General features: G+C 38.5%; 1 protein-coding gene across 1 annotated transcript; it reads left to right on the top strand.

Annotated features, from left to right (window-relative positions):
- Window positions 1–47,403: 47,403 nt before the first annotated feature.
- Window positions 47,404–55,010, top strand: CCN3 (cellular communication network factor 3). Its single transcript, XM_045561814.1, has 5 exons — window positions 47,404–47,658; window positions 47,791–48,016; window positions 49,093–49,344; window positions 50,533–50,747; window positions 53,497–55,010. Exons 1-5 carry the CDS (start codon window positions 47,575–47,577, stop codon window positions 53,791–53,793), a joined length of 1,074 nt encoding a protein of 357 aa, XP_045417770.1. The 5' UTR covers window positions 47,404–47,574; the 3' UTR covers window positions 53,794–55,010.
- Window positions 55,011–72,089: the final 17,079 nt, after the last annotated feature.

Below are 72,089 nucleotides of genomic sequence, written 5' to 3'. Positions count from 1 at the left end.
ATGCGTAGAAACGAGAAAACGGGATAACTCCTTGAGAGTACTTTTGCTGAGCAGTATGCTAAATCACATCAAGCATAAATACATTCTTTTATTCACTGAACACCTACTCTGTGCCACATACCATTTTAGACACAAATATGCTTACAGACTTTTCTGATCAACAAATTCATTCATTTTTATTAGTGTGATTTTTAATGTTAAATTACTTTTTAAAGTTAAGAATAAATTTTGTGTTCAAGAATCTCAAAAAAATCTACTCTCATCAAATTTCTAGTTAACAATACAGAATTATTAACTATAGTCCCAATGTTCTAAGAGGAATGTGACACCGAACTTATGTGCCCTTTAGCATTTGTTACATACGTGTAAATAGTACGCTGTTCTCAGGCATGCTCAAATAATTTTGTCATCTTCATAAAATCCTTAGCTAGAAACTTTTTGAGGTATTGCTATTATATGATATTTAACTTCACTGATATTTAGAATCAGTATTCTGGTAGCCAGAGAGAGGCAAACAACACCCATTAGGTCCAGGATTCCATTTTGAAAAGACAAATATCTCTCTCTGGATGTGTTATGCACTGTGCTAGGAACGCCAAATTCCATGGGCCCAGAGAGCAGATACCAAGTAGCATCCTGCACTTGGGATTCTTGCCTTTCTTCTCCGAGTTCCCCCGGAACCTGCTCCTCTGAATCAGCAAACCATAGTCAATCTGCAGATCTATGAGTATGAAAAGAACCGATTTTAAGATCTTTACACAGAAAAAACAATTCATACCTCAAAGAGTTTGTAATCTCTACATACATAAACATCCCAAAACACAGCAACTCTTTGAGAGCTGGATGCTGAGGGTTCTGCATGGTTGCCACAGCTCAGCATATGCCAAAATAGCTATCTTTGGTGACAGAGAAATAAATCCTCTTATCCTCCAAAATCTCCTTCCAAAATCACACTAGGCCCCTCTTGCCCATACCCCTGTGAGAGTGAAGAGAAAAAGAGAGGAGAATACAGCTGCTTAAGTAAGAGTTACATGAGCGTGATAGTCCCTAAGATCGTGTCCTATCCTATGACAATCATTTCATGATACTATTGCATAGTCATGAGAATTAGAGCCCTATAGGCATTAATTTTATGCACGTCTTCACTGGTGGAGATAAAGCACCATATCCCTTTCATAAGTGAGGCCCCTCACAAAAATCTTGTCCAGACAAAATTAAATAAAATCCCCCATGATTTCATCATCCATCTTCCCAACGGAAACATGATCATTGGGGCTAACGTAAGAAGGAAGTGGAAATGGCGCCCTCTAGTGTTACATATGACAACAGCCCAGCAGTCAGAGTGATGCTTGGTGTCTCTGGGAGAGAATGTGGATCACTCTCCATTAAAATCTAGACTCCAGTACCAAAACCATGTGTGTTTGTTTACTACCACATACAACAAGTCAACCAGGAAATAAGATCTAGAAAACCCTGAAATCAACTATATTGCTTTTGAATACACATACATTGAATGAGTCCTTTCCCATCTCTAAGTTGCAATATTTTCAGCTATAGTTTAGGGATAGTACCTTATCCATACTGGATTGATAATTGAAAGAAGTGACATTGGAGAAAAGTTATTTCAAAAATTTCAAGAGAATCTAAAACTTAAATGAAGCAGGTTGGTAATGATTAGGAAATCTTATACTGTATCTATCCCAACACAGCTATACTTAAACTTACAGTTCTATATTTAAATGCTAATTTACATTAGTATTTTGAAGGAAACAAAATTATTGGAAAAATAAAAATAAATAAATAAGTAAATAAATAAAATGGAAATACACATATTAAAAAGCGGAAGCAGGCTATGTTATCAACAGTGGCAATGTATATGCTGGGACAGGACTTGAGTCTGGTTTTCTGCACTTTATTTGGGTCATTCTGTAAATAGTGCAGGACAGCGCCTGTAAGCCAGTGCCATAAAATTCAACTTTGTTTCATTTCCATTTCAAATGTAATTCAAGTGCCTTTCAACAAAGATTTATTCTGAAGTCAGCTCTTTCACTTCCCATTAAGTTAGTGTGTTTTATTTGCATGAAATTCCAAATTGATCTGTTGCTGATGTCCAGCCACACTATAAGTAGGAGACAGAAAAGATCTGTTAAAAATAAAAATTGCCAAAGGGGAGACACGCATAATTTTTTAGCTCAAGCTGTAAACAGCACTCTTTTTCCATTATCAAATTGTCATTATAATTTCCAAAAGCTGCAGAAGACCAGGCCTGTGTCCTGCTTAGTCTCCAACCTTTCACCCTGCTTGACATCATTTTCTGAGCATATGCTCTGCTCAAAATAAGAGAAACAAACAAACAAAAAACCCTGCATCAGCTTCCACAAATGAGAGAAACACACTAATAACAGTGTATGAAATATTTCCACACAATCCCAGCCTTTAAAAGCTTCCAGGGTCCTCCCAAGTCCATTTTCTGTCCATGATTATTCTGCTTTCAGTATTTTTAGAATCTGATTTCTCAATTCCATTGTGTGGGTGTATAATATTGCAGGAGTTTGGTTATGGAATATATATATATATATGGGACTAAAATTTGCCTATAAGCAATACTTTTTTTTTTTTCATCTGTGTCTGCATGTTCAATAGCACAAGTATCTCCCATGTTCAATAGCACAAATATCTCCCATTATTCTGAGCTATAGATCAGGACATGGTTATAAGATATTGGGACAAAGCTGGGAAGCACAAGAATGAATACCAAGATAATAAAACTAAACATTTATTGAGGGTTAGTATATGACAACTACTTAATTGGATGATTTTTCCACACATTCTCAGATAATCCTATATTTATCCTCTAAGGCGGACGTGATGCTCATTTTATGATGGCAAAAAGAGGCTCAAAGAGACTATGTCAACTTTCCAAGGTCATAGAGCCTTTAAATGGCAAAGCAGATGTTAAAAACCTATGCCTTTTTAGTCCAAATCTCACATTCCTTCCACCTAACTCTGCTGCCCACAATGATCAATAGTCTAGAGTCAATGATGTCATTATTAGGGGTCCCCTTTCAGATGATCACAAATAGGATTGGTTAGAAAAACGTATTTTAACAGTAGGCACCTTGAATCCACTTAGGGAAAGGACTTTCTTTGTTTAGAAAGGTGCTGTGAATGGTCGCTTTAGCCAGGGAATGTGAGAACATGATGGTTTGAGTGAGAGAAGGAGATGCCTAACTGCTCTGCTTAAGAAGAAAACACATTGGATTTGGAATAATGAAAATAGAAGGAGAATAAAGAAGAGGGAGTGGCTGGACATCATTGTAGAGATCTGCAGCCTGTAGAGAAACGCTGTCCATGAGGGATCCCCAATGGCAAATCGGCCAGAAGATTTTTCACAACCAGAGATTGCCTAATTTCAATGTTTCAGCAATTTACTATCTATCTCTATGAAAGAAAACATTCTTTATCTTTCCAGACTTTCGTTAAAATCTACTCCATTCACAGCTCTTCTATGAGAAGCATCTGAAAAGAAAGAAACTATATTCTACATCTGCATCAGAAAAGGGGTGAGAGAAGATGATTCAGGGCTCATAGGACACAGGAGATTAGAAGCAGAAATGCCCTTGTGACGATAAGGGAAACCAGTATGTATCCCACAGATGGGAAGAGGGAATGGGTTAATTTATAGAAATGTCAAGGAAATCATACAATTGAGTTATACTTGATCAACTAGATCCTATTGTGTTGTATTAGCCCCCTAAGCTCACCAGGGGTGGGTTAGTAGAGGAAATATCTAGAAAGTTATGGACATCTTTCTCTTGCAATAGCTTCTGATACATGGTTGTGATTGGAAAATGGTAGCAAAATTCCTTTCCCACACACCACTATTCTTGTTGATGTTACCATCTGCCTTTCTGTATACTTTCACTCCCAGGGAACCATAAGAAAATTAAGTGAATCTCTTTAGATAAAAAGCTGGGAATCCATGGTCTATGAAAGTTGGAGTTCAGTCAAATGTTGTGGTCTGTATGGACAGTGGTACTGCCATTGTGGAAGTTATAAACGGCCATTCATATCATGCCCTCATCCCCCAGATGGCCCTAGGCTAAGGATATAAACACTTAGGATTTGTGGCCACCATGCTTACTTATAGAATCTTCATTGTAACAGTAATAATAGAATGGAAGGAAATTCAGAAATCACCTAGTTTGATCTTCCAAATATTGCAAGAATCTTTTCTCCAGTAGCCCCAGTGCAATTGTTATTCATCCTCTCAAGTACATCCAATGACATCTCAGAAGGAAATTCTTTCTATCTTTGGATACTATGAACCATTAGAAAAACTTCCTTATATAAAGCCTAAATTATTCCTAGTCCTACATCAGTTTAAGCATCTGGAACAGCACAAGTTTTATTCTTCTTCCATCAGTCTTTTCTTCAATTATTTGATGACAACTCCCATGTCACTACTTAAGGCATGCTAAATATACTGAGTTCTTTCAGTCATTTCGAGATGCTTTGCCACACCAGGAAACACTTCTGGGTACTCTTCATTTGCCAATGCCCCTGTAAATGTGTGGTGTGCAGAAGGAAACCTATGTTCCAGATGTGGTCTTAACAGTGTAAAATTCAATGGTACCACATCCTTCTTCTGCAAATGGGTCCTTCAATAAAGCAATGTAAGATGATTTTATCTTTTCATGACATTATATCAAATTCAAATATTATTGAGGTTGCCATTGCCTTGTTACTCAAACTTTTGAGAAAGTATATCACTTAGTTTTTAAATTCAAGTTTGATCATTTAAAACCAAATTTCACGTCTTCTTTTTATTTAGATATCAAATTAATACATACCTACTCCTTGCCACATCAGGATAGCAGAATATTTGATAATCATACACTCTGTGCTTTTTATGTTTTCTTAATTATTGTATTGAAAACAGCATGGATTAAGTCATACTGATTAGGATTTTGATTTCTCTTCTGCTAGTTATTCGTATCACATAACTAATAATCTTACTATTATTGAGCACTTACCATCTTCTAGCCACTCTAGTATTGACTTTCCAGATACTATCTCATTTAATTCTTTCAACTTATCAATAAATCGGTTATTATATTTTTCCATTTTTATTATAGAAATAGCACACATAAGACAAGTTACATAATTGGTCCAAGCATACACAGCTACATGACTTACACAAAATTCACTGTCCCAATTTCAGTTCTACAAATATTTCCTCTTTCAACTTTTCATCTTTGAGTTCAAGGTTTATGGATTTATATTTTTATTAACCCCTCACAGGGAATTTTTGTCTTTTCATTTATTTATGCTTTCTTCCAGACTGTTTTTTTTTTCATCTATCTTTTGTATCCTTCCTTTCTGTCTTACCTTTTCTATTATTTATTTCTTTTTTTTTTCTTCCCTTCCACTTTTTTCCTCCCTCCCTCTTTCCCTTGTTCATTCCTCCATTATTTCCTTCCTTTCTTCCTCCCTTTATTTCTTACTGGTAGTATGTTTGCCTCATTACTATGCATTTTTTTTTTTAAAAAAAGTCTTTCTCCTTTTTAAAATATGCAGAAGGTACTCTGTCCAGAATTTCTTTTTACTCTAATAGAATGTAAATGAATTTTTAAGACATCCCTCTCTTCTTATTTAAGACTGTTTGTCTTCATCTCTGAGCTGCACACAGAGAGTAGGATGCTTACTCTTCTGTCTAGTTTTCTGTAGCCTCAGTGTCTGGCTGGAGATGAATCCTTCACTGGGCTTGTGTTCAGTCCTTGTAGAAGAGTCCAGGTGCTTCTTTTTCTTCATAGATTTCTGTCAAATGTCCAAGAACCCAAGATCACCCCATCTGGGTTGTGGAGTATGGGCATTCTCTCTGGGCTCACTTCTGTACCTCATCTCAGAGTTTAGAACATGGTGAGCCTTGGCTGATCTTTTTGCCTCTTCTAAGTTCCTGAGTTCACATGGTGGTTTACAGAGGATTCTATTCTTTTTTTATTTTTTCCTCATTGACTTTCCCCTTCAGTTTATTTCTCTCCAAATTACAGTGAGTCTGTAAGGGATTGGGGGGGAGGGGAAAATTATTAGTACAAAATAGATTTCATCCATTAATCTCCTTCTCCATACTGTTTCTGGGAATTGGGCATAAAGTTCATAATTGAGCCACACGAGAATCTTCTGTTTCTTTCCTTATGGTCACATTTGAGAAATGAGAGCATGGTTGTATCTAAGTGAACACTTTCTGCTGTTTTCCATTTCTTTAAATACAGGGACAGGAAAATGCTGTGATTCTGACTTTTTTCTGATGATCTGATGTTTTTAACCCCAGTTTTTCCTATACATTGTTTTTGCCCATTGGAAAAATTGGGCATAACTCATTCAACAATATGTCTCATTTGATACTATCATGGGTACCAGGACTCATGTCATAATACTTCATAATCCTGGGATAACTTAGAAGAGAGCCAAATATTATGTAACTGGTAGAATTTTACAAATTTTATATAATATTTTTAGACTTATGCTTCAACCATGTTTAGAGGTCACAGGACTTAAGGTCAACTCAGAGAAAGAAATTTTTACAAAGATTTTGTGTCTTCTTAGTATAATATATTGCTGACTCTGTGCTCAATTTTCCCTCTTCTTCTCCATGATTCTTAACAACAGGGCAGAGAAATACATGCTGACACTATCTTATCTAGGAACCTGTCTCTTCCTTGGAGATTCTTAACCTAAGTATGGTAGTATATTAGGAATATCCTAAGTTTGCAGAATGTTCTACATGAGAAGAGTTCTTCCTTATCAGAGAGGTGTTGGGAAGAAAAAAAACATAATCTTGTTAAGAAAATAACTGGAAAAAATAGAAAACATAATTGTCCAAAACACAGCAAAACAGGAACTAGAAGACAGTATTAGACAGTTGGAGAAAGGAGAAATATGAGCTTCTCTGAGTTCAGTTCTAATACTGCTTTAATACTAAACTTCTTTGTAAATACTAATACCAGGCCTCTGAGTCACTAGGTCTCTTTTCGCAACACTATGCTTCTTTTAATGTCATCCCAAAGCAACCCCAACCTCCCTGTTATAAATGTTGTAATAACTTCCAATTAATCATCTGCATTCTTCTTAAAAGACCCCATGACTGGTTCTTAAGTCAGCCTAGCCCATCACTGAAATGCCCATACCTCATACTCTTAGAAAGTTATGGGTTAAATTTAAAAGTAGAGTACAGAATTGTGTCTGGTCCTTAAAACCACAACAGAGATTATTAAGTCTATATGAGCAAAGGTGAGAGGGCACACAGAACCCATGACAGGAGCAGTGGAACCACATGTGAAAGTATTTTTTAAGAATTCTATTTAGGATCAATAATGTTGATTAAGGAAGAGGAAGAATGGTATGCTTTATATGAAACCAAAACTCAATCTCTCTGTATTTTCAGTGCTTAATACTCTGCCTGGTGTAAAACACTCAAATGATGTTATGTGGAGTGAATGGATGTGAGATCTGCCATTAATACTACATCCAACCACTGAGACTTCACACAACAGGTATATTTCCTCTTCCACACAACAGCTACTATGTCCCCTGAGGACTTCCCTTGTCTAGGATAGGTATTTCTGATTTCTTCAACAATTCCTAAAATAACATATTTTCTGGGATCTTTTATTGATCTCTTCTCTCCGAAGTATGTGGGGCTCAGAGGACAATATTTTAGGTGAGATCTGTGAAAGTAGGTGTTGGGGTAAGGGAGGTGAGAGAAGAAAGCTTAGCTGGCTGAAAAAACAAGCAAACAAAAAACCCCAAATCTTTTCATTTGCCTGACTTGCTTTCTCAGAGTCTTCTGATGGTCTCCCAAAGATCCTTCTTCCAGGTGCACTTGCAGTATTCTTTTTCCACCCCCAAAGCAGTCACATGAGTTCCTTTTGTCTCTTCCCTCTTCCCTGCCCACAACGTTAGATGTCCTTTCCAGATTCTCATGGGGTTGTGGGTTCCCTCAATCTTTCACTTCTTTATGCTGGTCTCTACCTTGAGTATTTTGTAATGTAAAAATACATGAGTAAATGGAAACTGTCATTTCAAATACAGGTTCTAATTGTTTGATCATACACTTTTCACATCTTGTTGACATCTGGAGAAAAGTACAATGTGAAGCTTCTTTTGTTTCTCCAAGAGGAAATTCAGCAACTTTCAATCAACCCTTTGTGAGGCCCATCCGTTTTTTCCCCCTTTATAATGAAATATAGCTTAAAGCTTGAGTTATGTATCTCAGAATATGGTTTAACAAAAACTAAAAAAAAAAAAAAAAGGAAATAAAACTTTCAGCTAAATTTCAAACTATAAAAGCATGGCATCCTCAGTATTTGTGGACTGAGCATCTTCTATAGTGACTACTTTAATTAATTTATGTAATTGGAATTTCACCAAGACATAAATTTACTCATACCTATTTTTAAAGACAAGAATATTGATTTTGGACCAGCAATAAATTCCTGTAATATTTGTCCTCAGTAAAAAAGCCAAGACAATTCTAGCCCATTTCTTTTTGTCTTGAAAATGTTATGCCAAAACCATCATTTTGTTGGCTGCGTACATCTTGATTTATATTCGATGAGAGTTGTAAAAGGCTTTTATAGTGGAGACGGCCGAGTGACATTTTCCTATAAATCATGACCATTTTTACTGCCACAAAGTTCTACGGCTGAACTTCAAATACAACTTTGCTGTAAACTCTGTGGATGGAACCGCATTCTTGCTGAATGAGAAACATGTTTCCCCTTTCACCATGAGTGACTGCGTATTCCAGTCAGTCCCTGGCAGATGAGAGCATCACTGAAACCCAGGGAACCATGCTCAGTTCTGATGGAGCACCCCGTGCAGCGCAGGTCACCCAGAACACCTTTGAATCCAGCTACGCCTTCAACCTCATGAATCATTCAGATGGCTGCAGATGCTGGGTGTTGAACTGAAATAAACATTAAAGGCAACAAGAGTGAGGGAAAGGTGATTTTGGCAAACATCAGCATTGTGGATCAGAAATATAACTTTATAGAATGGGATCATATTTCATTCCATATAAATCCTCATGAAAATATCTTCTGACCACAGAGATGTCATCTTTGTGCATATAACTTTCCTACAGTCTTCAGTGAGCACACCTGTTAGGGTCAAAGGTAACTTGCATGTGTAATAAAGCAGTGTAAAGCGGAGAAAAGAGATGAGTACCAGGGATGAGAAGTTCTGAATTTTCTTTCAGCCTGTCTTAGTGAAACAAACCTGGGCTTAGAAGGCAGAAAGATGGGTCATGTGATTTTAGAAAAGGGTTATTATTAAACCTCTTTATCTCTAGTTTACTCATCTATTTTAACAAATGTTTTCCTAATAATATTTAATACAAGTGAAAGAAATGTCACTGTATCCCCCCCACCAAGTTAAATTTAATCTGTTCGAATATCCACTCACTAAGATGAGCAAAAGCTTCAGTATCATTCCTGGATGTTCTCTACCCGCCTCTTTGTGGGTATCAGAACCTGGATTTATATAGTCAAGGAAGACTGTGATGGAGCCTTCTCATCTTCAAAGTGGTAATATTTGTGACTGCTTCTTTCCTAAGGCTGTCATTCGTTCAAACCCACACAGCTTTTGCTAGCAGCATCGTGTTTTTCATGCCACCTTCAGATACAGAGCTCTACACCAAGGCTCCCAAAAGCCTGGAGCTTGGTGCCCAATCTCTGTGGCAACACCAACTGCCCAACCCAAAAGATCTTTCTACCTTCATCACACTATTATAAGCAGGAATTCTTCAATCCATTGACCTTGGTCCACATTTGCAGTCTGGTAAAACTGTCTACCTAGTTAGACCAGTCTCTGTTTCAACCCATAAGAACCGCAGCCTGCAGCCTCATTTTGTCTCTGACTGTGCAGTCTCATTGTACTGAAAGCCTGTGCATGTACAAGCCCACACACACACACACACAGACACACACACACACACAGACACACACACACACACACACACACAGGTTCACTAGCCCTTGGCAATAAGGAGAATTCAGATCTATTGAATTTTCCTAGAAGAAGTGGGGATAAAGGAGAAGATGCCTTTACTTTATGGCAAGTCGAGGGCAAGGGCGTGGTGGGGGGATATGCAAGAGAGAAATTACAATTTCTCATTTATTATCTAAAATGTGAGGATAATCTCAGCCACTTCCTTGGTATTAATTACCAACCAAATACTAAAGCTAGACCTCTCTCCTGAGCTCCAGATCTGTTTGTTCAACCCTTCCCCAAGCTACTCTTGGCAGCACACTAAAAACCAAACTCATCATCTCCACTTCACCCCACCCACCAGCCCTTTCCCCTATAATACCTATATCTGTGATGAAAGGACTATCAACTGGCCAGGAACATAGATCTCACCTTGAGCTCTCCCCCTGTCTCGGTCCACATATAATCAACCACAAGTCCTACTTTAAGTTTACAATCTTAAAATAACTTAAATCTGTTCATTCATCTTCTACCATTCTAGGTCAGTCCTCCATCATTTTTATCCTGAGTTGCTACTATGGCTTCTTAATTACTCTTCCTACCCCCAACGTTGTTCTGGGCTTGCTCCCGTTCAAACCACGTTATAACTAGAGTGCTCTCTGTAAAATGTAAATAGTTGCAGTGTGCTTAGAGTAATCTCTCAATAATGCTTTTTTTCTGATTTTAATATTGCTACTTTCTTTGGGTTACCTTTGCCCTGCTGTGTCCTTTTCCTTTGTATTCTTTAGAATAAACTAAGATGCTGTAGCAAATATCAAATAGGCCAAAATATAATGATAGTTCAATACAAGAGAAGATCTTTTTTTCCCACATAACCATCCTGAGCAGACATCAGTTCTCTGGAGATGATTCTCCTCCGAGCTTTTATTCAGGGACCCCAGATGTTTCCCTCTTGTTCCTCTGCCCTCCGTTAGGGTCTACTCAGCACCTGCATGCGGCCAGATCAAGTGGAAAGAGCACAGCACAAGGCCTGTGGGGACTAATGGACCAGGCCTGGAAATAGCATATCTCATTTTCACTCCTGTTATACATGGCCATGCCCAAGAAAGGGGTGCAGATTTTGTAGATGGCTGGTGCCTATGCCCTTTAAGTTAACAGAGAGAAAAGAATTCTTCACCACTCCTGCCGTTTGTTAGGAAAGGTCTTCGAATAGTGGGAGGCTCTCATGCGTCTGAGTGTCAGAGGAGGGTTAGTATAAATAAGAACGTGAGCTTTTGAGACAGACAGACTTGGGTTTAAATCTTGGTTCTGGTGCTTACCAGTTGGCTCAGTTATGTTAAGTAATTCGTTTCAAATCACCCAACTAGTAATGTGAAAAAGCCACAGCAAAAAGCATGAACTTTTTGTAAGGACTAAGAGATATTAAATATTTAAAATAATTAGCTCAGTCCCTGTCAAAAAGAGGTTTTACTAAGTGGAAGTCATTACCATTAGTTATTGGTTGGGTGAGATGGAAACTGGAATGAGAAATTAGAAACACTTTGGAATACAGTGAATTCTGCCTTGTGACATTTGGCAAGTTATTTAACATATTCTGGACCTTTGTTTTTTTCATCTGTAAAATGATCATAATTCTTTATGCCTGATAAAATAATATGGGAATCAAATGAATTATGCATATAAAATGTCTGCATCATGTTCAGCCTTTATACATGATACATGATGAAGGAAGTAAACTTAATGCATCAGGAAAAAGAAATTATTTATGTGGTTAAAAACATTTTTCCCCTTTCAGAGAGAATAACTGACCGTTTCAAATTCTCCCGTCTCTCTTTAAACTCCTGTTAAGATTTTGAATTTTCAAACCACAAAACTCAAGTATGCAAAAAATGTAAGTGTTTTTCCCAGTTTCTGTCCAAAACTCCTATAGCACCTAGAGCAGAAATTGAATTTTGCAATTTCAAGGGAAATTCAGGCACTTAAGGTTTTTCTCAGTCAATTCCAAGTAGACTCAGTTAACATGTGGTTCAACACCTCCTCCATTTCATGGTAGTCTCTAGGAACCAGGAAGCTCTCAAAGTAACTTAGCATACAGAATAAGACACCTGATTCTAAGTCCTCAGCTACCCTGCTGAATTCCACTAAGATTTGCAAAGTCCCATTTGACTTGAGGTTGTCCTTTGACCTCCTTGTTTGTCCTTCGTCCCAATGCTCTCACTTCTGCCTGGTCCGATTTACCTCGTCCACACTTCTGTCCTGAGTACAACTAAGCCCCTGAGCACACCTGGATTTTCTACCACAGTATTCTGTGGGTATGGAGAGCCCCACAGGACTGCCTCAGTCTCTCTCTCTGCCCACTAAGCAGCCATGTCCCTCTACTCTTTCTGTGTCATAAATACTTGGAAAAATAACTATAAGTCTGCTAGCTGGCAGGGTTCCAAGAGGAAAAGTCATGGTAATCTCTCTCTCCCTTTTATTTTTATTTATTTTTTATTCTGCCAGTCCTCTTTTTATTATTTTACATGCACATAAATGTATCCATAAAATATATGGCATTTTCTATAATTTGTTTTTACATACATGATCTCCTTCTGAATGTATTCTTCAGCAACTCATTTTTTTATTTTCAAAATATTAAGGGAGACAAATGTTTTTATTACATGGATACCTTGTATAACACTTAAGTCAGAGTGGTAATCTTCCCTTTGTTTGAAGATGCCCCAAATTCCTCAGGAGGCCTGTCATCCCCCCCTTGATGAATAATCCCAGGAGAAGGGCAGGAGCAGAGCATGCTAAGAGAACCACCAGCATCAAACTCACTTGCCGCTTCTCAGATTCTCTTTTTGCTTCCCCAGCTCAGAGAATTGTTTCAAGTTTAAAGATAAGCGATCATACTTCACTTTAGAAACTTAAAAGTCATGAATTTTATACCTTGATCTCTGTTTCATCATGGCAGTTCTTTCTTGAGGACAAGAAGGCTTAGGTCAGACTTGCAGGGTAGTTCCATGCCTATATCAGATCAGTCCCTTAATACAGAAAACAGAGGCATCAAAGGAGAGTGATGTTGTCTCATAGTCACCAAGTTCAAGATCTCTTACACACCTTGTCCACTCATGTTTGATATTTTTTTTGCCCCTCATCCTTTGAGGACCAGCCTCATTCCCTTCTCAAGTTCTTTTTAACAGGTAATTCTTTTTACTTTTACATCAACGGTCAACAAGCATTTCCGGTAAAGGGCTAGGTGGTAAATATTTAATATTTTGGGGTTTGCTGGCCATACAGTCTCTGTCACTACTGCAGAACTCTGCCATCATAGCATGAAAGCATTTACGGACAATACATCAACTAAGAGGTCTGGCTATGTTCCAATACAGTTCATTTATAGACACTAAAAGAACTGTATAATTTTAACATGTCAATAAATATTATTCTTTTTAAATTTGTTTAACCATTTACAAATGTAAAACAATTCCTAGCCCACAGGCTGTCAAAAGTCTGCAAAAATAGGCAGCGGGCCCAGTTTGGCCCATGGGCCATAGTCTGTCAATGCCTATTCTACATTATTTATCTCTCATTACTTAGCAGGTGATTGACAACCAGTCATTTCATATGCTCTAGGGTCTCACATCTTTTTAAAAAATTATCTTTCTTTGGTTCTTTAAGTATTTCCAGCTACAGCATTATTTCTCTATTGATCTTCACAGAAAAACTTTTTCAAACTGTTTTACCCATTAAATCTTCTCTGAACTCGATCCATAGGAGTTTTCCACCCCTGCCACTGACTCTCTAATCCAGCTCAGCTCCTACTACCAGTTATACTATTTACTTATTATAGATAAAGCTTAAATATATAAATATAGCTATACCTAGAAGCTACCTATTTATTGTTTCCTGTTTACTGTTTGTCTCTCTGACTTCTATGCAAGTTCCATGGGGTCAGGGCCTGTATCTGTCTTCTTCACCTTCGTATGCACAGCTCCTTGCACAGTGACCGACACAAATTGGGCAGTCAAGAAATGAACACGTGTATTCCATTTCTAACAAAAACCAAACAAACACAAGGTGTTATGGACCAAATGTTTGAGTCCCACCCAAATTCCTATGTTGAAGCCCTAATCCCCAGTATGACAGTATTTGGAGTTGGGGCTGTTAGGAGGTTAAGTAGGTAATGAGGGTGAAGGCTTCATGATGGGATTTAGAGCCCTTGAAGAGATAAGGGAGAAATGATCTCTCTCTCCACCATGTGATGACACTGTAAGAAGGTGGCCATTTAAAAACCATGAAAAGCACCCTCCCCAGGAACTGAATCTGCTGTTACCTCGATCTTGGACTTCCCAACCTCCAGAACTGTGAGAAATAAATTTCTGTTGTATAAGCTACCCAGTCTATGGATGCTGCTTGACTTATCAGGAAGGGTTACATCCCAATAAAACAATACAAGTTGAAAATATTGTAAGTTGAAAATGCATTATTACACCTAACCTACCAAACAGCATAGCTTAGTCTAGCCTACCTTAAATGTGCCTTGACTCTTAGATTAGCCTAAAGGTGGGCTAAAGCACCCACCACAAAGCTTATTGTATAATAAACTGTTGAATATTTCATGTAAGTTACTGAATACTGTACCAAAAGTGAAAAACAGAATGACTATATGAATATTTAAATTATATTTTCTACCGAATATGTGTCATGTTGGCACCATTGTGAAGTCGAAAAATCCTAAATTGAGCTATCTTTAAGTAGCGAACAAGTGCACTAAGACAGAAAGTAAACTTTAGGATGTTAAATTTGAAAGAGACTGTTAGTGATATCTAGTCTAATCCCCTCATTTTACAGATGAATAAACTGAACCCGAGTGGTGCTGGTGAATTCAATAAACTCATGGCTTAAGCATGACTGGAATCCAATTCTTTCATTTCCAACCCAGAGCTGTTTCTTCTATGTCACAGGGGACAAGACTCAGAGATAAAGGGGGTAATTTTTGTTTTGTGCTTCATATCCTTTTGTTTATTAAGGCTGATGTTTTCAACCTTTAAATAAATTGCTAGAGGATAGGGACAGTCCTTTCAATTTGCTTAATGCAGCAATAAGGGAGATAGCTGTATAAATTTTTCCAGACATTTTGTTTATAGCCCTAAAGTCAGTGTCCAATAGAATTTAAATTGAATTTAACCTATTTTTAATATTTCAAACCATAGTTGGTTCAGGTTTTCCATATAAAATCTGCAGTTCCATCATAGCATTTTGCATTTCCATTCTCTTTTTCCACCATCAAGTGGTCTGGCTCTCCCAGGAGTGTGGCAGCCAGATGACAAATGCTCCTCCAAATAACCCCAGGAGTGGTTTCTTCTTCTGCACCAGGGTCAGGCAGCCAGCTCAGAAAGAGCATGGGTTAGAAGCTGGGCGCCCCAGTTTACAATCTTGGCTCTTCCACTAATTCCCTGTGTCACTCTGGACAAGTTGCTTAAACACCCTGGCCACAGTCCCCTGATTTGTAGAATGAAGAATTCAGAATAAAATCTTCCCAAAGTTTCCAGCCATCTCTAACCTTCTATGGTTCTAATTTCTACACATTAAATAAAACTTTGCACCAAAAGACTCATTCATTTTATCTCCTTCTCTCCCATTTAGATACACAGATAGATACAGATATAGATATAGTATTTCTTCCTGATAAACTGGCTTCCTTAAAGAATCTTCTCCTCCGCCAGGAGTGGTGGCTGACGTCTGTAATCCTAGCACTCTGGGAGGCCAGGCGGGTGGATCATTTGAGCTCAGGAGTTCAAGACCAGCCTGAGCAAGAGCGAGACCCCATCTCTACTAAAAATGGAAAGAAATTAGCTGGACAACTAAAAATATATAGAAAACATTACCCGGGCATGGTGGCGCATGCCTGTAGTCCCAGCTACTCAGGAGGCTGAGGCAGGAGGATCTCTTGAGCCCAGGGCTTGGCTGATGCCACGGCACTCTAGCCCGGGCAACAGAGTGAGACTCTGTCTCAAAAAAAAAAAATAAATAAATCTTCTCCTCTTCTCAGAATCTACATCACTCCTAAGAATGTTCAATTCCCTCTCACTATGCTGCTCTGGCCTTCTCAAGCTGTTGCCTCAAGTAAGAAAAAGCTGCATGTCATGGGGAACAATTACCCAATAGGCAGCCTCAACATATGTTCTGGGCACCAATGAGGCTAAGGTGTCTGGATATTCCTGAAAAAATGTTGAAGAAGCCTTTCAGGACCTCTGAAATCTATTCTTCCATCACTGATGGAAGTCAGATACACACCCAAACATCCAAGAAAAATGAAAGCCTTTTGTTCTAAAATATTCCACTCACTGCTTAAATTGAGGGCACTAAAATTATATAATAACATCATCCTTATCTATGCCAGGGGGCACTCTAGAGACTGGCTGCCTTAAAATGAAGTCATGCATTCTTTCATTCATTTTTATGTTTAACAAATATTTCAGTAATTTCTACATGCCAGGCATGGTGTTATGTGCCAGAGACCTAGAAATAGATACGGTGCTAATCGCTATCCTCAGAAAACTCGGTCCCCCGGCAGTGCCAACAAGCAAACATGCAACTGCACTTCAAAGTGATAATTGTTACAATTTCCTTATATAGGCTTCATGGTTATTTTGAATGATAAATCGAAGGTCGGTGGGTCTGGATCACTTCACAGTATTTTCAGTACTCAAAGCCCATAAAAGACTTAACCCAGCCATGGACTTCGTGAGAATTCCAAGAAGGGTCCAAGGTGGAGCAGTGGTAATTTCCTCCTTACGGTATGGGGAGCCTTTGAAAAATCCAGCCATGTTTGGATGGAATCCAAGACACCACGGTGTCATTTTAAAGTCCCAAGCTATTGGCACACACTCTATCCAGGGTTGGTAAGAACCTGACAGCAGAGCTTTGCTTGAAAGCTAAAACCTGCTCTTCTCACCCCAACTATTGAAGTCCTACTGTAGGAGATGCATACTTTTTCATAGTAGAAGTTACCTGCAAATCCAGAGGAGTTCCTTAGTGCGGTGGTCCAGCTCCCAGTAAGAGCTTGAGAGACCAGAAGCCACATTTTCTCCACCTGCAGAAACAATATCCTGTAGCACCATAGAGACTCTGTGTAAAATTATCATCTCTGCAGGGAATTTGGAAAAGGTGGGGGTTTTGCTCTGCTATTGTGGGGTTTAGATTTCAGTTTACAATACATTCTAGTGGCTTTAATTCTTTAACTGCAGGACAAAGCCATAGGATATACTAAACCTTAGGATAACAATAATAGCAAATAATTACCATTTATTGAGCATTTACTAGGTGCAAATATGGTTTTTAGTTCTTTATCTCTTCTCCTTTAATCCTCTCAATACCCCCATGAGGTAGGTACTATCATAATCATCCTCACTTCACCAATAAGGAAACTGAGGCTTAGAGAGATTAAATCATTTGCTCCATGCCACACAGCTACTGAGTGGTAATGCTGAGCTTTTAACTGGAAGTTCATCTGGCCGCAGCCTGCATGTTTACTTCTAAGCTATTTGCCTCGAAGCTATAAAAAAGATTTCTGAAAGTGCCAATGATTATGAATGCTAAATAATTTGAAAACATTATCATTGTGGTAAAATAAAATTGAAATTTTTTTTAAATGAGCAGAACAAAATCTTCAGATGAATGGTAATGATGAAATAAGAGATTTCAAAGGCATTGTAGTCTTACTGTGGGTCACTTTGAGTTTCTTCTATTCCAACCAACCCTCTGCAGCCCACTCTTCTGGGTATGTGATCAAGTATTTTTGTGTCTCCATGGCTGTTGGAAGAAGAGGTGTAGGTAGAACAGAGTAAATGGATCACATCTATGTGCCTCAACCAGTCATTCCATCTCCAACTTCTTCTCTTGCTCTATTCCAATGACAGTTGGAAGATCAGACAGGCCTCATCATCTTAGTTCTAGATCTTCAATCCTACCTTTTCAACCAACATGAGGGTTTCTTAATTTGCATATCAATAAAATTATACAGCCAGATAAGTGGGGAATATCAGAGTCAACAGGTGCACTGATCTTGTCTAGAGAAACACGTGAGGTTAGCTAACTTGCAGACAGCCTCTTTTAGGAAGGGCTTGAACAGCAACAACCCTAGTGCAACCAATCACAGAAATGGAGTTTCCCATGATAAGATATGAACCCTAAGGTCTCATGACCAATGGCGCTTGCTCCCACCCCGATGGTTCATGCTGTCCTTATGCTCTCTTAGCATGTGAAGGTTTAATCATTGGCTGGATTCTAGATGCCAAAGCAACTATATCTCTCATTCTTGATCCTACCCAGAGTGTCCATCTAGCCAAACACTGGAGAGAGGATGAGAGCACATCTATACCTACAGTAACACTAGTAGACCATCACACTCATCCATGTAGAGCTTTAAGCACTGAGGCCTCATACACCTACCCCTAAAGAATATATATGTATATGCATGTGTGTTAATAAGAAGGTTTGGCTTAGATAAACTAAACTTTATATCAAACATTTTTGTAAGTTTAAATATAAATATAGCATAAATAATTTGAAATGGCTACCTGTGGCTGGTTTTCCCTTATTGTATCAAAGATAGTACAAAATGAATCACTGAAGATCTTAGATTCCCTATAACCTTCCCATCTGCCCATTTGCTTTCTGCAAATTCATTTATATGACTTTTTCCAAGTTCACTCTTCAGCATTTATACTGACAATTCCACATCCAAAGTTTTATGCTCTTGTCTAAATTTTATAATTATGTTACATATAAATTTTTAGTTTGCCCTTTTGAAGCACTAAGCAGACACTTCAATGAGTCTTTATTGAAGGAGTGGATACTTGTCAGATGTTCAGTAAGTGAGAGCTTGACCAAATGCGAAAGTGAACAAGAGGACACAACCACAAAACGTTGGCAAGTGTACATAACATTGAACTCTTAACCCTCAGCACATGCAAAACAAATACATGAATATTACCTAAATTTATAAAGGCCCATTAGCCTACACATTTCAAATTTTAAAATTATATACTAAGGTAAGGGTAAATGGGTCCTTCCCAATTTGCAGTTGGGAAACATGGGGCAGAAAAAGTGACTTGATTGAGTTTTTTCCACTTAGTTTCATTGCCTCTTAAAAATCACTAAAACATCCATGGAACAACTTTGTGCTGATTCACTCAAAAACTTGAAGGCAAGACATTGTGATTTCTCATTTCTGCTTTGTGATCAAGTATTTCCGTGTCTGCAAGTAAAGCAGAAGTGCAAAATCGATTAAGAAGGACGGAGACTACCGCACGTCTGGATCCAAAAGAAGTTTTTTTACCCTTACTGCAAGGTAAACCCATTACTCCTTGATGAGGTGTTTTCCTTTGTTTCAACCCTCAAATTTAATACTTACCAAAAAAATGATTTTGGGTATAAAATAATATTCAACACACCATAAAGCTGAGGGATGAGAAGGAAGGAGGCAAAAAAAATAATAATATTTAATGTTACTTGATAGACATTTTTAAAAGTTCAGAATGAACATTCTGAAAGACTGACCTCTGCTTAAGTTACAGAAAATAAACGTGAAAGGCTGGGGTAGTGTGGCCATGCCCAGGGACCCAAAAGCTAGGCAAATTGCAAGTTGCTGTCTAGTGTGCTTCTAGGTATTAGTGTTATCACCCACAGCAGAGGAATATGACAAATCTAAATATTAGTCAATGATTTTTGACTAATCACTCGTGTGCTGGGCTGAATAATGTCCACCTCCCCGCAACACATCCTAATCCCCAGAACCTGTAAATATGCTACTTATGTGGCAAAAGGGACTTTGCAAATATTACTAAATTAAGGATCTTGAGATAGGGAGATAATCTTGGATTATCCATATGGGCCCAATATAATCACAATAGTCTTTATAAGAAGGAGGCAGGAGGATCAAAGTTGGTAGAAAGTGATGTGACAACAGCAGCAGCAGTTGGCGTGATGTGGCCATGAGCCAAGGCATACTGGCAGCCTCTGGAAGCTGGAGCAGGCAAGGAATGGATTCTCCCAGGAGCCCTTAGGAGCATCCAGCCCAACCACAGCCTTGACACTAGCCTCGTAAAACTCATTTGGGACTTCTGATTTCCAGAAATGTAAGAGAATAAATTTATGTTTATAAACCACTAAGTTTGTAGCAATTTGTCATAGCAGCGATGAGAAACTAGTACAGCTAGGAAAATAGATCTTTTTTGAGAGTCAATACATTGGCCTTCTCATTCTGGCTTTGTCACTAATTAGCTATGTGACTTTGGATATGTCCTGTAATCCAGTCCCATAACTGGATTCTGCCAACAGCCTAATCATCCTTGGAAATGGATCCTTCCCCATAGCCTCCAGATAAGAGCTCAGCATGGATGACACTTTGATTTCTGCTTTATGAGACCCTAAGCAGAGAACCCATTTGAGCTCCCCTGGACTCTTGACCTGCAGAACCGTGAGCTAATAAGTGGTTGTTGTTTTAAGCTGCTAAATTTGTGACAATGTGTTATAACAGGAATAGAAAACTAATACATATTGTAGAAGTTACAATAGAGAAAAATGTCATCCTTGCTGCCCAGATGGAGAGGCAGAGGAAGATGTCATCTGGGGGAATCTGGCTGTCTCCTTAGAGGTCTAAGGGAAATCTATCATGCTAGGGAATTTGTCATAGTCCAGTTATCCAAAGTCTCAGCTTGTAGGTTCAGAAACATGTTTTCTTTCATATACCCAGATAGATACCAAGTAAAAACTCACATTAACCAAGCTCCTGATGTTGATGTATAAAACCAAAATGTTATGCAATGATTCACAATGACCTATGTAACACTGAAGAGAACTAAAATACAAATGAAAGCATGGCTACCACTGTCATTTGGGAAATACAATTATAATTCCTCTTACAAATAACACTTTGATTAATGTTCTTACAGTTAAAGCTTTGGATACAATATTATAAATTCCTTGAATTGAAGTTCCTGGAACAAAGTATGAGTACATATTTAAGGCTTTTGATAAATATAGCCAAATTACTTTCCAGAAAGATGTACCTGTGTATAATCTCACCTGCAGTATACAAAAGTGCCTCTTTTCCTAAAATTTTACCAACACTGTGATTTCTCCCCCAGCTTTATTGAGGTTTAATTGACAAATAAAAGTTGTATATATTTAGATATACAACATGATGCTGTGATATATGTCTATACTGTGAAATTATTACCACAATCAAGCTAATTAATATATCCATCACCTCACATAGTTACATTTTCTTTCTTGTGGTAAGAATACTTAAAATATACTCTCTTAGCAAATTTCAGATGTTTGACTGTTTGGGGTTCAGTTCCCCTGATCCCTACATTGTTCAAGGGTCAACTATACTTACAGGTGAAATTATAAAATGGCTAGAATTTGCTTCCAAACATCCCAGAAAAAAAAAAGGTCTTGTGGGAAATAGATAAAACCAAATCAGCAAATGATGAAAATTGTTGAAGCCAGAGCTGGGAGAGAAATAACATGAGAACACATTATCTATGTCTCTTTGATTATATTTGAAATTTTCCATTGTAGAAACATTTTTTTAAAAATAACTTCCTATTTTACAGATGAACTTAATGAAGCAAAAACAAAATTCAAAGCCCCTAGAATAGTTCTGTGTACCCCATCAATTCTGGCTGGAGGTCGAAAGCTAGAAGCAAAAGAGCTGGTCATTTTATGACAATAGATGCACCCAAGTCTCTCGCCTCCCTAGTTTAGAGAAAGCACCTCTGGTTTTTATCCAGAGGCAAAGACCAGACGCTCTTTCTCTCCTGCCTGAAATCCCAGGAAGACTGGCCGTCCCTTTATCTGGGCTCCCGCTTCCCTTTTCCATGTAAGGCTACACTCATCCCTCTCCTCTGCTTCCTTCCCCCGGGCAACTCCTGTCCCTTCAGTGCTGTGTTTTTTAACCACATCTAAGTATATTATGTATTAATAATAAATCAGTGAACTTGTATGGAAAGTATTAAAACTCAAAAAATAAAATAAAATAATCCCTTTTGTCTGCTTTCACTCCCTGACTTTTGTCTGCCTCTCTGCTCATTGGCATTTCTACCCAAGAGTGGGCAGGAGAGAGAAGGAATACATTTCAGCAATATGGAAATGGTGCTAAAACTTTTTAACTTGAAAAGTTAAATGACTTTTAACTATACTAATTTTTTTCTGACTTATTTGGCAGTTAATTAAATGTGAGCTCTACAGTTATGCAGAAGTGGTTTAAAATAAAGAAAAATTAACAACAACAAAAATGAGATAGTATTTCACATCCATTAGATTGGCCAAACTATAAAACAATGACAGTGCCCACTATCAGGATGTAAAGCAGGATTTCACAACCCGGCACTATTGACAATTAAGGCCAGATAATTCTTTATTGAGGAGGGGCTGTCCTATGCCTGTAGGATGTTTAGCAGCACCCCTGGCCTCTTCCCAGTAAATGCCAATAGAGTCCCCCACTGGTTGTGGCAACTAAAAATGTCTCCACACATTACCACATGTCCCCTAGAGGGCAAAATCACCCCCTACTGCCACCAATGGGAAACACAGCTGGTGGCAGTGTAAACTGTCATACTCTTGAAATGTAACCTGGCAATAACTAGTTAGTGAAGATGTGCAGAGTCTGGAATCCAATAAGGGACTCTCAAGTCTATACTTTTGGAGAAACTCACCTAAGCGCTCAAAGAGACATATCTGAAACTGTTGCAGCATTGATTGACTATTGAAAACGTGGGAATGATCTAAATGTTGATTAAGGAGAGTAGATAAATTGTGCCACATTCTTCAGTGCAATGCTATGCAGAATAAAACAAAGCATTGATGAGTTAGAACAAGAATTATTAACAGTCAAATTTCACAAACCTAACATGGAAGGGGAAAAATGTTACAGAAGAGCAGATATATGATGCCATTAATGTAGAGCCTGAAAACATGGAAAACAACTCCACATGTTGATTATGGATGCATATCAATTTAGTAAATCAAGGTTGGCAACACAAGATATTCCAGATGATTTGAAAGGCAAAAGAGAAGAAGCAGCCATTCTACTCCAAAGGTCAACGTGGCAGTCAGGAGCCACATCTCACGAATGTCACGTCCGACTGTTGCAGGCCTAGTTGGCACAGAGCAGCAGCCAGGCCCACAGCTGCTCTTCCAGGCCAGAAACTCCTTCTTCCGTGCCTCTGAGTCCCATGTCAGGGGTTTGTGTCGCTCCACGGCAAAGTCACCCTCATCGTTGAGGTTGGAGACACTGAGAAACTGATGTATGTTCCAATCTGCCCTCATTTTGCCCCGCTCCACGTCTATGTTGTCTTCTTAACTGCTGGCCCTGCTAACCCATAATGACTTCAGACCCACAACCAGATGCAGAGGCAGTAGTCTGCCACTTCTTTGGCAGCTCCTACAACCATGTAAAATCTAATCTCTATCATAAATGCCTTATTCCACATCCCTCAAAGTGCTTCCACTGCCTTCCCTCCTGCAACACTAACTGATACAGTATGTTTGAATGTTAAATAAGATGTATCAGATAGGCTATGGTAGCCTCTGGGGACAGAGGGAGGAGAAGGGATTGGTATATGTTATAATAAATTATAAAATGTAAATTTCTTAAGCTGGTTACTGAGTACACAAGAATTGCATGAACAAATGGGTGGCATTGGGCAACCTACCAAACCTCTCATTTTTTATTTCTTTACCTACAAAATAATAAGATTAAATTATATTTATGTGCCTTCCAGGTCTAAAAATTCTTGAACTCCACCTGTACAATCTGTTGATTGATAACATGTCAGTAAATAAAATACCTGTTTTCAAATATTTGAAGGCCATCATGGCAGGTGGTGATTTGCTATGTTGTTTTTGAAAGCAATGTAAGAAATAATTTCCCACCAATTATAATTGATCAGCAAAGTAAGAAGATGCCTTTAGAAGTAAAATGTTCACTCTTCCTAGTTTATCCTGGGGGCCACAGAAGAACTTACCATCTTGGGAGAGTGATCAAGCTGGATGAATTCTAATATCTCCCCGACCTTGAATTAGGTGTGGGGTTTTTATTTTACATAAATATTAACTTATATGGTTACAAAATAATAGTCCAGGTCCAATTTTTTTTCAATTATAACAGATATAGCATTACAGTTTGTAATAGTTGATCAGGGCATAAGCAATTTCTTGCTTGCTAATTTGAACATGTAGCCAGGAATAAATAGCACACAGTATGTGTAATGCAATCTTAAAAGAGTTTTATTGGAACAATTCTTAGACCTCATACAAGGACATGAAAAAATAAGAAATGTAAATGAATGTGATGTCAGACTGATGAAGCAAGTCTCTGGAGATCCTTGGAAGTTAGAACAGATTTTAAAACTCATTATGATTGAATTATAAAATAAATGAAAACCAGCAGGGTTAAATATGATGCTGATGGGAGCAAGAAAAGAAAGTTATTTGGATACCCACGACAGGAAGCAAGCAAGTTCAGGTTCACCTCTAGGGCAAGGAGGAATTTTCTTCTAGCTTCTTCTCTTAGGTGTTTACTCTGTAACCAGGCACTGTGCTGGTCTCTTGAAACACAAAGACCAAGAAAACACAGTGACTGTTTAAAAGCTCATGCTTTTGGGGGAGCAGGGGCAGATATATACAACAGAGAGCAAATAATAATAATGCTAAAGTAATAGCTAAAATCAATTGGGCACTAACCATGTGGCAGATACTATCCGAAGCACTTACATATATTAACTCATTTCATTCTCACTTCAACCTGATGAGGTAGATACTGTCATTATTCCTGTTTTATAGATACCAAACATGAGGAACAGATGTGTTAAGGAGCTTACTCAGGTCAAACGGCTTATAAGTGGCAAAGCCAGGATTCAGACCCAAGCAGATCTAGAATCGGTCTGTGTTCCTGACAACACAACTAAATATATTGCCTCTCTTAACTTGATAATGTTTCGGGGCTAAGTAGCCTGGAGTTAACTAAAGATCTTTACAATTATTCTTATTGTTGTTTTACTATTCTGTGTTGTTTAATAACTCTGCAAACACAGATTTCTAGAAATAGGAGAAAGGAGGCAGGGACATTCCATAAAATTTGGCACGGATTAAGGCATACATATGTATGGATCTGATAGTTCAGGCTCCAAGAAACTTATCAGTGCCAAAGAGGCCCTTACACATTTCAATTTTATGTTGCAAATACATACTGAATGTGAAAACTGTACTAAGCACTGCTGGGAGAAGGAAGGGAGGATAGACATAAAAGACTTTTCCTTCCCTTATGAAGCTTAAACTCTAGTAGGTGAGATAAGCCAAGTACACAAGTAATCACAGCACGGAGTGTGCTGTGACAAGTATCGTAAAGGGGTACAAAGGATTAGAGAAATTAAGAGCAAAGGAAATCTTTACTCAGTGAGAGGATCAGGAAAGTCTTCCTGGAGGAGGGGACATCTTGAGTGCTGGGTAGAATTTTGATAAGTGAGGATGACTATAGAGGTAAACCATTCTGACAAGGGAAAGAGCAGAGTAAAAAACAGAATAGAAACCAAAGAAATATTCTTAGTAATGAATTAATCACGCTGATTGGTCAGGGAAAGTTGAAGTTACAGTAGAAAAAGCGGAGAAGATGTTTGTACCCCCATAATATTCTGAAATAAAATAACATTAATCAGGTGTCAGGCAGATATGGGGGGGAGGGGATGGGTGTATACATACATAATGAGTGCGATGCTCACCCTCTAGGGGATGGACACGCTTGAAGTTCTGATTGGGGGCGGGGCAAGGGCAATATTCGTATCCTAAACTTTTGTACCCCCATAATACGCTGAAATAAAATAAAGAAAGAAGGAAAGAAAAAGAAAGAAAGAAAAAGTGGGGAAGGCCACAATGGAATGACCTCTCAGGAGAAAACAACTCAGAACTTTCACAATACAAGGTCTCATTTATTGGGGCTGGGTCATATTTATGCCTATGTTAGTCTATCATTTTTCTATCATTTTTGTTTGACCAATATCTCTCTCTCCCTCCCCTCTTCCCTCTCTTTCTTCCTTTCTCCCTCCCTCCCTCCTCTCTTGCTTTCTTCCTTCCTTTCTTCTCTCTCTCTCCTTCTTGCCTTCCCCTCTCTTTCTTTCATTCCTTCCCTGCCCCTCTTTTCTTTCATTCCCTTTCCTTCCTCTCTCTCTTCCTCTTTCTTTCTTTCCTTCTCTTTCTTTCTTTCTTTCTTCTTTTCTTTCTTTCCTTTCTTCTCTCTCCTTCTTTCCTTCCCCTCTTTCTCTCTTTCTTTCATTCCTTCCTTCCTCCCTCTCTCTCTTTCTTTTTTTCACTCATTCAGAGCCCAGAGTGCCTAGCTAACAGGGCCACTAACTATCTCAATTGAAATCTTGAACAATGCTTCTTTATTTTTTCTGTAGAGCTCACATAAAAATCTCTCTCTGACTAAAGATAAAAACAAAACTGTAAAAATGTACTTATGCATGGTTGTGTAAGATATTAAAATATGTGCATAACTTAAAATAGAATGTCAGCTTAGAATCTGATTATTCATTTAATAAATCTTTACTGGGGACAACTACACACCCACTGTATGAGAAGCTTGGAGAATTCTCAAGTGATTTAAAATTCATGCCTTCTGGGTGTTCAAAAAGTGTGGGGTAAATAGACAGGAATGAGTTATTATAACACCAAAGAAGTATAACACATGGCTGTGAAGGAAAGGCCAGCTGCCTGAGTGACCTGTGTGTGCAAGAGAAATTTGCCAGGTGGCCTAAAGGAGAAGAGCCTCCTTGCAAAGGGAACAGCTTGCACAAAAACACCTGCAGGGAGGCCCAGCTTATTTGAGGAATAACAAGAAGTAACTGAGGCATAAAATGCCGAAAGGGAAGTGGCAAGGAATGTGGCTGTGGGTGGAAATTGGAGCCAGTTTATAAAAGGCCTGGGATGGCAGGGGAAGGATATTGAGCTTTGAGCTTGAGGCCATTGAGAACCGGTATGGGAAAGGACAGACTTTTTTCAGTTTTTAGGCAGGTAACTGTGCTAGCAACATAAAGGGTGAGTTGAACTGGGAAAAAAAATGCTAGTGGCATTAAGTCCAGTTAGCAAGTTATTGGAATAGTCCAGACCATAGATGACAATGTCTAAGATTTTAAAACACAAATCAACAGACATTTATTCAAAAATAGCAAATGTCCAGCAAAATGCTAAAGATTCAATATTAACCAAAATATGACTGCTGTTCTCAAGAAAAGGAATGGCAAGCCTTAACCTAAGCTGTAAGTAATGGGGAATCAAGGTGAGTATTCTGGGATGGGATGGCAGGGAAGATACTGAGGTCCCTGGAGTGGGAGGCTGGTTATCTGTGGGTACCACTCATCAAGACAGGGAAAACAGAAAGAAGGATGGTCTGGGAGTAAGATGATGGGTTCACCTTTGCATATGTGCCTGCCAAATTTTTTACATGCAATTAATAAATACTTTTTAAATTAATTAAATTGAGACAATTGAATGGCATGGGTATTCAGTAGAGCAGACAATCCCTCAGGGATATTCAGACACCACTATCTCCTCTAAATTATCATCTGACCTTTGGAATATCACATCAGTCATCTTGGATTTCATCTTATTGCAGAATTTCTCAGACAACCAGATGCCAATTTACCACACTATTTTCCCACGTTATAGTAAAGATTTTACATATCTAGATTTCTTTTTCTCTGAGAATTCAATATTCTTCAGGTACCTTTATATTCCTTCCTTGCCCTACAATCTAGGTTGTAGCAAGAAAAAAATTAGAAAAACTGAAACTAAGTAGTAGGACTGTGCATATGAAGAAATGGATAGACTCAAGTCATTCAAAAGGTAGATTCAATTGGCCTTGGGAACCACTGGGAAATACTGGGAGATGTGGAGGAAAAAACAAGATTAGTGTATTTCAAAGTTTCTGACTTAGATGAGCATATTGACAATAGAATCATACACTTACATCAGAATTATTTAGAAGTAACTTTGGGGTAGGAAGAAGAAAATGAGTTTCATTTTGGGTCACACTGACCCTGAGATTTTTATGAGGCACTATGGTATCAAACAGACAGAAATATAAACAACTGAGACGTAAACTGAGAAATGTAAGTTGAGACAATTTAGGTGGTACCTGAGATTTTTGGCTTGGATCAAATTAACCAAGCAGGGACTGTAACAGTGTGAGAGACAAATCTTGAAGAGCAAGATAATTGAAAAAAAAAATAGCTGCAAAAAGATATCCATAAAGATTAAGAAGCACAGGGAAATGTAGGGGGAAAGTAGGAATAAGGAAGCCAAGGGAGGAGAAAAGCTTCAAGAAGGAAGGAAAAGAAAACATTGCCTGGTGCTCTAGAGAGTCAATCAGTCAAGACTAAGAAGAATTTTGGGTTTGTTTTTTTTTCTTTTGGCAGTTCCTGGCTTTCCAATGGCTTCCACAAGACCAGCTATGGAGAAATGGTGAAATGAGGTTATGTGGGATCCAGGAGAAAACTGTAGGTAATAAACTGTAACCTCAAGTACAGATGGATTCTTTCAAGAATCTTAGTTAAGAAAAGAGGAGAGAACTGGAATAGTTCAGGCAGGGCACAGAATTCCATTTAAAGGGGAGTAACAGAAGCACTGCTTTGGAAGTCAAAATGCTTTTGTCCCTTTTTCCTTTAGGCTCTGTTTACAAAATGCCTTTTTTTCTGTGTTTATAAGGAAATTTCTGAAGTAAAGTTTTCCGTAAACTTTATGTGAGATCCAACTATTCTTATTTCAATTAATATAAATTAACATAAAATATCTTCTCACTGATTTCCACATGACCAAATTTGCTAGAAAGCTAAAGTTATGTTTACCTTGTATTTAGTCAACATATTTTGAGTTTACTTATATGAAATATCTGTTCACAATATAGTTAAATTAAATGCTCTGAAATACAATAGTAACCCAAACTAACATTTTTTTCTAGCATTTACAGTATGTCAGGCACTGTTATAAGGTGCTTTTCTTTCATTCGTCTTTACCTCTCCTCCCAAGAACCCATGAAGTAGGTCCTGTTTGTTTTCTCCATTTCACAGAGGCACACAGAGAGGCTTAGTCCTTTCCCAACATCACACAGCTAATAAGTGGCAGATCTGGATTCAAACTCAGAAGACACCACAGCCCATGTTTTTAACCATCACGCCATCTTGACTCTCAGTCATAAACTGGAACTACCATGACAAACAAAGAGACATCTCGGATGATAGTGTTCCTGTTTGCCTACTTCTGTCTTCATTAACTTTCAAAACCTTATTTCTCCCTCCTGAATTCAACTTGCACAATAAAAAGAATAGCTAAGTCATTCGTGTAATTATACTAGTATTGAGAGAAATTCAAACTTGAATATGTTTATCCCTCTGTTTAAGGAGGTTTCTTAGCTACTCCGGCTCACTCTCCAGCTGGGAAACAAGGAAGGATCCAACTGGCATGAAAAGGTCATGGCCATGAGGCCACTGGACAAGGTATGTAATTGGGAGATTTGAATATGGTTTCCCATTGTCAAAGTTAGAACTGGCATCATGGGGAAAAGCAACATTTGTTTTACATGAAAACCATTCAAGACATTTATACAAAAAAAAAATTGTGAAGAACAAAATTCTTCCTTCAGACTTGGGATTCAAATGCTGAGAACGCTTCAAAAATAAGAATAAAACAAAGGGTGAGCTACTTCTCTCTCAGCTCATATTAAATGGATGGGTCACAGTTTGCAGCATGATTGCACACATATTTTTTCAATTTCCTTATTACGAGCTACACAGTAACACAAAATAATATGAAGGAACATGAAGCTCTCCAGCAAAAACTAGAACAATATATAAATAAACTAATGTATGGATATTATGGGAAGGAGAGAGATTTGATGGCTTTCTATGTTTCCCATAATTCTAAATGTATAGTGGGCTAAGAAATACAGGTATTCCTACAATTATGCCCAGATATGCTATTTGAAGTAATCTATAAATCTGACATCAAATTAGCATTGAATAATATCTAATTTAAATACAATTAACTCCTTCCCACTGAGTGTTTAGAATCTAGTAAATAAGGAAAAACATTTAATATTTTTAATTCAAATAGCAATATATCTGTTTGCCATGGCTTCATAGTAAACATCATTGGGGACAAATCTAAATAAGCTTTTAAGTGTCTTAATGCATACTAGGAGCTTTGCATATGCTGTCTGCATGTTTCTCTGGGAGAATATATTATCACTCCCAATCTGAAAAAAACTGAGGTTCAGAGTTAAAGAACTAGTCCAAGTTCAGTTACTGAGCTAGTAAGCAGCAGAGCTGAGATTGGAACCCAGTCCTGTCTGATTCAAAATTCCTTCCACTTCAAATCTTCCCTTGTGAGTAATAAAAACCATGATCTCTCAAAATGTGAATATAATGGAAATACAGAAATTAAATAATAGATATTAAATAGCAAAATGTTGAACTCAGCTTTATAATGAGTTAATAAAATAGATTTCTGTAATGTTCTTGCTTTACATTAAGAGGTGAAATAAGCCATAGAATAAAAACTAATTTGTATGAAGTAATAATGTACCTAAGGATAGCCTATAAAATCACAGCATAATTATTAAGAGGGAGACATTGATTTTCCAAAGACTATATTGTCCTGGACAAAATATATTGGATTTATACTGGAAAAAGATGAATGTATGTAGTATTTAATGGCATAGTATCCATTGATTATTCAGTAAAGAAATTTCTAGATGAGATTATTGAAAGAATAATTCTATTTCTGTCAATATATATTTAACATATGGTAAAGAAATCACATTCTCAGTGAAAACTGCGTACCCATTAGGATTGCATATTACAAATAACAAAATCCCAACCTAAACTAGTTTAAATAAATAGTTTAAACTTAAAATAGTTTAAATGAAATGTGTTAGTTCACATGATGGAAAAGATCTGCAATATAACTAGCTTCAGGCAGGTTTGATCCAGCAGCTCAAAAGATAACACCCAGAACTCAGTTTTTAAGCACCTCTCAGCTCTGTTCTCTGCTTGGTCCTCACTCAGGCTCCCCCACCACACACACACAAGGCTTTCTCAGCTCTCCCTGTAGTAACAATGGCTTCCACAGATACAGTCTCACCTCACACTATGGTGGGAAAATGTGATGGTCTCCTCTTAGAGTTTCCACAGAGAAGAGACAAAGCTCTAGGATATTTTTTTCAAAAATCCTAAATTATTGCACATTTTATTAACTCTGATTGGACTCCCTAACACACTAAGATTGGGGGGATGAAATATGGGTATTCACATGAGCCTCCGGGGTTGCTACCCTGTCACTGCACTAATCGTCCCACTCAGAACACTTGGACCAAGAATTAGGAAGGGCTAGTTTCTCAAAGGAGAACCCAGGATACAACTCAGATGGGTGACTTGTGTCCTCAAAATTGCCAATATCTAATACAAATCAAAAGATTTCTGGGCAAGACAATGACATGAACACAGGTAATCTCACAGGCTGAATTAATGCCCATAACAACCATAAAATTAATAATTATATTAGGTAATAGACACTGATTAACAACAAAGACAGAAGCTGAATGCTTTACATATTTTACTTGATTGAAATGTCAGACTGCCTAAAAGATAGGCATTATTATTATACCTATATTTTACAGATGAGGAAATTGAGGACCATAATATTTAAGTAAATTTTCTGATATAAAAAAGATCAAAAGCCTGCATCAGCTCTGTCAAATATAGAAAGATGCCTTCTAGAGGACAGAAAATTTGAAGGAAAATTGCTAGAGATAATACAGACGAGGCTAAATTAATTCAACATGTGTTTATTGAGCACTTACTATATGCAGATATTAGTTTGGGCACTAGAGGTGCTATGCTAGGTGCTGAGCTGAAGAAAAGTCAACCGTGACTCCAGCCTACAAACACCATGTACCTACTCATAGACTTCTCGTGGTGCCTCAAACCCACAAAAGCCCCCTGCCTCAGGGCATTTAAACATGTTCTTTCTTCTTTCTCTGTACTTGGGAGTCTCCTCTCTTTACACTTCTTCTCATCCTTTTTTTTTTTTTCTTCTCATCCTTAATATCCATGGTCCATCATGGTCATCATCTAATACTTAAGCCTTTTCTACCTCTGTCAATTTGTGGATTTGTACCACCACAAATTCCAGGTTGTTAATCCCAGCTGAGCTCTCAATGCTACATGGGGTCACACTAAGTCTCTCTACTCAGTTTCTCTCTTTTTGTAATTGCAATTTCAATCTTTTACCAGTCTCCTGAAATCTGTGACTCTACCACCTTTTCTTACTCTCAGCAATCTACCTCATCTACTTCTTCATGAGAAAATAGAAATCATTAGACACTCACTTTCTCATGTATACTCCTAACTCTAACCCTTTCCCCATGCAATGTGATAGGTCCCCAGAATCTTATTTTTAGCATAAAACTTCCTCCTGAATGCACTTACATATAAAGACTCAAATTGGACTAACCTGGTTCATGCTACTGAGAGATCAGAATTGAAACTAAGGAATTCTGAACGCAATTTTGCATGCTTTCTTTTAAATGGAAGAGAAGTATAAATTTTGGAGATGTGCTATGGCCATGTTCCACCCTACGTACATGTAATGGATTAAGCCAATATGTTTAGATAGAGAAGAAGGCCATGAAAATTTAGAAAAAGGATCAGAAATAAAAGAAAATTTCTGCATGAGTTTCCTAAAAGTTTCCATTTCTTGGTTCCAGCTACTTTCTAAGTCTCAGCTATATGCCTTCATTTCCTTAGAGGCATTCCTGTAATCTTATGATTAGGTTTGTTTTGCTGGTTTTCGTTGGTTTCTGTCACTTCTACTAAAAATCGCAAATACAAAATATTTACTTTGCAATCGTTTCTAAAATGTTTTCTCTTCTCTCCTTCTCCACTGCCAGATTCTGGTCCAAGGCATCATTATCTCTTAGCTGGACAACAGTAACAGCCTTCTAAGTGGTCTCCTTACATGCCCTTGTGCTCTGTCCAGTCAATTCTCAAGATGGATTATTTCGAGATCATTTCACTATATGAAAGCTTTCAATAGCTTCCCTTTGTTAAAAAGCAAAAGGTTTAATAAGACCACACAGACCCATATTTTCTAGCTCCTAACTATATGGACAGCCTCCTTTTATAATAGTCTTCCCTTTGCTTGTTGCCCTTGAGCCACCCTGGAGCTCATCAAATCTGTCCTGCTCCAAGTCTTCATTCATTCCACCCCCTCCACCTGACATACCCTTCTGTTCCTGCAACTGGCTAAAGTCTGCTCATCCCTCAGATTTTGCATTAGATGGCATGACATTTACAATTAAAGCAGCGTTCCTTTAATTGTTTTTTAAGATATTCCTCCCCTAATGAGATTGTAAAACTAATAGGTTAGTGAACACGTTTTAATCATCATTGTATTCATAGTGCTTGGCACACAGTGTTTGTCACACACAAATCAATGAGTATTTGTTATATAAAGATATGAGTGAAGTACAGATCCAAGATATGCTACCTACAGTCATAGGAATACCAAAAGAAGACAACACTGCAGAAACAATGAAATGAATGAAACATTAGAAGACAACTTTTCTGAGATGAATTAAGTCCAAACAGACAGAAAAGATGGTTCAATATACAAGGCACAGAGATCAACAGTTTGTATTGCATCCAGACACAGAGAAGAAACAAACAAATTACCTGTCAAAGAAGAAAAATGACTTGTCTCAGTGGTATTTTCTGTAATCCTAAAAGACAAAAGATAATGAATTAACATCTACAAATATCTAAGAGACAATAATCTGCAAATGACTACCGAATGAACCATATGCATAGGGGTTATGAGCATAGACTTTGAAACAAAACTGCCTGGGTGCAAATTCTGACTCCACTTACCAGTTATTTTACCTTTGGCAAGGTTACTTAAACTTCCCGTCCTTCTGTTACACCATTTTCAAACTAGGGATAAGGATAAGAGCTGTCTCACACAGGAACACTCATACACTGCTGGTGGGACTGCAAACTAGTGCAACCCCTGTGGAAAGCATTATGGAGAAACCTTAAACAGATTCAAGTAGACCTACCAGTCGATCCAGCAATCCCATTATTAGGCATCTACCCAAAAGAACAAAAGACATTCTATGACAAAGATACTTGCACCTGAATGTCTATAGTAGCAAAGATGCTATAACAATTGCAAAGATGTGTAAACAACCCAGATGCCCATCAATTCATGAGTGGATTAGTAAAATGTGGTATATGTATACCATGGAGTATTACTCAGCTATAAGAAATAATGGTGATATAGAATCTCTTTTGTTCTCCTGGAGAGAGTTGGAACCCATTCTATTAAGTGAAGTATCCCAAGAATGGAAAAATAAGCACCACATGTATTCACCAGCAAATTGGTTTCCCTGATCATCACCTAAGTACACATTTGGGAATAACACCAATTGGGTAACAGACAGAGGTGGGGGGTGGGGGTAGGGGATGTGTGTATACCTCCATGATGAGTATGATGTGCACTGTCTGGGGAATGGACACGTTTGAAGCTCTGACTCAGAGGGGATGGGGGGCATGGGCAATATATATAATCTTAACTTTTGTACCCCCATAATAAGCTGAAATAAAAAAAAGAGCTGTCTCACGGAAGAATTAAATGAGCCAATATATGGCTAGTGCTCAGAGCAGCTCTAACTATTAATAAATATATCATCATCTAAAGTGAAAAATTTGTCACCCAAGAATTCTGTGTCCAGCCAACTTGCTCTTTGACTGTAGAAAACTTCTTCATGTGGAAAGGATCCTCAGCAGGTATACAATTCATCTATGCCTTCTGAAAAAATTATTTGGCACTTCACTCTAGAGACTACAAAATAAATCAAAGTGAAGAATGCAAGAAGAGAAAAGTCAAGACATAAGGAAGGACTGGAGGTCATCCTTGAAGCCTCATCAAAGATAATGTTGTGTAAATAGTAATTTTATGATAATACTTTAATATGAGTATATTTCAATGCAAATTTCAAAGTTTATTCAACATATATGATAAACGTCTCAGATTTAAAAACCTAAGTGTCTACCTTAAGAAATTAGAAAAAGAAGGGCAAAAATAAAGAAAAAGCAAGCAGATGCAAAGAATAGTAAGGATAAGAACAGAAATCAATGAACTTCCCAATGAATTGGGAAAAAACAGAGAAAAATCAATGAATTCAAAAATTAGATCTTTGAAAGTATCAATAAAATTGATAAACTTTTAGCCAGAATGATCAATAAAGAGAGAAGAAATAATACCAACATCAGAAATGAAAGGAGAGGCATCACTATAAATCCTAGAGACAATAATGGATAGTAAGGAAATATTATGAACAACTTTGTGCCCATAAATTTAACAACTTAAGTGAAATGAACAAATTCATTGGAAGACACAAACTACTAAAACTCACTGAAAAAAAAATCTGAATATCCCTACATCTAATTTTTTTAAATAAATTTGTAGTTTAAAATTTTTCCTCAATGGAAACTTCAAGTTCATGTGGCTTTACTGGTGAATTCTATCAAACATTTATGAGAGAAATCATACCAATTCTGCACAAACTCTTCCAGAAAATAGGGGAATAGGAGAACTCTTCCCAATTCATTTTCTGAGGTTAGCGTTATTCTGATACCAAAACCAGAAAAAGAATTCACTTAGAAATAAGAAAAATACAATATAGTTGTGAAAATCCTCAATAAAAAATAGAAAAATGAATCCAGCAAAGTATAATATATCATGACCAGATGAGGTTTATCTCTGAATACAAGGCTGGTTCAACATTTGAAAATCAATCAGTATAATTAACCATATCTACAGTTTAAAGACAAAAAATTATATGATGATTTCAACAAACGCAGAAAAAAAAGCTAACATGGAGAAAGTCTATCAGTCTCTCTCTCCCAATGATTACAACTAGAAATTTTCCACAGAATATAAAAGCAGCTACCTGAACATTCTGAAAACTATCTCAATGACGTTTTGGAAGAAGTAAATCTACAGGGACACAAAACAAATCAGTAGTTGTCAAGGGCTGTTGTGGAAGGAGCTGACTACAAAGATACATGAAAGAATTTGGGGATGTGATGAAACTGTTTTATAACTTGATTACAGTAATGATTACTTTTGTCGAAAGGCATAAAATTGTGCATTAAAAAGGGTAACTCTTACTGCACATAAAGCTACCTCAATAAATCTGACTTTTAAAAAATTCAGTAAAAGATCTTGTATAGAAAATTAGGATGTAAGCTTTCAAGAAAGTAAAACAAAAATACTAACAGATGAAAAATAGGCTAGAAAGTATTTTTTTAATTTGATCACCAGTTTAGGAGATTTCATATTAAACTTTAAAATTTTCCATAAAAAGAAGACAGAAAAAAAATGGAGAAAAGTAAGTTATCAAATAATATGACAAAATATTTCTAAATTGAAGGAACACCAAATACCCAAAGTATAGCAAATGGAACAAAGTAAGCAGAGAGAGAGAGAGCAAGCAAATCACAGTTTCATGAAATTTTAGAAAGCTAGGGTTTAAGATAAGTTTCCAAAAGCTTTTAGAGAAGAAATATATCACATACAAAGGATTGGGGAAAATGTCATTTGAATTTTTCAAGAACAAGACTGGAAGCTGGAAGATAATAGAGCAAGGGCTTCAAATTACAAAGAGCAAATAAATTCCAATCTAGTATCATATGCCCAGCCAATTATCAAGAATAATAGTTAAATAAGGACATTTTAAGACATACATGGTCTCCAAAAGCCTACTTTTCATGCATTCTTTATATGGAATGTATTGGAGGAGGTACTCCACCAAAACAAGGGAGTTAACTATAAAAAAGTAATACCTGGAAGTTATGAAATAGGAGATTCAACACTACAGTGTGGCAATGGGAGTTCCCAGGCATAGGGAGATCTCAGTACAACAACTAATAAATAAGCACATCTGGAAAGTACCACTGCACTTTGGAATAACAGGTTGCAGGGCCCCAGGCAAGATGTAGCCAAGAGGAAAGAAAAGGAAACTTGTTGTTTATCTGATTTATCTGAAGTTTTTGGCCATTTTTTGAGTAATTTTACAATGTGATTATAAAATTTGAAGCTTCACTACTAATGGGTACAAAGAAAAATTTTTAAAAAAAAGATGAAACAGTTAATAACTCCAGGAAAAACAAAGTTTTATAAGAAAGAAAATGTATTCATAGTACATTGTCAACTGTAACTCACATTAATGTAGTCAAACAATGTAAACTGTATTTATTTAAACAGAAATTGTGATGGAAATTGGAAAATGGGGAAAGGAAAAGTACGTGGGAGAGAGGGAAGCACAGGAGTATACACAGATGTGATGTAAGAAAGCTAAACCCTCATCTGTCAAAGAAGAAAATCAATGGATAATATGCAAATTTGGAAAAGCAAGTAGTGGTAGTATAAGTTACATTTGAGGATACAGTATTAAAAGATACAAATGTGAAGATAAATACAGCTAAAAGATTTTTAAATGTTTGACTCTAGAAAATAAAAATTAATGTTGGACAGCAGAGAGTAGAACAGAAGACTCTTTTTCCTTATAATTATAGAGCACTTGACATTTCAAACCAATATAATTTTACTTCACAAAAATTAACTTTAAAAATTCATAATATTTTTAGTTAAAATATTTAAAATTTTTTCAAGTAATTGAAATAATTACTCAAAGAAAAAACAAAGGAAATATCTTTGTATTTTCTGACATAAATTCTAAATTCTGTTCATCAAAAATCACCATAATTAAGTTGAAAGCAAATGACACACTAGAAAACTATTCATAGAATGCAGACGATACACATTTGTCTCTATCCATATTGTGCTTTCCAATCACTTTTGGGGAAAGTGTCCATTTTGTGTGGCATTTAGAGGATAGCAGAGGATGGATGTGGCAACCTCTTAAGAGAGCTGACAGAATTTCACCCCTTCTATCTGCAAGCCTGAGACAACCAAAACAAAATCCAATTCTTTTCTCCATGAAGTCAATATCAGAGACTTAGCAGGATCCTGGAGATAAGGAAAGTGCCAGAAGCTAATAAGTGGAATTGGAAATGGGAAGACTCAGGAGCTCATGGGGTTCATGGGATCTGTGGATCCCTTTTCAAATCCCCTGTCGACTGACAGAGCTCCTCCACCCTTGTCCTAACCTGAATGAAGGCAGGTCTTCTCGTCTACCTCAGATTCCAACCTTGCCCAGGATGTCCAGTTCTCTTCTTGCTGCAAAGCCCTATTCCTCAGAGTCAGATCCCAGCATACTTAGGTTGAGAAAATCAAATCTAGAAGAATGGGGTTTAAGTCTACAATGAGTAAAACAATTGCTAAGCTTTGGGTAAAAACATGGGGCTGTAATCATGAGAATGCATGCTGAAAGTACCCAATTAAGGAAGAAGAAGAAATCGTTTTAGATCAGGCTGAATGTTGTGGTTCTGGATGAATTTGCCAGGAACTCTGAATTCAGCGTTGTAGCTTAGGCAGCTAGGGTCAGTAATGAATACCTGAACTCGGAGTTGGGTGTACCAAACAAGTTGAAATTGCTTGGTATCAACAAAAGGAAGAAATTCTAATATGAAGAAACTAGAAATGAAGGAATGGACTTATATGCTACAACTTACCATCCCTCACCAAGGAGACACTCCTCTATCACTAAGAAGTTAAAACATTAATTTAGGGGGTCATGGCAAGCATTTTTTTTTAATGAAGGAAACATTACATATGCACGTAATATGTATTTATATAAATGTGGGGGCTGGTATGTGTACACGTGAACATGCATTTATGCACATTGGTTCATGGTGAAAAATATTTGAGACCCATGCTCTAGCTGGTTTGAAGATGACCTGGGATACACAGGCTAGCACCAGCAAGAAGGAATTCTGAAAGTTCCACTCCACTCTGGGGAATCCTGAAAGACAACAGAAAAGAGGAGAGGTCTGATTAGTACATCTTGTTGTCCACTTAACCTGGAGAGCAAGATGATCTGAAGGAAGCAACCATACCAATTCGTGATTAGCAACATGAGGAGACCAAAATAGCCAGGAGTGGAGAACAAGAAGAAAAGTGGGTCCCAGAATGGGTAAATGCTGGGTAAACTCCAGAAAGCCACTGAGGAAAGAAGGGAAGAGTAGGTGGGAAGGGAGGATGTGAATGGCTCCTCTTTGCGTGACCGTTGCATGTGGGGGAGACAGAAGCACAGGGGTATGTGAGGATGGGATGTAAGAAATCTAAACCCTCATCTGCCAAAGAGCAAAGTCAATAGATGATGTGCAAATTTGAAAACTAATGAAGGAGAACCAGGTAGGCAGGCCACTAAAAGTTCCTACTGCTCAGATCAAAGGTTGAGTCACTCTCACAAATCACCCCAACCACTGAAGGTATTGGCTTCCTGGAAACTGCCCAGCATTTACCCCACTATCATATACTGCCAGGGGAAGAGCAGATTGATATGCACTTCTGGAAAGCAAACTGGTAATTTGTATTTAAAGCCATAAATTACTCAAACCTTTGCTTTGATCATTTTACTTTTATTAGTATTTGAGAAAGAATCAAAACTATTCACAGGAAATAGTAAGTAGAAAAAAAAAAAACAGCCCTTACTACTACTATCTGTTGCTACCTGCTAGGTTGTGAATTCTGTACTGTGAATTTCACAGAATAACAACATCAGATGAGGGCTCTTCATGACAAGATCACTCTACAATCATGCCTGACAGAGATAAAAATAAACACACTGCAGCCAGAAAAATGACCAAACTTCCCCCATCCCATGGTGTGTGTAATATACAAGTGCCACTCAAGGTGCAGAAAAGATCATTGCGTTCATTCCAATGGATGCCTCAAGGCATTAGGACTTAATACTCTCTCAGAACCTGGTTGAGAAGGGCTATGTATGTTTCATTTAGCCTAACAATTCTAAGAAAGGAGAAGTACTATCATTTCCATCCTACAGACAGAAGAACAGACTGAAGCACAGACTGATAAGGTAAACAGTCAAAGATCTATTTGAACCCGGCAGTCTGATGGCAGAGGTCTTTCACCACAGAAGCTGTTCGGCTTCCACCAAAACACTACCACAATCTATTGTTATTCAGGGACAAAACCTGGTGTTATATCTGCACTACCCTGGCCTTTCACATCCAGCCAGAGCACCAATGAGGGCAAATATTCCACCTCCTACCTCCTCTTTCCATTGTCATTGCCACTCTGCTGGTTCAAGTCCGCATTATCTCTCCCTAAGCTGCTGCAAACATGTGTCAACTGCAATCAGCATAAATCCTGAAGAATAATATTCCTAAATATAGTCTTGATCATGAAATTCCTTGCCAGTAGATATAATAAATAGATAGATGATAGATAAATAGATAGATTTAAAAAAACTGCTAAACTCAAAGTTCATCATTTAGAACCTCCCAATGGCTGGCAGCTGTGGTCTGTTTTCCAATGATTTCTCCAACTACCTTCCTCCATTCCAAACAAATGGTAAACCCCTTACCATTTTTTGAACAAGTGCTGAATTTTCCCATTCTTATGCCATTGTTCATACTGTCTCTATTCAACCCACACTTCTAGGTTTCAAATTTCTATCCATGCTTGATCCAACTCAATGTCATTTAGCCTCCAAGGCAATGTGGTTTAGTGAAAGGACAAACGATGAACATGGAATTACAATCTTTCCCAACACTCTCTCCCAGCCTCCACCACACTCATGTTCTTACAGCAAAGAAGTTAATTTCACCCTCCTCTGTGCTCCTATGTTACTTTGCTTACGTTTCTTTACAGGAGATAACCACATTTTGCCTCACATAGTAGTTATTTTTTACCTCATTTTCCTACTAGGTTATAAATTCCTTGAGGATACAAAACATCTTATTCATCTTTAATTCATGCCAGGAAGTGTTAGTTATCAATAAGTGACTTGGACATTGTGAACATTCATACTGTCAAATGCAACAAAGTTCTGTGATCAGGCCACTCCTGAAGTCTAAAAGCTGCTGAAAATTCAGAATTGGGTGGGAGATCTTTTTAGGCTCCAAGATATTATTTGGGAATAGGAACTCTCTCAAAAAAAGAATCCAAATTTTTTTTCTTTCTCTAGGGACAATTATTTGAAGTTCTACAGGACCTTGCCTGTATTCAAGCAGTGCTGCTTTCCTTTCTCTTTGTATACTTGGCCACTAGCGTTTATTAATTAGGTCTACCACCATGCAACTTGGAGCATCGTTGACAGGTTATTGGTTAGTCTGATGTCCAGTCCATATGTGTGTGCTTTTGTCTCCAGCACCAATTCCTAGTCCAAACAGTTCTGGTCAAGGGAGCAGGACTGGTTTTACTCTACTGAGCTGTTACAAAAAATCTTCTCAGGGCCACTTTCTTCTGCTGAGCACAGGGATGGGCAGTGCTGGTACTTAGAAGCTGGGAATGTGGCATGCAGAGAAGCTTGATAGACTCCTCTTCGGTTGAGAATACTTTTAGAAAATCATTTGATTTCCACAAAGCCCATTTCCGTGTAAGAAAGTCCTTAGCTAATGGAAGGAATTAACTCACATTCCTAGCAAATTGCTAGCTTGAATTGCTTTTTAATTAATCTCTTGGGTTTTCTTTTCTTTAAGAAATTCACTTAAAAATAAAAATTTAAAAACTATGGGCAATAGGAAAATGTTTCCAAAGGAGATACTACTAAACATTATATGTTTCATGTTTCTCTTCCCACCACTGCTTCTTCTCTGCCCCTCATTGTTTCTGGAAAAGCAAGAAGTCAGGGGATCTGTCAGAAAAGCAAGAGGGTGTGGCTGATATTAGCCATGTAACTAGACATCACATAGGGCTGGCCTGCCTCATATATAATGGAAATTACCTTGTGTTCTACCAACTCCCTGAGGCCCCAGAAAAGGGACATATGAAGGAAATTCAGAAAAGAGCAAGAAAATTATTAAGGAGCTGTGAGGTTGATTTATGAGGTACATTACGAGAACTAAGTACATGTGGCTTGGCTAAACAATGACTGAAGGCGGGATGAATGCCTCTGAGTTTACAGGGAAGGCAATCACTGAGGGAAAAAGAGAGTGAGTTGTCTTAGAGGTGATAACATCACAGGCACTGCTTTTATTTGTTTCTATTTTTTGTTTATTTTTTTTAAATGACACTTGGTAACTGTACAAAAGTATGGGATACAATGTGATGTGTCAATACATATATACCAGAACAAGTTTGTATGTATAATCAGCACTCCCGTCAGACATTTTTGTGGTGTGAACATTCAAAATCTTCTCTTCTAGATATTTTGAAGTATATATTAATAATACATCATTGTTGACTATAGTCATACTGCTGAGCAATAGAACACCATAACTTATTCCTCCTATATAACCGTGACTTTGTACCCATTGACTGTGACCTCTCTCTCCCATCCTTCCCAACTTCCCTACTTCCCCAGCCTCTGGGAACCACTATTCTACTCTCTAACTCTATGAGATTGTTTCATTTTTTAATATGGGGGGGGCTGTGCTTTATATTTCAATTTCCTACTACAGAAGTAAGAACCAATATTTTTAAAACTCTTTTATAATAATGAGAAAGAGAACACAACAGCAACAAAAACAGATTAATATTTTACCTTTATAAAATGTACAAAGTTCTCTAAATGTGTTCTGAGTAGGAGTCCATTACTTACACTGCTAAGTAATAAGAATGTAAGTCAATTAACAGCCTATTTGAGAAAGAAAAGGCAAAAATGAGCCTCTGGTGTCATATCTGGGATGAGGGAAAGGGAGAAAAGGAAGAAATAAAGGGAAAAAGTAAATCAACCAAAGTCCTTGCAGCTCATAACCCCATGGAAAAATTCTTGTCACCTAGTAACACGGTAGCTGTCGTGACATCGCAGCAACCTCGTGTTTGTGGTGACCGCTGGTGTGAGCAAACCTCCTGCTGTGCTATCAGGTGCATAAAAGTATAGCCCATGCAGTTATGCGCCGCATGCAATCCTTAATGATCATAAACGACTTTGGTTGGCTGACAACCCAAGCAACTCAGGGAAGTCTCTAATAAGTTCTCCCCTGACTTCCCCAGAGACTTCAGCTGCAACATGGTTTATTTCAAACAGGAGAGGATCACCAGCCTGTATTCTTACTCTTTAGAATTTTAATGCCAGGAAAGATCAAGAGACGTTGCAGGGCAGAGGCAGATGGGTGATGGCTGATGGGACCGATTTAGCCTCTGCTGCTGCTGAGGAACAAACAGCCTCCAGCTCTTTCTCACCTCATCTTATGCAGAGCAGTGACAAGTGACAAAACTTAAAGTGAGTTTCACAAGTATCTCAAAAGGACCAAGAAGAGCTGACCACTTGCCTGACCCTGAGGTAGGTGCCGGGCATGTTATGGGGAATATGACTCACTCCCTGTCCTCAAGGAGCTCCCAGCTAGGGGAGGGAGGCAGACCCAGAAATGGACACATGCAGTCATGTGCTACATAACAATGTTTCGGTCAGCCATGGACCACAGATATGATGGTGGTCCCATAAGATTACAATGGAGCTGAAAAATTCCTATCACTTAATGACAAGCGTAGCTATTGTGACAACATGGCACACTCATGTGTTTGTGGTAATGCCAGTATAAACAAACCTGCCGCGCTATCAAGCGTATAAGAGTATAGCACATACAATTAGGTAAGTACATAATATTTGATAATGACAATAAACAACTATGTTGTTGGTGTATATATTAATATTCACTGTACTATAATTTTAATCATTATTTTAGAGTATACTCCTACCCACAAAACAAAGTTAATTGTGAAACATCCTCAGGCAGGTCCTTTGGGAGATATTTCTGAAGAAGGCATTGCTATCATGGGAGATGACAGCTCCATGGATGAACATGCATGTTATTGCCCCAGAGACCTTCCAGTGGGACAAGATGTGAGGATGGAAGACAGTGATATTGATAAGTCTGATCTTGTGTAGGCCTAGGCTAATGTGTGTGTTCGTGCCTTGGTTTTTAACAATAAACTTTTAAAAGTAAAAAAATAAAATATATTAAAAATAGGAAAAAGCTTATAGAATGAGGATATAAAGAAAATATTGTGCAGCTGTACAATGTGTTCGTGTTTTAAGCTGTCATTACAAAAGAGTCAAAAAGTTAAAAAATTAAGTTTAATTCAAGTAAAAATGTTACAGTAAACTAAGCTTAATTTATTATTGAAGAAAGAAATTTTTTTGTTAATTTAGTGCAGCCTAAGTGTACAGTGTTTACAAAGTCTACAGTAGTGCACAGTAATGCCCTAGGCCTTCATATTCACTCACCACTCACTCACTGACTCACCCAGAGCAACTTTCAGTCCCGCAAGCTTCATTCATGGTAAGTGCCCTATACAGGTATATAATTTTTTAATTTTTTATATCATATTTTTACTGATCTTTTTCTATGTTTAGATATGCTTAGATACACAAATACTTCCTATTGTGTTACAATCACCTGCAATATTCAGTTCAGCAACCTGTTATACAGGTTTGTAGCCTAGGAACAATAGGCTGTGGTAGTTATACCATATAGCTTAGGTGTGCAGTAGGGCATACCACCTAGGTTTGAGTAAGTTCACCCTATGATGCTCACACAACAATGAAATTGCCTGAGGACACATTTCCCAGACTGTATCCTCATGGGTAAGCAATGCATGAATGTAATTATTATTCAAGAAGTTAAGAGATATGAGAGATGAGCTATGCATCCCAGGCCTGCACAGAGGACAACATCTGTCCCAGCATGGAGGATTTTAGAGACCATTTCCTGGAGGCAGTGAAGCATGACATGGCATGGTTATCATCAGATGGTTTCACTTTCAATTTTACAATTGTTTTAAGGTGAAGATCCTTATCCAGGAGCACTCATGGCAGATGGTAGAGTGGATGTGTACTGTTTTGCTTACCAAGCTTGCTTTCTTTTTAAAGAATAAGCCCTTCCTCCCTAGAGAACTGCTGTTTCTCCCCATTCCAGACACGTGATGTTAGCAAATGTCCATACCTCACCGTCCTCGTCTCCACCGACTCGCCCAGGGTAAGCCCATCCGACTGCTTTGCTGAGACTTTCTAAGTTGGGCCTAAGGGAGAGGGATATTCTTTCTGTGGTGGAAAGATCATAAAATAAGAAGTTTGGAAGGACTATTCTTCCCTTATATGGAAGAAGCTGGTCTATATTAGTATAGACTAAAGCTGACAACACATAGAGACAGTGAGGACAGCTGGGGAGAGCAAGTCTTGTTAGCCTTCAAGGCCCTGATGCTACTTGCCTGCGAGACACGGTTGCATCACACCCCCCCCCTTCTGTTACTAAAGGAAGTACCACAGCATCCTTCCAGTACAGTCTTCTTTTTGCCGAAAGTAGTTCAACTTTGGTTTCCGTTTCTTGCAGTCATGAGTTCTGAGTAGCAGTTTGCATTAGCAGTGACTTCTGGACATTTTCATCCTTGTCTTGAAGTTACATTTTTCCTCTCATCCTTCCCATTTCCAAGAAGAGTTAGCCCAACCTCAATGTTACCAATTTCTTCTTGTTTTATCTCAGTCTATTTACACTTTGAAAACTTGGTCAATGCTCTTTGCTTCCCCATTAGCTGTGCTTTTAGCTGCTCCCTATCTAGGTTTCCCCAAAGCCAGCTCCCATTTCAAAGTACATTAAAATGTTGTCTAGCAAGTGCCACCACCAGAGAATCCAACTGAGTGGGTCAAGAGCAGGGTCCAGAATTTATTTGTATTTTTTAAAAGTACAAGCTGGTTGATTCTGATGTGTACCCAGGTGAGGGCATCACCAGGCCAGGTGTCCCTTGAAGCCCATCAATTTGAAGAGTTATATGAACGTCCTACTCAGGAGTGGAAACTAACTGTTCAATATCTCTAGTTAAGTTTTGAGTACTGCTCAGTCTCACTCAGCTCAAAGAAAGCAGAATTACTGGAGGCTTGGAAGTGAGTCATAGCAGTTCCAAGCTGCTCAGAGAACTATCCTTTAGGGACTTGAGGTGACTTCATTATCTGGGGGTGTTGCAGGGGTAGGCCTGGCCCCTTCCACAAGCTGCCTTCGATTTCTTTCATGCTGGAGATAAATGATGTAGAGGCAATTTGTTTCTTTTTAAAGTCTAGAGTTACATCACAGGCCTATATAACTTTTCTCGAAAAGTGTCTTTCCAAAGCAGCTATCCTCCAAGCAGCTGGGCACAGTTTTCTCAGGGGCAGCAGCAAAGCTGAAGTATAGGGGAAAAATTGTTTTAGAGCCTTTAAGCAACGTCACCTTTGGAGCTGTAAAGCTGCACTCTCGTTCTCAGGAGAGATGACAAAAATGTCACAGCAGCAAGTTTTTGAACGTGGATGCCGGGTAGGAGAGGTATAAGATTTGATGAAGGGTAAGCCAAGTCAAGCAAGTTCCTTCCTCACTCCTTCCCTAATACGAGGAGGTTTCACAGTGGCTAAGCTGAACCCACCTAGTAAATTCACAAAGGCTCCTGGACTTCCAGATGTGCTGTTTCACATTTGGCATGATGCAGCAGGTGTTTCAAGACTTTCCTCTGCCAAGAAGAAAGTTTTAGTTTTAGTTTATTATGTTTTCTTTTATTTTTAGTTTATTATGTTTTACTTTTATTTATACCAAACCTGTGGAAATTGGGGCTGAAGACTCAGTAAAGCTTGGAATGGTTACAGTCGAAAGAACTTTGCCATTTGGCCAATGGCATCCCTATTCTGACATAACCTTTCTTTTCTTTTCTGGGTACACACACACACACACACACACACACACACACACACACTTTTTCTTTCTCCCCTTTCTCTTCTTTCCTCCCTCTCTCTCCTCCCCTCCCTCTCAACACATTCAATGAGTGCCCCAAACGGTGACAAACTTGCATGTGCTTCCCTTATGACTAAAGCCCTGGGCCCCCCGCCAATCCCCCACAGATGGCCCCAAACTTCAGTCATCCCATTAGGAGAGCCCCACGTTTGCAGCCCTGGTCGACGATCAGGGTGGAGGAGGATGGCGGGGAGTGGCGGTGTCTCCGTCCTGGGGGAAGGCGAGGCAACTTCCAGGAGGAAACGGGCGTTTCCTTCCCACGCGCTGGAGGGAGCCCTGGGTCCCGGCCTCGGAACTCCACCCAGTCCCTCCCCGCCCCGTGGGAAAAGCCAGTCGCCACACACAGGCACACGCAGGCCCGGCGCCGCGCCCTAAGGAGAGCAGCACCCACAGCCAATTGCCATGGCAACCCCGGGGTTCGTTCCACTTCCCCACCCAGCCGACCCCCCCCCCCTCCCGGCGCTGCAGCCAACCGGCTTGTGCGCGTCCCAGGAGCGCGCTATAAAACCTGCGCTGGTGGCGCCGGGCGGGAGCGGGCGAGCGCCGGACCTGGGGGAAGGCGAGCAGGGCCGATCTCCGGCGGAGAGAGTCTCGTTTTGCAAAAGCGAGAGGAAAAAGCCTGAGCATGCAGAGTGTGCAGAGCACGAGCCTCTGTCTGCAAAAACAGTGCCTCTGCCTGGCTTTCTTGCTTCTCCATCTCCTGGGACCGGTAAGGGGCGCACCCTTAAGATGCCCCTGGTTACTTTGCCCTCCTAGGTGGCCCCTGCTTGGTCCCCGGGCTCGATCCGCCTTCAACTGTCCCTCCTGAGGAGTTTCTCTTTCTTGTGTCTCCCCGCCCCAGGTAGCTGCGACTCAGCGCTGCCCTGCCCCGTGCCCGGGCCAGTGCCCCGCGACGCCGCCGACCTGCGCCCCCGGGGTGCGCGCGGTGCTGGACGGCTGCTCCTGCTGTCTGGTGTGCGCCCGCCAGCGCGGCGAGAGCTGCTCGGAACTGGAGCCATGCGACGAGAGCAGCGGCCTCTACTGCGACCGCAGCGCGGACCCCAGCAACCAGACTGGCATCTGCATGGGTAAGCCCGCTCCGCACCGCTGTGTGACCGCTTCTCCCGCAACTAGCGAGCTGCTCCCTCCCCTCTCTGCGTCCGCTCCTTCCCAGAGGGTGAGAAGCAAATAATAATAATGCAATAGGTGACGTTTGTGAAGCACTTACTGTGTGCCAGGCATGGTTGGGTGGCCCTTGGGGCTTTGAAGAGTGCCAGAAGCCAGAGAGGAAACCTGCCCGTGGGGGCGGGAGAGAGCCATTCCTCACTTGCCTCCCTAGACGAGAATCTAAGGAGGGGAGCGAAGCAGAATGAAGGACCAGTGAAGTCATTTCCTCTGGACATTTCTAGGGGGGAACACTTGGGGCTGATGGAAGCCTGGGCTTATTCAAGTGCTCACAGTTCCCCTAACTGTAGCCTAGCAGGTTTGTTTTCACACCTGTAATTGTCCCATTTGAGCCAAAGCAGCCCCAAGTCTCCTGGGATAACTATGTAACCCTTCTCTGGGCTGCAAGTAAAATAAAATGCAGGCAACTAGCCAATTCAGGCTCCTAAAATGCAATCAATCAGGAATCAATTTTCCACGCGGTGCGCCATTATGGTTGGAGGTTGTCCCTGCCTCCCTGAATAGAAGGGCTTTTACTTTTTTCTCTAAGCTAGTGATGATTTATTGTGCTTGAATGCCAAGACATCTTAATGTCCTTCCCAGTTTGACCAGTTAACCTCTTTTGGAGAATATGAAGTGCACTTTTTCCCAAGTCTAAGCTGCTCGAGTTGGAGACTCTAAGGAGGTTCTTGCAAAATAGCTTAACATTGGGAACAAAAGCTATGGGGCCTTGGGACTATCACTTCAAAGTTGCACACCTCATGCATAAAATGAGTGGCAGGACTGGATGATTTTAAAGGTTTCTTCTTACTCTGGGACGCCTTCATGAGGAACTCTCTCTACTGGAGATGCGGAAGAAACCAGACCGCCAGCACTAAAAAGGAATGAGTTGGGGTTTGGAACATGTCCTCCTCCAAATCTTACATAGCTTCTCCAGTGCATTATGTTCTTGTTTTTCTCTCTCCCCTTTCCTCCGTGCTTTGCTTTCCCAATATTCTAGCGGTAGAAGGAGACAACTGTGTGTTCGATGGGGTCATTTACCGCAGTGGAGAGAAATTCCAGCCAAGCTGCAAATTCCAGTGCACCTGCAGAGATGGGCAGATCGGCTGCGTGCCCCGCTGTCAGCTGGATGTGCTCCTGCCTGAGCCTAACTGCCCAACTCCAAGAAAAGTAGAGGTGCCCGGAGAGTGCTGTGAAAAGTGGATCTGTGGCCCAGATGAGAAGGGAACACTGGGAGGCCTGACCCTTGCAGGTGAGAAACTCAGTATACCTGGGGGTGGTCACAATACAGAGTAAATACAGGCAGGAAGCACATGTGAACTTTTGGATTTGAGAAGAGAAACTGGCCTCAGTTTCTGGCCATGCAGTTGTGGATTCCAGATTCCTTACAGAGATCAAACACATCATGTCTATAAATCCAAGTTAAGTTACCTGAAGTATGCCGCAATCTCTTTTAAAGAAGACCTCCCAAATTCAGTTGCTTTCGTGTCTCATTTTTGTCTCAGTCCATCTATCCCACTTGACCCTTATTAGCACTACAAAGATAAAATTAAAAATCCTTTTTCTTTTCTGGATTCTATACACCACTTAGCCTCTCTCAAAACTAGTATCCCTAAAGAATCCCTACTTATCCCTGGACAGCTGCCACAAAAAAAAAAAAATCCTTTTCCTAGATATTGTAGGAAGGGTCAGATTTAGGACATTTGTTTTCTTCCTTTTTTCTCTTATACATTAAAGTTTTTTTGGGGGGAGGAACCTCAGGAGGCAGTAGAGAATATTTTAGAAGCCATTAATCGGCCATACTATTAATATTGGCAATATCGACAATTTTATGGTATTTCTGAGCTCAGGCTTTATCAGCCATGCCTTTCAGATAGGAAAACTACCATGTAGAAGTGGAGACATCACACCCCAAGTCCTGCATGTTACATGTTGTGACAGAACTTTTCATAATCAAAATCCGAGTATCTATATCCCATAATCAAAACTACCAGTTTTACCTTCCTAAAACAAAGTAATGCTTTCATAACTATTTTGACTTGCCAGGTTTACTTACTCATCACAATTAAATTTTATCATGATCCTTTTTATGTAGAAAATCACATGTTGAAACATTACAGTTTAGGGAATGGTTGTTGATGCTATACTATTCTAGACTCTTCAAACTACTAAGCTTCTTAATGACAAGTTCTCCTCAGCTTCTTAAGGTCAAGTTGGATAATCATTCCACAAAGATTTCTTGAAGGCCTGCAATGTACTAGATGTTGTGCTACCTGTTAGGGGCTTATAAATAAAGAGATCCAGTTCTGTCCCTGGGAGCACCGGTGTTTAGTAGGTATAGGATGGAATGAGACCCACTTTCTAATGATGGCTAAAATACCTAGTACTTCAGTCCTCACATTCTACCCAATATAGCTGTCCTTATTTATACATCCCATAGCCTACAGGCCAGAAGCCACCCTAGGAGTTGAAGTCTCTGACTCAAGTATCAACTGCATTGAACAGACCACAGAGTGGAGTGCGTGTTCGAAGAGCTGTGGCATGGGTTTTTCCAGCCGGGTCACCAACAGGAACCGCCAGTGTGAGATGGTGAAGCAGACTCGGCTCTGCCTGGTGCGTCCCTGTGAACAAGAGCCCGAGGAACCAACAGATAAGGTAGGAGTCTGGGGAAAACCTCAGTCCTGAAGGCAGTGGCCTCGCCTCCCTGGAGCCTGGGCTTTGGAAAGTCACTGTGACACTAATCGACTAAGAGGTCAGCTCTAGCTGGGAGTTAACCCCAGAGAAAAGGCAGAGAGAGAGGTTCCTGAAACCAGCCTGAGCACCCTCTTTTTTTTTCTTTTTAATGTGTTGAAATGTCCCAAGCAACTCACAGCAGATCTACAAATAAAGAGGGAGGGACAAGACAACTATAATACTTTCCCCAATAGAGAATGGTCCAGCAAATCACATGCCATTGCTGGACAAAGTCGGCTACCCAGTTGTCAAGGATAACTGATTTTAGAGAGGTGAGTTCTGACCTCAGTTCACTTCACCCCTTAGGTTCAATCTGCATGAAACAATAGGGTAGGAACCATGTTTGTCTTGTTCACTTCTCAGTCCACACCCTACCTGGTACGTATTATGTGCATGATAAACAATTGTTGATAATTAAGTGAATGGGTGTCTGGGAATTATTGTTGGTATTTTTAAAATCCTAGTGGAAATAGTACATTTGCCAGCATAAGATAATATGCGCCAAATAAAGCAGCACATTTCTTTTTCTTTCTTTTTTCTTTTTTTGCTGGAATTATATCAACTCGGTGTGTTAATGTTGAGTGTAAGGCATGCAAGTCAGAAGCTCTGATTGGTTCCTGATGACATCACAGGCCTTGTTAGCAGAAAACTATGTCAGATAAATGCAATACCCAATTTGAACCATTATATGGACCCTTATACAAACCTAAGACTAAAATAAAACAGCCCCTAGCAATTCAAGATTTACATATCTCTGCACTGAGGCAATATCATGTAATGCTTAAGGGCACAACTGTGGAGCCAGACAGCTTGGCTTTAAAGCCTGTCTTTCCATACGATCTTGGGCAATTTTCTTAACTTCTGAGCCTCAATTCCTTCCCCCACATAATGGGGCCACAAAGTACCCACCTCAAAGTTGTCATGAGGATGAAATAGAATCAATTTGCAAAGTGCTGGACATACATTAAGTACTCTGTTAACATTAGCCATCATCACTTAAAATTTCTATTTATTAGTAAAATAAAAGAGTCCCTAATAGTTGCATTAGTTATGTGGCTGCTTAGCTATGTGATTTTTTTTTAGGTCCACCCTAACTTCATGTTTCCTCTACCAATTTAGAAAGAACACCTAGAAACACCTTATTTCTAAAATGATACCTTAGAAGATACACCTCCTCCACTGTTAGGGGAATTCGAACACATATGTAACACAGTCTTACAGGTTAACCCACACAAGCAGTCTCAGACATAAACACAGACACATACACAAGAATGTTGCTGTCCTGTGCCTTTTTGTGGATATTGACAAGAATATGCTAAATATTAAATACAAAAAAAAAAGGAGGAAACAAAAAGTCCCGAAATATTTTCAAGGACACAGTAACTTCTTTATTAAATAAGGTCTTTCTATCTCATGCTTCTAAAATTTGGCTTTTTCTGCTGTTTCATTTCACAAAATTTGTGTTTCTCTCTGGTAAGTTTCACTTTGTTTAATATTGGGAGATATTATATTTAAGATGCTTATTTATAGTATACATATTTCAGAATGATTCTAGAAATTTGTTTGGAATGTAGGGAAATGCTAACATAGTAATCATTACTTCTTCATCTATACGGGAGTCTTAAATCTGAGACAGTGGTTCTTAAATCATAGTCCCCAGACCATCAGTGTCATCTAAGAACTTGAAGTTCAAGAACCACCAATTTAAGAGAATTTCAAGTCTGACCACCCCATATGCTGTGAGCCATTCCTAGGAAGGTGAACAGTTGAAAATTGTGGAAAATTAGTAGATAAAGAAATCTAAGTAGGAAATAAAACATAGTCAATGCTTTGCTGAATTATCAATATTGGGATTCCTCCTTAACCGTTACTAATGGAATCTTGAATAAATTCTCCATTTACTTTGCCTTTATGGAAACTAACCTTAACTCTGATTGTCTTGGAATTTCCTGAGGTCATTGTATAATAGAAAGAATGGGCTTTGTGTCAGACAAATTCAAATACTAGTTGTTTTCTGATCACTTTAGCCCTTTGAGACTTTGTTTCTTCATCTATAAAACTTGGGCAATTGTTCTTTCTATGAATAATTGTTCCTTGTATGAATGAATATTGTTCATAAGCTTAAATGAGTTAACATCTGAAAAGTATTTTAAACATTAGTAGGTTTACAATAATACCAGATTTATACCATTTCTCTTTATAAAACCTAAAGCTGCATTTGACTAAAATAACACCAAAGCCTGTTATAGTGGCTTAAAAGACAGGCTTCTGTATCATATATAGCTTTCACCTTCATGCTCATTGCCTCAAGTTCAAAAGATGGTTGTGCACAATTAAAGATGGTGCTCACATTCCAGGCAGAAAGGAAAATGAATGCAGGAAGCAAGAAAGAATTGTGCCTGTCTAATGGGCGAAGTATTTCCCAGATTCCTTTGGTTTATGTATCATTGGCCAGAACTTTGTCACAAGGCCATCCCAAGTTCCCAGATAGTCTGGGGCAGCAAATATTTTTAGCTGACCACATTGCTCAAGCAAAATTAATGTTCTGTCAGCAGAGAAAAAAGACCAGTGGATATTGGGTAGGCAACTAGCAGGTTATTCTAGGCTGCATAAAATTGTCCCTCGGAAGAATGGCAGTCATTCCACACATCACTCCTTTTTTCTTTCTTAGAAAGGAAAAAAGTGTCTCCGCACCAAGAAATCACTCAAAGCCATCCACCTGCAATTCAAGAACTGCACCAGCCTGCACACCTATAAGCCCAGGTTCTGTGGAGTCTGCAGTGATGGCCGGTGCTGCACCCCCCACAATACCAAAACCATCCAGGTAGAGTTCCAGTGCTCCCCAGAGCACATAGTCAAGAAACCAGTGATGGTCATTGGAACCTGTACCTGTCATACCAATTGTCCTAAGAACAACGAGGCTTTCCTCCAGGAGCTGGAGCTGAAGACTAGCAGAGGGAAAATGTAACCTGTCGCTCAAGAAGCACCCCTACAGAGGCAAACTACAGCTGCTGCATGACCCACCATCCAATGACCATCAGAAAAAAAATGAAGAATCATTATTTCATCCTTAAGTCCTGTGTATTTTCTGTGACCACATGAGGACATTTATATCTGTCTTCTTTTTTTAATGAAAGATATGATTAACTATAAACTTGGAATCAAGGTAAGCTCAGGATATGACTTAGGGATGACTTACTTTCCTGTGGTTTTATGACAAATGCAAATTTCTAGCAATTTAAGAAAGCAGATATATGACTTACTACGTAGCCTATATCACATTGCACTCATCTTACTTTGTTGTGCACTAGTGCAATGCCAAGGAAATGTCACTGCAATGACATGGTGAAATCTAGGATCATACTGAACATGTACAAATATTTCACCCTATATCAAGGTTTGACTTGAGGATTCTCTCTTGGGCTCCCTTTTTTTGGGTAGATCAACTCTGAACTTCCAAGCCCAAGATCCAAGGAAACATACAGCTCTTCAACATGAAGTCCAGAGACTTATTAATTTTCTGTTTAGTTGTATACTAGGAAACATGCTGTATCTACAGTAATGATATGTTTGTTAAGTAGACTGGTGTCATGTACTTTCTCCATTTCAGAAAAATTGACTCCTTTCCAATAGAAAGAAGCTCAACAGAAAACTCCCAATGCAGAGATGACTGTGCCCTCACAGCCCTCATACGTTTGCATCCTAGAGGCTGCTGAGGTCCACTAGTTGTTTTTGTTTTTTTTTTTAATTCAGCAGAAGCGGAGCATATCAACAGGTATCCTCTCATCAGTAAGATGAGAGGTTGCTCACAACCTCTGATGACTTTCAAATGTGCTTTGCATGGAATTTTGAAAAAGAAGAACAAAATCAAAATGACTATGTTGGTGAGAAACCACAAATTTTATGGAAGTTTAGAATTATTGTAGACATGCCCAATACGTATCCTTGGGCCATGATTATGAAAACTCACAGTCAAGATATGTATGTATATATACGTGTATCTCATTTGTCAGGCTACAAAGTAGGCTGCAAAATTCAATATATCCATTCCTCTAATGTCACTATATGTGTTCCACTTTTCTTCTTTAAAGTATTTATAAAAATATAAATTGTACATTTTGTAAAATATTATTTTTAATTTCTCTACTTGTCAGACATCACTAAATAAATGTGATTTTATTGCTGTGACTCTACTATTACTTTTGTGCTTATAAGTTGAACATTGTTGTTTACTGAAAATATAAAATTAAAATTTATGAGTTGAATAGGACATCAATCAATAGCATCTATTGAAAGCAAAACGAATATTTTTGAATGAGCTTGCAGCCTCTTATCAGAAGGGAAATAAAAGTCAGCTCTTACTGAGCTACATGATATCACTGCCACAGCCTCAAACAGTCTCCAGACCATTTACTCAAACCAAAATCTCAAGCCCTGATCTTCCATTCCTGGACAGCCTGCTATAGACTCCTCTATATACTGAAATTTGAACTTGTCTGACCAATCGAAACTCACCTCCCTGACTTTCTTATCTAAGTAAAAGGCCCTCCATCCTCCCAGTTACCCAGCTTAAACGACCAGGACTTTCTTGGTCATTCTGCTCTTGCCATGTGCTCAGAAAAGCATATTTCCAGTGGTGCTGTAGAGCCAGACCATGACAGGGCTGCCATCTGGGCAGTGTGAGAGTCACAGTTAATAGAAGTTTTGTGTTTTGAAGCTTCTGGCTAATGCAAAGTGGGTCTGAAGTTCCTCAATAATTTTAAAAAAATCTTTTAAAAAACGTTTTCCTATTCCCAACTTCACTCCCTCTATCTGTCTCCCCCTCCCCACCCCTCTCTTTAGCTAGCTTCTTTTTATCCTTTAAGAAATATTGCAAAGCAAATTTGACTTCTAGAAGTTTACTCACAAGAAATTATCAAAAACAGCTAACATTTATTGCATATTTATATTATGCTGAGCACTGCAATTGCACTGTATTGTTTAACTTGCACAATAGTTCTACAAAGTGGGCATTCTTCATATCCCCATGTTACAGATGAGGCAACTTTAAAAAAAAAAGTTAAAAGAAACTGGTGGATCTAAAATTCAAACTGAAATCCTTTTGTTTCTACTTCAAGCTACCACACAGGTCTGTGCAAAGATAATCTATCTTTGAGGCTGTTCAGCCGCATGTTGTTCATAATGGAAAAAAAAAATTGGAAACACTCAAAGATCCAACACTATAGATTTGGCTGGCTAAATCATTGTGTCCTCATTATGATGAAAAACAAAGCAATCTTTAAACTGAGAATATAAGAAAATATACCCAAGTCCAATATAGAACTATGAAAAGAGTGACTTGGTTTTGTTTAAAAGTATCTATGAACGTGAATTAAAAGACACCTAGCAGAGAATGTGCAAGAAAATATTATTAGTGATTATATCAAGTTAGTCTCATTTCTTTTTTCTTTTTTGTGACTTTTTTACCAACTTTTTTTAATGGAGAATATACTACCTTTATAATTAGAGAAACAAAAATTAACGCTGACTTGAGATGTCCCTTCAAGCACACTTCCCTTTCCACCTCTCCTCACTCCTGCTGAGTTAACTGCCCCTTCCAGCATCCAAAATATTTATTAATTCATTTATTTTGTTCTTTCGACAAATACTTACTAATTGCTTCTCTGTGCCTTGCATTGTTTTAGGTCCTGGGATCACAGCCATGAATAAAACAAATAATAAAATAAACAAGTTTCCTCTTCTTCCTAGAATTTATATTGGGAAAAGCAGGCAAAGAAGCAGTAAAAAAAGATGACAAATTTCAAATAGTGACTAAATAAACCCTATGGCAATCATCAAAACACAGTGATATAATAGAAAATTTCTGGGTGGCTAATTTAGCTTGAGGTAGTCAAGGAAAGTCAAAGAAGTTCTTTCTGAAGAGGTGACAGTTCATCTAAATGACAAAGAGAAAGAGAAAGAATCTTCCAAACTAGTGAAAAAACAAATGAACAAAAAACAGTGTCAGGGATGAGGTCAGAGCATTAAGGAAGATCCATGAGGCTAGAGCACAGAGTAGGAGAGGAGGAAGGAGGTGATGTGCTTGCAGGGCCTTGAGTACGTAGAACTTACCTCTATCATCAAAGTTATCACAATATTTTACAACTGGTTCTTTACACCCCCATCACAAGCGTCTTGAGGCCAACAGTCTGGTCTTAGTCTTCTTTGTATCTGCCCAAGTCCCTGACACACAGTAGGACCTCACTGTATACCTGTTGATGAATGAATAAATGAATAAATAAATAAATAAATAAATGGTCTGTGCATTGGCAAGAGGCAGAAAGTTCTTTGAAATAAATGTTAGGCTTTTAAACTATCATTTTCATTAGCACTATCGTCTGGAGAACTCTCCAACATACATAAACACATACATGCACAAGCATTCCTGTAATTATAATTAAAGGCAGTTGAAAAAATGTGACCTGATGTACAAATATTTGTAAAGTTCAGAACGTTCTAATCAATACAACAAGGAAAGCAACATTTATGGAGCAGACTTTAGAGGGGCAGAAAGAGCACAGGCTTGAGAATAATTCAAGCCTGTGTTTGAAAGCCAGGCCTATGATCTTCCAGCTGTGGGATATTGGGTCATTTGCACAGCCTCTGAGTCTCCATTTCCACACCTGTAAGAAGTTTTTTCTGGACTGCAATGGTCCGTGGGACTCAGGACTGTTCACTTGTAAAATCCGGACAGTCCTGGGCAAACTGGGAGAAGTTGGTCACCCTAAATACCAGCCTCACAGCATTATAATATATGTTCATAAGCACTTGACTGTGGCCAGCACATAGTAGGCCTGCAATGATAGCTGTTAACACAATAAGTACTTAGCAGAGCCAAGTACTGACTCTTATTCTATGCATTTAATGTTCAGAAGTAGGCATTATTGACCTCATTTTTACAGGGAAAGATGAAGCGAGTCAAAGAAGTTAATGACCTATTAAGGACACAGTAAAATGAAGGAGCTAGGATTCAAACTCAGGGTCTGCCTGAGCTCAGAGCCAAAGCTTTTTCCTTTTCACAGTGCCACAGCCGCTGAGGCCAAGTATATTTTCAGCAACCAAAACAATTCCAACAGTTTCATTTTTGTGCTATTTTCCCAAACTATAAATGTACTTTTTTAGAAACAGCATTGCAAAGTAGTGAGACTGTTGAGATCATTCTGTGAATGTGAAATTTTGAAAGCACTTAATTGCTGGTGTAGTGATAAGGCCCATTTCATTGAAAATTATTTGGGGATTTTTGTTTTCTTTTTCCACACAAGGATTCAATTCAACAGTGAGGCAAGGACATCTTTAACTACACAAGGAGATAATTTGTCACATACATATCTGCACTTGAGATTATCAATGAAGCTTTTGATGGAGCTTTCTGGGCAGTATTAGATTTCTCTCCCAATGTCATCCTTTGTAGATACATGTTGTCATGCTTCCAAATGCATTTCACTCCAAAATGTTCAATATCATAAGTCAAATCATCAAAACAGTATGTCCTTTTGGCTGTGTGCTATCAAGCCTAGTTTGATGATCCATTATTGTTGGAAATGTATTCATCTCAACCACATCACATGGTTCTTGCAGGAATTCCTATGCTGTCTGGACCACAGAGGGTTCACAAAATTCAATTACCACTTCAATAACACTGCTGGCACTTGCTGAACTCTGAATAATGAAGAATTCTCTGCAGTCTTCCAGCTGAGGACTGTGAATTACTGTTACATTAAACTAACTGTTCTGAAGATAATCAGGAGGTGCAAAGAGTAAGGATGGCAATATTGTATCAGTCTTCCTAAAGGATGTGTACCTTTCTCCTTAGGTCAAGAAAATGTAGGTCTGAATTTCAGCTAGGGAGCTCTACAAAAAAATATACAGTTCCATTCAAATGGCAAGGTTTCACAGAATGAACAGCCCATGAGTCCTACTGGAAGGAGCGTGGAAACAAATATTTCATAATCTAAGAAGAAGATGTTGCTTGGATTTATATTTTATTAGCAAAATCTGAGAACCAGGCTGTGCTTGTAACATAGATTCAGAAGTTTGGAGGAGGTTATAAAGTTCTTAGCTTGGGTTAAATATGGGTCAATATGCTCCAGGCTGACCCAGATTTGTCCTGCTGCAGTGAGGCCACCCACAAGAGCCTTGGAGGGCCTTGGCACAGGGAATGCCAGTAAGTGGGTATTCTGGTTCCTCTAACAGTTCAACAGTGAGAATTTCCCCCAATAATTCATAGAGCATCACAGCCCCCGGGAGAGAGGATAAAAACGACAAGGATCCTATTGAGTGTGCCATGTCATCTCCCCAAATTCCATACCATTGTTCAAGAGTCTACTTTAGCTTCACCTTCTCTAAGAAGACTCTTGACTGGCATCCTTAAACAGCCAACAGAATTGACCACTCCCTCCTTTGTGCTCATCTACTCTTTGTAACAATTACTGTCATAGCAGCTAAAACACCATTTCTCTGTTATTTGCTTTCAAGTCTGTCTCCCATTAAACTCTAAGCTCCATAAGAGGAGGGACCTTATCTGGTTTTCTCATCACTGCTTTACATAGTGCTTTGCAGACTTTTCCAGCACAATATTCTGAACAGTTGAACATTTACTATGTAAAGATCCAAGCAGCAGAAACCCAATATTTCAGGCCAAAGTTTTGTGTCACATTTTTTCCTAAAAATTCAGGTAAGTTTTGACTTCTCCTTAATATAGCTATGTTTGTTTAAACATAAAAAAGAATATTTAAAATTCATTATTGGCAATATTATTCAACTTTACTCCCCAAATCTTCAAGTAAAATTGATGTTCCAGAAGATACACCCTGTTTATACTGAAGCCTCTTGCCTTTTCTTGCATACTTCACATAGTCAAATTAGTAGTAACAGTAACAACGATTCCAAATTTTACCTCACTTAGGTGCCATTTATAGTCAAATGCACTATTAATTTACATATAAAAAATTTATATTCTGTCAATCAACCTAGAACACACTATCAATTAATTGTAAGACTCATATCACTTTCAAAAGGGCAAAAACATTTTCAATCTTTATTTTAGAATATATGAAATTAAGGGAAAAAATGAAAAAGGAAGAGGTGGAGGAAGAGAAGAAAAACTAACATTTATCAAGTTTATAAGGTGTTAGGCTCTTTGCAAAGTGCTTTACATAGATTGTCTCATTTACTTTACTCTTTATAGCAATCATAAGAGGTTGGAACTATTTTATCTCAAAATTACAGATGAGGAAAATGAAGATTTTCAAACAAAAAAATAATACTTAAATCTTGCATAGGATCGTAAGTCTATTATGCAGTAAAGTCAGGGTCTGAATTCTCACATTCTGAATCCAAAATTTTCATATTTAATCCTTCTGCTTTATTGCCTATATCGTGAGTTACACATACTCCAATTGGAGAACCAGGTAATGGGTGCTCAAGAAACTCAAATGGATGAATGGGCAGCTACTAAGCAGTAAAGGATTTGTGCTCTGAATATTGGTCACCACCTAAGGAACTTCCCCAACAGGAGGCATGGGGATCACATGCAGCCCTTTGCCAAGGAAAACCGTTGACTTTAGGTGACAACTCTGAGACTGTCAGGAACACGGTCCTGAGCTTTTCATGAGCCACTGAAATTAAGCCAGTGCTCTTTCTTTTATGTATTAATCAAGTAATTGATCAATTCAACAAATATGTATTGGTCAGCTACCATATTCCAAAGCATGTGCTGGAACTGGGAATAAGGCAGTGAACAAGACAAATACAGTCCTTGTCCTTATGAAGCTTATAGTCTGGCAGGTTGTATGAGTTTTTCCTTCAACCTTCATTCCTCAGACTAAATTATCTAGTCTTTTCAGCCTTTTCTCTTCTGCTTACCATTTTAACCATGCTCACAGGAGTGGACTCCTAAGAGCTGAGCCCTACTATTACTGCCTCCCAAATCCCAGAGGAGATCCAAAGACCATAAACTCCCCAGAGCTGAGTTTGAAGCAGTTCAGAACCCTGTAAGCCAGCTCATCTGAAGCTTCTTCAGCTGCCAGTGAAACTCAGGTATTTATACAGGTCCCTCTGCAGCAACCATAGGGAAGGGGAGTCCATTGTACCTACTAAACACATACCTGGAAGATTCCAGAAATACCTAGAGAGATAAGGGTTTCAGAGGTCTTCCCTGTAAGACCTCATTCATTAAAAGAACCATCCAATCCCCAAGCCTGTGTTCAATGGTTTATTCAGAAGTATCATGTGGTGCTCTTTTCTCCTTTGACAGGAGGGCTTAAGATTTACTGTGCTTATATCCTTCTTGCTGCTACCTAGAATGTCTACTTTCCCTTAACTTTACCTTTTCAAGATCCACCAAAAAAAAAAAAAAAAAGCTATCTGCTAAGCTTTTCCCAATCTCTACCTTACCTCTTCAACCAAGGCAAAACATGGTAACAGAACATATTGGCAAATACTGAACTTGGAGTCAAAAAACCAAGCCATGTCCTAGTCACTTGGGCTTCTATGTCCACAGAATAAGGATGTTGAATTCAGCAACTTCTGTGGTCCCATCCACACTTATAGGGTACCTACTATGTGTCACACAATTGCTAATATTTTTAAAACCTTATTTTATAGCCTTATTATTCCTCACAACAACCATACAAGGCAAGTACTATTGCCACATTTATGGATGAGCCCAGACTTTCAGCAGTATGATGTACTCCAACCCCTAAGAGCTTGTGGTGCCCCTCCTCCTCTTTTTCTCTTTTATTACAATGAGCATTCTAAAGTCTGACCTCATTGGAATAGAAATGATCCTGTTTTTTGGATTATGAAATAACCGCCATAGCCTTCAGATTTATTCTAGTCTTTCTAGGCACAGTGGTGATGAAATCAGCCATGAAAATATTAATTAAAAGTGTATCTACACAACATTCCCCCAAAATGGTAGAGATGTGGAAAAATCAACTAGGAAACCAGCTGCTAAAACTATATGCCACAAATCAATGAATTTGGCATGTTTTTTTATGGGACAACTTGCTTTATCAGCCTGCTCCTGTGAGATTTTTGAGGTGCATCTATAAATACAAACCTTTGTAGACAGATGCATTGAATTGATCTGATCACTTTTTGAAATGGGTCATTTCAGTTGAACAACTTGCTTGTAACCCAAGTTACTAGATAGTTAGTGTCCATTAAATCAATTAAACATAATTCATTCATTAGGTAAAGCCTCACTAATATTTTTGAAATCAACTTATATATCCAAGAAAAATATATTAATTAATCAATTTTTTAGTAAATCAAAACTTGAGATTGCCTAAAGTCTGACCACATACCTTGTGTCATATTGGGTTGGTCATCACAGATAAATTGTTACTGTGTTGCACACAAATTCTTTGTTGAACTTCAGTACACACTAGGCTGGTTAATGCAAAACAGATTGCTCAAAGTTAGAACAAAAATAAAGTCCAAGTATCATTTTCTATGATCCTCCTTAATGACATAAAGCCCTACATTTCAATGGGCATTTTTTTCCTAAGACTTTGTATTGATTTACACATTTCTTCAATTCTATATAAGTTAGCTGTGGATTTATAAGATCCTCAAATCTCATTTCACACATTTTTTTATTCACAGTTCCATCTACTCTTTTAGTTCTGTGTCTTTCATTTGATAAATAACTTTGAAAATGTCCAGAGAAGGTATTTTGTTGTATTGTATTCAGAGGGGAAAATGGCATTATTTGACTTGGATGTCCCTTGGACTTTACAGTCTCACTCTGAATAATATGGCAATAGCCACTGCCCCATCTAGAGCTTTTATAGGCACTTGGCCAAATTTTAAATTACTCAGGATTCATGTCTTCTATGGAATAAAAGCCTGTTCACATGTTATCTCTATTTCAGATTCCCCTGCTAGTTACATGAGTCACTCTTTAGGGGTAGTCAACCATACATCACAATTCACAAGGAACTACTTAAAGTAAAAGGGTGTTACTTTGTTTCCAAACTTTTCAAGTTTGCCTTCCTCTCCTCTCTCTCTCCAACTTACCAATGCCTTACTTTCTTTTCTTCAAAGATTTTTGGAAAATGTAGGCACTTTCCAAAGCATAGACATTGGCCTGCTGGAATGACATTGAGTTGAGACATTGGCTCTGTGGTTTCACGGACAGCTGGCCTCTTTTCTAGACTAAACCATCAAACTTCTCTCATCACGCTTAGGAAACCACCTTTGGGATCATCTCTAAGCTCGAGAGGTGGAAAGCAAACGTAGGAGAGATCTCTAGATAAGCACATTAAGAAAGGGCCTGTACCCATCAATAACAGAGCACATTGAGCAGCCTCATGGTCAATCTGAAATCATCGTAGTCGTTATTATAGGATAGGTCATAGATTCAAACCTTGTGGGCTGTGTTAAACTCTCTTCACACCTCTACAAAATGTCAAACAATATTCTGTACAAAATAGGCACTCGATAAATGGTAGCTTTTAAGAAGGGGGATAAATTGGTGAAAGGATGGAAGGATGGCTAGATGGAGAAATTAGATGGATGGATAAAAGAACTAATTAGGTCAATGAACAAATGAGAACTGGAATTTCATGACTATCATTTCCTGATCCTTTAAATAAAACAATTTTGCCTTTGTAAAGTTGATGCTAGACATGTAGAAAGTTCCATTAACAATCATCTCAGGAATTTGTCCAGAGCTCACGCCTGTCCACACCAACTGCTCCATGCTCCCTTTCCTTTTCTCAGCACTACTTCTATGACTCAGTTTACATCTTTTCTATTGATTCTTGTTCCTAGCCTTGCCCTGACCCAGTTTCTGAAGTCTGTCTTCCAGCCATGCTCTCCCAGTTTGCCCTGCCATCTGCTGACTCTGACCAGCTCAGTTGCCCCTCTTTCTCCCACCCTGTCCATCAAGTTATGGTAATAGCTTACTTGAGCTGTTAGACTTAAAACTAGCATGATTTTAGTTGCTGGTTTATCTCCTTCAGCCTTGCCTGAATAACAAAAGTCTCCAGTATCATTGTATATTCGAGGTCTGTCTTTGTCACCAGATTCCCAATTTTGTTCAGGGTTAAAGTTGTCATAGTGTAAAGAAGGTAGTAACCGCTTCAACTCTAGGGAAAAATGTTGTAAAAGTAGTTTGCAAATTCTAAATCCCCATTTGAAATAGGTTACTATTAGGGGTCATTAGCTATACAACTCTAAGATATTTGAATATAAATTCAAAATTGTAATCATCCACATGGTGGATGCTGGAAAGAGACCATTTGGCATTCTAGTCCCAACCGCCTGAATGATTAAAGCAGGAAGAGTCAATGTTTGTCATCTTGTAGACATGTTTCCTATAATGTTTAAATATTAAGTAATGCTAACTGTGATGCAGAGAATGAAATATAATAGCTAGATTTTTAAAATTTTGACAAATGTAAAAATGATCAAGCAATGTGAATCATTTCACTAAAAGAATAAATGACCACTGATAGATAAAATAATTATCTTGGTTTGGGATATGCTTCTGGGCTTTTTAGAAGATCATATCAAATGCTTCAGAGTGTAAATCCTGTTACAAGTCTTCTTCATTGTGGTAAAAAGGTGAAAGGTTCCATGAGCAAATTTTTCTTTATATTGATTTAATTTAATAAGACAATATTTACTAAGCAACCAGTGTATGTAAGATTATTCTCGTGACGGTGATATGCAAAATGCCCCATGATTTTGACGTTTGGGATCTCTACACTTAATCCCATGAAGACAAAGTATACCATATGTGAGAATTAATAACCTAACCTTTACTGAGCACTTATGAAACTCAGATACAGCAAGATCCTCCTTTTCTATCACAGAACAATATTCATTGTTAACCTCTGGAGGATATTGGAAGAATTTACTTATATCTTCTCTTCAGCCAGGAAGGAATTTCTCCATTGCCATTAGCAGATTGTGTGTCTCTGACCTGCTGCCATCACCCCAATACTTGTGACAGCTTCATTTGGTAATTTACAGCAGGGTGAGAATTAAGTTGGGGAAAGGTGCTCTCTCAATTCTATCACCACAAAGGTAATACAAGAAGCTGTCTCTTCCTTGAGAACCACCTTCTCTTTTTTTCTTATGCCAAGTACCCACTGGACTATGATGGGAGAAAATAAAGGGTCAAGTATGGTATCTCAAAACAACAGTACATGGTAGTAAGAGGAGAGGTTAACTTTGTCCAACTTACTCATTCCTTTGAGCTTCACTAGCAAAGAAAAACCTTAAAAGAAAGGTGCCTCAAATGAATTCTGTTTCCTTAATAGTCTCTTATTTTGTTCATACAAGCCTTTTACAAATCCCCCAGTCCAATTTCTGATCTGTTCTCTCAGCTAACACTATCCTTCCCCAAAAAGCCCCTCCTTCTTGCCTTCACGTTTACAGACAAGTGCCTCCGGCATTGGCCTGAGTTGGTGGAGGCTCTACTCTACTCTGTCCAGTTTGACTTATAAGGACAGGGCTAGAGCAGATTCCTGTGAATGAAGCAGAAAGTAAATGTTTTGAATTTCATCTTCAGTCATCAAGAGGGTCAGCTGATATCTTCATGACTTTACCTAAAAAGAGACAGTACCTTGGGGCAAGGATTAATTTCTCCTCAAAAGTAAAACAAATCAAAACCAAAAACAAACAAGCAAAAAAACCCACAATCCATTCTGGTATCGTGAAAAATGAAATACCTCCTTTCAGCATAACTTTGACTTCACCTTTGGTGGAAACAGTGATCCCAGAATTATTGAAGGAGGAGCATTTGACCCTTTCTTAGGCCTAATTTGTACTCTGCCATTCTAATAGGGCAGTTCTAGTTCTAATTACATTGACTTCCATTCCAAATATCTTTACACAAACATATTTGTCTTATTCAGTGCTCATAATTACCACTGATTTTTCTGCCCATTTTACTTGTTAAAATACATTAAGAACTCTCAGACTAAAGATTCTGGCATTTGAGAGAAAAACATGCAATCCATAAGCTCAACAGAGATAACTTCTTTGAACCATTAGTCGTGTTTCTCACAAATGACTAAAAACTTTGTTTTAATTTTCCAAAGGAATAGAAAGGCATCTTCTTGGTTTTGTGGCTTTTGCCCTTTTCTAGAAAGCTCTCATGCAGTCTTCACTCAAAAACTTAGAGAAGATGGCCAAGTGTGGTGGCTCACGCCCATAATTACAGCCACTCTGGGAGGCCAAGGCAGGAGGACTGTTTAAGGCCAGAAGTTCAAGACCCACCTGATCAAGAGCAAGACCATTTCTCTACTATAATAAAAATAGAAAAATTAGCCAGGCATGGTGGCACATGCCTGTAGTCCCAGCTATTCGGGAGGCTAAGGCAGGAGGATAGCTGGAATCCAGGCATCTATGATGACACCATTGCACTCTACCTCAGGCAATAGAATGAGACCCTGTCTGAAAAAAACCAATCTTAGAGAAAACAGTCTCTATTAAATGGACATCAACCCATCGTCGTAGACAGAATATACCTATTTCACTGTATTGCAAGGCATAGCAAACCATGTTATACAACACATTCTTATGGACCTTACAAATCATGACCCATTTTGCAGATGATTGACCAACCCAACAAAAATGAAGAAATGAGGGTTGAGAATTCTATTTTCTCTATATCATGTTTCATTCCAATTTATCCTCAAAATCACAGAAGGATAACTGATGCTATTTGGATGAGCTCATTTAAACATGTCAAACTCTTTTCACAAAGATTAATTAAAATGTGTCAGCTATGCTGGTGGCAAAGTCATCTTGTTTAAAGTCTTCAAGAAGTAATATACAAGCAGGATTACAACTGCTCAGTCTTTAGCATGACATGCATAAAATCAATATTTCAAGCTCCTTTGGGAGTTACAGCCCAACATGCTGCTTATAAACCATCATAATGACCTCAGCCAGCCCCTCCTGTCCAGTGGGGAAAATGGAATTAGTCAGCCTTCGAGGAGAGACTCAAAGACTGGGCAGTTCACAGTGGCTGTGGACAGGCTGATGGTTTTCTAGAAGACAAATGTCAGATGTAGAAGTTTCCTAGATGCCATGCCATAATCAGTCCCATCTGCTCCAAACTCAGACAGCCAAACTCACTCATTGGAAAAGCTTTAGAAGAGCAAAGCATGGGCATTTTCAGAGAACATCTTGAATGACTTATCATGGTCTAAGAGATTTCAAGTAGCAGGACTTTGAAACATCTCATGCAGAAAGAGACCCCAAAATTTCTTCTGGGAGATTTTATCTTATATCTCACTGAATGAAAGCAGTTTCTGTTGAGTGATCTGTCTGGGTTTATCAATATTTTTAATTTCTGGACTTCACAACTTTGTGAAAAACTGAGGTTCTCCTTTGCAATTTGAACAGTCTGATGTGTCCACTATTTTTCCCATGGGTGTTTTAAAACTCTAGCTCTACTTGATGATATTGTAAGGATAATCTGAAGAAGATATGGTTCAGGATTTACTAGTATGTTGTTCTTAACCAGGGATAATTTTTCTCCCCAGGGGACATTTTAGTAATGTCCGGAGACAGTTTTTATCATAACAACTGGGGTTGGGGTGGGGGGAGGGCACTGCCAGTACCGTCTAGTAGGTAAAGGCCAGGGATGATTCTAAATATCCTATACAGGACAGCCCTCCACAACGAGGAATTATTTGCCCCCGAATGTCAATAGTGCCACTGTTTGAATATCTTGCGCTAGCATAATGGCAAAAATCTAAGTTTAACCAATGACAAAATCTCAAGTTTCACGGAAGATAAAAGCTCCCTCATACCATGTTGCAGGAAGTATAGGAAAAAAAAAAGCAGGCTAATTATTTCAATGTTGGATAATAAGAAATCTCTGAAAAGAGGTGTTGCAGAAACCTCTTTTGTGACAAGATCAGCCAAGCCAAAAAACACATGTGGCCTTGTTGTTGGCCATTACAATACAATTTGGAAAAGTAAATTCCAGAGACAGCTGGAAGAAAGAATTGATACCCAAACAGTTTTCCCCCTTGTGATGCATTTTAGCTGACTTAAGGGCCCTCAAGTCCCCACAGCGTTAATTTCCAGAAAAATTGAAAGAAGAGGATAGAGGGGTTAAGATAAATGTCAGCTGTGGGTTGTTCTTAAGTCACAGTGGACGAGAGCTCTTGAAATATATTTTTTCATTCACTTTCTCTCTTTGTGTCTCCCCTATGTGAGAAACATGGCATGCACAATTGGCGCCTATATTATCCTCTGGCCAATACTTTATCCCGGTTGCCTTAGCAACTGTCAATATTTGTCTGGTATGTCACAGCCCCAGTTGGCTGATGGCTGGTTGAACGTCTACTTGTAAAGTTTAGGGAAGAGAGACACCCAGCGGTCTAAATTAACTGAGCTGCTGAAAGCCATCTCCTGCTTCATTTTATTTTCACTTGAGAAATGTTTATTAATTTTTAAATCTGATCCTCTTTTGATGATCAACAATTCCTACAGTTAAAGTTATGGAAACAGAGAACACAAGATAGCACACTTAACTTTTTCTGTAAAGGGCCAGGCAGTAAATATTTTAGGCTTTGTGGGCCATATGGTCTCTGTTGAAACTGCTCAACTCTTCTGTTACAGTGCCAAAGCAGCATTAAACAATATGTAAACAAATGGTGATGGCTGCGTTCCAATAAAATTTTATTTAACAAAAGCAGGCAGCAGGCCGATTTCAGACCACAGGCAATAGTTTACCAACCCCTGCAAAAGAAGATAGAATCTATGTCCTTTTTCAGTCTATACATGGAACTGCCCTATCTCCTCCCCTAAATTTTGAGGCAATTGGAAGAATCACTGCAAAAAGACACAACATCAACATTTAGTCAATAACATTCATACAACTACTTAGCATGCTCCAGGCACTGTTCCATGTGCCAGAGTAACAGCAACATACAAGATAATTGCTATGTACTGAGTGTTGTAAAATTGACCTGTTTCATGGAGTTGCTATGCGAATTACAAGAGAGAATCTGTGAAATACTGAATCCTGGATCAAAATACAGAGCTATCATTCTCACCTAAATTTCAGACTCTAGTTTGGCTTTGGAGACAAAAATTTATAATACATAGGTGCATTTTGTTGTTTTAAATACACCTGGCATGCGCACTCAAAAACCAGACCAAGAACAATTCCAGTGGTCCAGAGGAAGACTTGAGAATGATTCTGGGCCAGTGTTCTTTCCATTCACTTCAAACCGTTTCACATAATGGCTTCAGAAGGTCTTTTTCTTGTTTGGCTCCATATTTGGGCCTCTTCTTTTGCCTAGAGTAGATTTTTTTCCCCATACCTTTTGGATCAAATTGTAATCCCTTCTTTAGGTCTCTTATCTTTTACTATAGTACTTCCAAAATATAGTTTGCATATTCACATATCTCCCCTTTGCTTCCACCCTGGTCCAAGGCATAAGCACTTCTTGCCTGGACCACTTTAGAAGCTCTCTAAGTAATCTTCTCATTTCCTCTCTCACCACGTCCTGTCATTTTCACAAAAAACATGTGAATGGTCCATTTCTCTATTTAAAATCACTCATGAACTTAACAATGTATTTTTCTCAAAATCCAAATTCGTTAACATAGAGTGGAGAAGATAATTCACTATTTACCGAAATCTCTTCTTTCCTTCCATAATAATAGAGTCATACCGGAAAAGCAGCAGCCAAGGCAGGCATTAGCCCTTTTCATAGCTGCATGTGATCTGTGTGTTATCTATTGCTGCATAACAAATCACCCTGGAACATAGTGGCTTAAAATAGTAAAAATTTAATATTTCATAGTTTCTGTGAATCATGAATTCAGGGGTGGCTTAGTTGGGTTGTCCTGGCTCAGCATCTTTCATGAGTTTGTATTCGAGATGTTGAACAAGGCTGCAGTCATCTGAAGGTTTAATTGGACCTAAAAGATCCTCTTCCAGTGTCACTAATGTGGCTATTGGCAGAAGGCCTCACTCAGTTGCTCACTGTCTGATGGCCAGAAGATTTCCTCCTTTGTTATTTGGTTCTCTTTATAGGTGAGTGTGCTCATAAGATGGACTAAGTGATCCAAGAGAGAAAGCAGGAACCCACAGTGCCTCTTATAATCTAGTCTCTGAAGTCACAAATTACAAATTCCACTCTTTTCTATTCATTAGAAGTGAATTGTTAAATCAAGCTCACACTCAAGGGGTGGAGAATTCAGTTCTACCTATTAAAGGGGTTGTCAAAAAAATTTATGGACTTGTTTTAAACCACCACATCTGTGATTGGTTTTTCCAATAGAATGTGAGAATAAGTGAGTTTTGCTACTTCTGGGTTAAGCCCTTTAAGAAGCAAATGGCCTCTTTCATGCTCTAGTTCTTCCACTGGCAGGACACAAAAAAGTGACTAGATCCAGGAAGATTAAAGCCAGAAGACTGAAGGACCTTAGGTTTCTGAATCACCATATTGAAGAAAGCCATCCACCAGTTACTTTGGATATTAACTTGAATGAGAAATAAAATCCTTTTGCACTTGAGTCTTTATTTGGGGGTCCATTTGTTATAGCAGTTTAGCCTAATCTAACATACGTATATGGCTTGCAAAGTCCTGCCCTAACTAGTCCCTTCCTTCCTCTTGGATCATTTTTCTTGGATTTCTGCATGAACACCTTTGACTTCATAAAAACTACAATCTCTGCATTTTAGAATACCAAACACATCTATTTGTTGAATACTACCTTAATTTTGTTCTTTGCTCTGGCAGAAAATGTCCACTAGGGAGCACCATAGTGACATATATTTCTCTGTACATATCCAAGTGATTTAATTTAGGGCAAAAACTAATTTTGAAAACAAAAAGCTCTTTATGTCCACATTGGTTTAGCCATTTTTGATTTCCAAAACAAATTAAAATGTAAACTCCATACTCTTTATCTCCATTCCTCAGAGATCCTTTCACAAATAGTCATATTTGGTATATTTCCAAAAAAGAAAACTGGACTTCCCATTTTTCGTCTGACTCTAGCGATTCCTTATTTAACAAACATTATCTCTAAGTCTCCAACTATGTGAAAGCCACTTTAATAGAAAATAGGTAAGAGAGAACGTTTATTATAGTAGGTGCCAGGCCCTGCACTGGAGTTAAAGGTATAGGGAAAGTAAGAGATTATATCTATTGTTAGTCCATTCATATGCTAAGGTGAAAAGGATAAATAACTTCTTACATTTTAAAGAGGCAATTAGCACAACAGAAGAAAGTAGATGGTATTCTTCTATTATGAATATGAAAGCAAAAGAGGAATTCAGAAACAACAGGGTTGAGTCCATGAGAATTGACCACAGCTAGAGAAGGAGAAAGCAATTTTATGATGACTATACACAAAGAAACATTTTAAAGCAAGGCATGAATTTCTACCAGTGAAGGCCTATTTTCTATAAAACAATCAATCCTGCATAAAAATGAACTTTCTGAACAGGGGAAAGAATATCTCCAAGCTTTTCTTTAAAACAATGAAGAAAGAAAAATGAAAGATGACCTTAAAAAGGTTGAGAGACAAGTAAGTAAAGGCAAAAGCTGAAGTTGACTTAAGGACAGTTGTCTGAAGTTAGAAGCAACCCCTGCCTTCAAGCAGAAGCAACTATACGTCTTCTCTGGAAGAAAATATTTTTAGTTTAGACCAATTTGTGGAAATGCCCCAAAATTAAAACCAACCATATGCAAGCTTATAATCCAAGGTTGCCAAACACATAAAATAAGCCACCAAGAGTGAAAGTCATCAGAAGCAAGAAACCAACAATTTAGTACCCCAAGACTACAGATATTAGAATTGTCAGATACAGAATATAAAATAGTTATATATAAATTGTTTAAATACATTAAACCTGAGATTTAAAAAAAAAAGCAAAGAGAAAAATAGTAAGCAGACAGATTTGAAGAAACAAAGACAACTTTTAGGAATGAAGTAACAATTGTTTAAATATAGAACTGGGTACATGGATTAAAGAGTAAAATAGACATAACAAGTGAACTAAAAGATAGATCTCAAGAAGACATATTGAATGTGGCACAAGAAACTAAGAAAATATGAAAGAGAGGTTAAGAAATACCAAATATAGAATTGAAATGTCTGACATGTTTAATCAGAGTTCCAAAAAGTCAGAACAAAAGGAGATAAGAAATGGCAGTATGGGAAGAAATAATGCCTGAGAACTTTCCAGGACTAACCAGACTTTAATTAAAGTCATGAATCTCTAGA

This window comes from Lemur catta, chromosome 9 (assembly GCF_020740605.2).
Source record: "Lemur catta isolate mLemCat1 chromosome 9, mLemCat1.pri, whole genome shotgun sequence".
Taxonomy (NCBI): Eukaryota; Metazoa; Chordata; class Mammalia; order Primates; family Lemuridae; genus Lemur; species Lemur catta.
The sequence above is the reverse complement of the archived record's forward strand: the minus strand, read 5'-3'. Positions and strand labels throughout refer to the sequence as shown.

Bases quoted from the DNA above. Each gene is read 5' to 3' on its own strand.
- CCN3 (XM_045561814.1), top strand. From the start codon at position 47,575: ATGCAGAGTGTGCAGAGCACGAGCCTCTGTCTGCAAAAACAGTGCCTC. The intron at 47,659-47,790 runs GTAAGGGGCGCA...TCCCCGCCCCAG, and splicing joins TTCTCCATCTCCTGGGACCG to GTAGCTGCGACTCAGCGCTG. The intron at 50,748-53,496 runs GTAGGAGTCTGG...TTTCTTTCTTAG, and splicing joins CCGAGGAACCAACAGATAAG to AAAGGAAAAAAGTGTCTCCG.